The sequence below is a fragment of the Onthophagus taurus genome, chromosome 6 (genome assembly GCF_036711975.1).
Source record: "Onthophagus taurus isolate NC chromosome 6, IU_Otau_3.0, whole genome shotgun sequence".
NCBI classification, from domain to species: domain Eukaryota; kingdom Metazoa; phylum Arthropoda; class Insecta; order Coleoptera; family Scarabaeidae; genus Onthophagus; species Onthophagus taurus.
In genome coordinates this window covers 27,812,703-27,884,791 of record NC_091971.1, presented here as the reverse complement: position 1 = coordinate 27,884,791, position 72,089 = coordinate 27,812,703, and the positions used below count along the sequence as shown (strand labels likewise).

The 72,089-nt window shown below is 35.2% G+C and overlaps 3 protein-coding genes across 3 annotated transcripts; 1 reads left to right on the top strand and 2 right to left on the bottom strand.

Annotated features, from left to right (window-relative positions):
* The first annotated feature begins 24,038 nt into the window (after positions 1-24,038).
* Positions 24,039-25,241, top strand: LOC139430174 (uncharacterized). Its single transcript, XM_071196834.1, has one exon. The coding sequence runs from the start codon at positions 24,039-24,041 to the stop codon at positions 25,239-25,241; it is 1,203 nt and encodes a 400-aa protein (XP_071052935.1).
* A 12,694-nt stretch (positions 25,242-37,935) lies between these two features.
* LOC139430054 (uncharacterized) lies at positions 37,936-39,452 on the bottom strand. The gene is made up of 2 exons (XM_071196650.1): positions 39,053-39,452; positions 37,936-38,970 (listed from the first exon to the last, which is right to left on the bottom strand). Exons 1-2 carry the CDS (start codon positions 39,391-39,393, stop codon positions 38,151-38,153), a joined length of 1,161 nt encoding a protein of 386 aa, XP_071052751.1. The 5' UTR covers positions 39,394-39,452; the 3' UTR covers positions 37,936-38,150.
* A 26,414-nt stretch (positions 39,453-65,866) lies between these two features.
* LOC139430173 (repetitive organellar protein-like) lies at positions 65,867-68,550 on the bottom strand. The gene is made up of 2 exons (XM_071196833.1): positions 68,287-68,550; positions 65,867-68,146 (listed from the first exon to the last, which is right to left on the bottom strand). The coding sequence occupies exons 1-2, from the start codon at positions 68,548-68,550 to the stop codon at positions 65,867-65,869; spliced, it is 2,544 nt and encodes an 847-aa protein (XP_071052934.1).
* Between the last annotated feature and the right edge of the window lie 3,539 nt (positions 68,551-72,089).

The window sequence follows — 72,089 nt, the reverse complement described above, 5'->3', positions numbered from 1 at the left end:
CTACATTCATTATTTTATTTTTCCCAACTTGTAGACTTACAATGTAGCTGACGTTCTACTAACAACTTACTTTTCTCCTGCACTAAAAGTTAGATGACGCTAGTAGTAACATATACCAAAATATTTGGAAAAATATAATGGTTGGGGGTGTCATACCCCACCACACTGATGAAGTTAACCCTTCATCAGTGTGGTGGGGTATGATGGTTAAGGGTTATTTTTTTTCTAGATAATTTTATCAAATAAACTTTTATTCAAAACTTAAAAATTTATAGTAACGAAATGATTTTTTCAAACAAACACTTAACGATTAATTAACCAAAACATTTAAAATTAAATTAAAATAGTCTTGTATGGTATTTGACCATTTTGGTGACGTAGTAATGCGGTTCATCTGCTTGAAAAGGTTCGTAGTCATTAAAAATTGTTGGAGGAAATAATTTAGTTCTTGTATGATAAAAAGTGGTTTCAATAGTATCCTTTTTAGTCAATGAAGCAAATTTAATGTGTAAATTTGTTGGTTGTTGCACATATTTAAGAAAATTCTTATCCAAGTTACATCCAATCGCAAAAACTGGGTTATTTGGGGTAACTTTAATTTCCTCCTTGAATAATTTGTTTGATATTTTCATTTAAACTTGATAAACCACAAAATTTGAAACTCAACACCAACACATCGCAGGCCACATACATCGACATTAACACTTGGTATTTTTTTTAAAGCATCGGTAAATGGCAAAAACGTCTCGTCTAAATTATATTCAATGTTGGACTTCGCGTTTAGTTTCATGACAGAAAATCTTGAAGTTAATCGGTTTGCCGCAGTTAATCTTGAATCTTTACTTACTTTCGATTATTGGGGATCTTTTATGGAATATTCCCATAATTCTTTAATCTCGTATTGTCTTAAGCAATTAGAATGTATTAAAATGCAGGAATAATCCCATTTTAATTTTTCAATCCCACTATCAATTAATAACGTGAATGATTGAATCGGAGTTAAAGTTGGTATTCTTAATTTCGCCTTCGACATTTCACTTAGGATTTTTGATATCATACTCGGTTCTACATTTAAAAAATGAAATGTATAAACCGTATAATTTGCAATGGCAAAATCGTCAAATAAACTTTGAAATGAGAGTTTTAAATCTTCCACGGTTTCACATTGAGTAAAAAGATTGGATAAAATATCCGTTATGTAAGTTTCGTTATCACGTAAATTCCCAAAATTTAAATTATCTTCTAATTTAGTAACCGGACGTGATTTCAAAAAACTTATACCAAAATCATGGAGTATCTTAGCATAGTGTTTCAATGATGCATTTAATATAACATTAAGAATATCAGTGTTAGATTTCGTTATTAGATTAATTAAAAATTTTAGGTGGTTCAATTCTTTAAAGTATTGATTTAGCACTGAACCTTCATGACCAATAACTGTTTTAATTGTCAAATTAATTGAATCAATCCACTCTGGAATATCATAGTGAAAAGATGACCAATGAACGTTACAAGTGATCGATGCAGAACAACGTCGTTTTAATGACGATGAATTTGTGGAGCCATACATATTACGAGTACTTTTAATTAAAACCCATGTTTTTAACTGCAGAAACAACCGATTGACTAAATTCTTTTAAATGCTCATTTTTTAAATAGATCAACCTCTCATTTCCTTCACCCATTACCACAACAATCCAACATAAATACTTGAGATCTAATTAAGTTAGTTTTGGTTTGTTTAGCTCCTTGTATAACAATTTTGTTTTATTTTTCCCGTTACATAATGCATAAATGTTCAAATTTTATTCGCATCGCATTAATTCAGAGTTTACACTACTTAAGATTGTAGCCCTATCCAAACCTCCGAAAATTAGTTCTTCCGATAGCCATGTATCTTCATAATCAATTGAGGATATATTTAATCTAGCATCGCCAGTACTTAAATACACTTCTAGTGGATTTCCTGTTAAATCTAACTATGAACCTCTAAATTTCGTGTTCAAGATCGCGGTTCCATCTGCGGAACTATTTTTGCATAAATTAACAAAACGTTACCTTCTTCTAAAGTTAATTCTTTTAAGTAGCTAGGTGGTGATTTAAGCTTTCTTCATATTTTATAGGAGAATTTGCAAACATTTTTATACGAAACTTAAGCGAAGTTAAGAGCACGAAATATACAAAACAAAATCTAACTGATGTTCTTAATGTTAAGCCGCGTTTCTACTTGTCGGATGTCGGACCCGACAAAATGTCGGATATTCTAGTGGCATCACGTTTTATATGGCCGCGTTCCCACTTGTTGGATGTTGTGAACCGTTTGTGATCCGTCCTAGTTCCCACTTATCGAATGAATGTGAACAGCTCCATAGAAAACGAGATGCCACTAGAACATCCATTTCGTATAAAAATGTTTGCAAATTCTCCTATAAAATATGAAGAAAGCTTAGATCACCACCTAGCTACTTAAAAGAATTAACTTTAGAAGGTAACGTTTTGTTAATTTATGCAAAAATAGTTCCGCAGATAGAACCGTGATCTTCAACACGAAATGAAGAGGTTCATAATTCTTTAGATTTAACAGGAAATCCACTAGAAGTGGATTTAAGTACTGGCGATGGTAGATTAAATATATCCTCAATAGATTATGAAGATACATTGCTATCGGAAGAACTAACTTTCGGAGGTTTAGATAGGGCTACAATCTTAAGTAGTGTAAACTCTGAATTAATGCGATGCAAATAAAATTTGAACATTTATGCATTGTGTAACGGGAAACATAAAACAAAAAATTGTTATACAAGGAACTAAACAAACCAAAACTAACTTAATTAGATCTCAAGTATTTATTTTGGATTGTTGTGGTAATGGGTGAAGGAAATGAGAGGTTGATCTATTTAAAAAATGAGCATTTAAAAGAATTTAGTCAATCGGTTGTTTCTGCAGTTAAAAACATGGGTTTTAATTAAAAGTACTCGTAATTTGAATGGGTCCACAAATTCATTGTTATTAAAATGACGTTGTTTTGGATCGATCACTTGTAACGTTCATTGGTCATCTTTTCACTATGATATTCCAGAGTGGATTGATTCAATTAATTTGATAATTAAAACGGTTACTGGTCATGAAGGTTCAGGGCTAAATCAATATTTTAAAGAATTGAACCATCTAAAATTTTTAATTAATTTAATAACGAAATCTAACACCGATATTCTTAGTGTTATATTAAATGCATCAACGAAACACTATACTGAGATACTTCACAATTTTGGAATAATTTTTTTAAAATCACGTCCGGTTACTAAATTAGAAGATAATTTAAATTTTGGGAGTTTACGTGATAACGAAAGTTACATAACGGATATTTTATGCAATTTTTTTACTCAATGTGAAACCGTGGAAGATTTAAAACTCTCATTTCAAAGTTTATTTGACGATTTTGCCATTGCAAATTATACGGTTTATCCATTTTATTTTTCACATGTAGAACCGAGTATGATATCAAAAATCCTAAATGAAATGTCGAAGGGGAAATTAAGAATACCAACTTTAACTCCGATTCAATCATTCAAGTTATTAATTGATCGTGGCATTGAAAAATTAAAAAGGGATTATTCCTGCATTTTAATACATTCTAATTGCTTAAGACAATACGAGATTAAAGAATTATGGGAATATTCCATAAAAGATCCCCAATAATCGAAAGTAAGTAAAGATTCAAGATTAACTGCGGCAAACTGATTAACTTCGAGATTTTCTGTCATGAAACTAAACGCGAAGTCCAACATTGAATATAATTTAGACGAGACGTTTTTGCCATTTACCGATGCTTTAAAAAAATACCAAGTGTTAATGTCGATGTATGTGGCCTGCGATGTGTTGGCGTTGAGTTTAAAATTTTGTGGTTTATCATGTTTAAATGAAAATATCAAACGTAAACTATTGAAGGAGAAAATTAAAATTACCCCAAATAACCCAGTTTTTGAGATTGGATGTAACTTGGATAAGAATTTTCTTAAATATGTGCAACAATCAACAAATTTACACATTAAATTTGCTTCATCAACTAAAAAGGATACTATTGAAACCACCTTTTATCATACAAGACTAAATTATTTTCTCCAACAATTTTTGATGACTACGAACCATTTCAAGCAGATGAACCGCATTACTACGTCACCAAAATGGTCAAATACGATACAAGACTATTTTCATTTAATTTGAAATGTTTTGATTAATTAACCGTTAGGTTTTTGTTTGAAAAAAATCATTTTGTTACTACTAATTTTTAAGTTTTGAATAAAAGTTTATATGATAAAATTATCTACAAAGAAAAAATAACCTTTAAACTAGAAGATATTTTTAAACACCACAGATAAACCGATTTACTACGTCACCAAAATGATCAAATACGATACAAAACTGTTAGGAACCGTACCGTTACGGTCCTGTCGGCGGTTCAGCGACAAAGCTGACGTAGCATAGAAGAACAACGGTTTACTTATAGAAATAATGTAGATTAGATTGTAACGTGCCGTTAAAGAGTAAACACGTAATTAACAAGACTCTGTCTCTTTCTTCAACCTGTTCAACCCTACTTAAGTGGCGCAGTCAGTAGGATATAACATCCCTCCTACACCAAACGTGTTGAAAATAGGTTCCGGAATAAAGAAGACGGCCGTGCAATCTCACCCTGACTATTGGAGTCGATCCGACTGCGGAAGCAACCCTACTTAAGTGGCGCAGTCACCCTGACTATTGGAGTCACCCCGATTACGGAAGCGCAACCCCGACTATTGAAGTCACCATCGCGTTCCTTAATTGGATAAACCAAATTCGAGAAATCAGAAGCTTCGAAGAATTTTGAACTCCGGATGTGAAAATGCTTGCGTCGGCGTTAATGTAAGTACGGTTTTATATTCGTCCTTTCTATTACGCTGTGCATTCCTACACCTTGTTTTGCGAACTTTTAATAATAAAAGTTAATAAAAGTTTTCTCTTTCCCGTTAAAACTTATTCAAAATTAAGATTCTAAAAATGGCAACCTCGGGCGATGTGACGCCACGTAATGCTAATAACTATATACCCTATGACAAAGCCTTAAGACTTATACAATCGTTTGATGGCACAACCTCGATGCTCCATAATTTCGTTGATTCTGTTGATTTTGTTTTTAACCGTTTTGATCCGGACGACAGAGATATTTTCCAATTTATTGTAAAATCAAAACTAGACGGTATTGCGTTAAATCATATCAGCACATTAGAAATCACAACGTGGCCGGACATAAAAAAGGAATTACTTAGGAAATTTGGCGAAATATTAGACATACACAGCTTAGCATTCGAAATGACGAAATTCCGACAACTTATAAACGAAAAACCTTTAGATTTTGTTAATCGGGTCTAAACTCATTTACTTCGCGTACAAAAATTAATTAAGTATAATGACGATTATCCTCGATGTTGCAAAGATGTCGTAAACGAATATCAGGCTAAATCCGCGCTTATTACCATTTTAAGTGGGTTAAAAGAGCCATTAGGTCAGAAGATTCGTATACAGAATCCACATGATATTACCGAACTACGAAATTATCTTATACTTAACGAAAACCAGCTATTCATAAACCGACAAACGTTTCCGTTTAACTCGCAGCCATCAAAACCTACTACTAATGCTATAGGTGCAGGAGGTGTTACCGTCAAACACGAAACGATAAAATCACCTGTGAAAGTTTTTGTTAAAAAATGCACATTTTGTTCCCGACTTGGTCATATGGAATCCGAATGTTTGTCTAAACAACGACAACAGTCGTTACGGAGTTCGGCGAAGGCTCATGTTATCGCTGAAACATTAGACGACGAACACGATGATACAGACGAATGCGTGTTAACAGACATAGAATATGTCACGGGAGATTTTTTAGAAATAACTCGCGCGCAATCGACACCGCCGGACAGAGTTGCGGATGAGGTGCAAAAATTATCAATGTAAATTTGTCTGAAGATAAATTATTTTATGTTCAGATTAAAAACATAAATTTAAGATTCTTAATAGACACGGGAGCCAGTTTATCTTTAATAAAACCTAATAAAATATTGCATTGTACTAACACGATCGAAAATTTTACTGTGTCGGGAGTAGACGGCACTCCGCTAAAAATTCGAGATAGTATCATTACCGAAATTTTGGAAAAGCCGCAAAAATTATTTGTTTTAAATTTTGATTCAATATACGATGGCATTTTGGGTCTCGATTTCCTTGTAGCCCATAACTGTTCTATTGATTTTGAACGGAAGGTCTTAAAGATCGCTGACCGCGAGATTCCCTTGCGTGCCATTAATGATAACCGTGAAGAAACTCAATCATTAACTAAAGCTTCCGGTTCTTGCCGTACGATAAACGATAGAAATACTTTAGGTCTCAAAATATCACTCCGTTGTCAACAAGTCATTCAGATTCGGTGTGAAAACTTCAAAAATAAAGAAAACTTAATATGTCCCAAAATTGAGATTAATGAACATTTAAGAATACCAAGCGCTATCGTCACGTACGTGACAACTTGTTTTATACCACGATATTAAATTTTTCTAGTAAAACATTTAAAATAAAACATTTGTCAATCAATTTGGAATCGTTTCCAGAGTCTAGCGATGTAGAGGCTAAGGTTAATAAATTCGCGTCAAGTGAATTAAATCGTACTCAAACAATTATGGAAAGCTTAAACTTAAACCACATAAATTCTGAAGAAAGACAACAAATAAAAAGCTTATGTTGCGAATTTAGTGACGTATTTCTGTTGAAAGGAGAATCCTTGAGTTTTACTAACGTGGTTAAGCATAAAATCTTAACCGCGGATGCGGGCCCTATTTATACCAAAAATTACAGACATCCTCATGTTCTAAAAGATGAGGTAAATCGTCAAATAGATAGCCTCCTAAATCAAAACATAATTAGACCCTCAAGCTCACCTTGGTCTAGCCCACTCTGGGTGGTACCTAAAAAATCGGGACCCAACGGTGAAAAACGATGGCGGATAGTAATCGACTATCGTAAGCTAAACGAAGTAACTAAGGCAGATAGGTACCCTATACCCAACATTGAGGAAATATTTGATACTATCGGTAGAAGTAAATATTTCACGACTATAGACTTAGCATCCGGATTTTTGCAAATTGAAATGTCACCTGAAGACGTGGAAAAAACTGCGTTTAGTACAACGAAAGGTCATTTCGAGTATGTTAGAATGCCGTTTGGCCTTAGAAACGCGCCTTCCACTTTCCAACGTGTGATGAACAACGTTTTTCGGGGTCTGATTGGCGAATCATGTCTCATTTACATGGACGACATTTTGGTGTTCAGTGAATCCCTTCAGGATCATTATACAAAACTACGTCGAATTTTAAAGCGTTTAAAGGAGTCTAATCTAAAAATAGAACCATCTAAATGCCACTTCTTGCGGAAGGAAGTTTCCTTCTTAGGACACGTCTTAACAGAAGATGGCGTAAAACCTGATCCAAAGAAAATAGATTGCGTAACAAAATACCCTGAGCCAAAGAATGCGAAGGACGTACGGTCATTCCTTGGATTTTTTGGTTACTACAGGAAGTTTGTCCCGGGATTTGCAGAGATAACAAAGCCCTTAACGCGTTTATTGAAGAAAAACGTTCCGTTTGAGTTCGACGATAACTGTAGAGCGTCATTTCAAAGATGTAAAGCTGTCTTAACGAACCCGCCTATTCTAAGTTATCCTGATTTTGACAAGCCATTTATACTTACGACGGACGCGTCTAATGTTGCTCTAGGTGCGATACTTTCACAAGGCGAAGTAGGATCGGATAGACCGATAGCTTACGCGTCGCGCACCTTGAACGAAACCGAAACAAGATATTCGACAACTCAAAAAGAATTACTCGGCATCCTCTGGGCTGTAAAACAGTTCAGACCGTATTTATATGGCAAACGGTTTACGCTGGTTACAGATCACGCGCCTTTGACATACCTGTTTTCATTAAAGGAGCCCGGAAGTACATTAACTCGTTGGCGACTACAACTGGCCGAATTTGATTTCGAAATTATACATAAACCTGGAAGACTAAATACGAACGCTGATGCCCTATCGCGGGTGAGAATAAATAAGGTGTCATCTTCGCGACCCGATAACTATGGAGAAATCGTTAAGAAATTTCACACTTCCGTTGATAACTACCACAAGGGAATAAATGAAACTTACAATAAAATTAAAAAATTTCTTTCCTGGTCCAACATGCATAAGGATATTACCAATTTTATAAATAAATGTGAAACTTGTCAATTGAATAAAATTGACAGACAGAGTAGGAAGCAACCGCTAAAATTAGTAGAGCCACCCCTAAAGCCATTCGACAAAATTTCTTTAGACATCCTGTTCATTCAGCGGAATTATATTCTAACCATTATAGACAACCTCACAAGGTACGCTCAAGCTTACATTCTGAGTAAAAAGACGCCTACTTGCGTAATTAATAAATTAAGGCTAGGTACATAGTCTCGACAAAGTCGCGGCGACAATGTCGTGTCGCTGTCGCTAGTAATTGAAACTGTCCGCGACACGACATTGTCGAACAAATTCGTCATGTAGTGCAGTTTGTTGGCAATTCAAAGATGGATTTCGTTGATGATGCTTGTGTAGCATTACTAGCTGTCAGACATTTAAGAAAGAAAAGAAGACAGAGGAGATATTCTGTTCATCCAATAAATAGAAATAGATTTACTAACGGACAGTTTCACACGTTACATATAACATTACGCGAGAATGAAGATAAGTTCTTTGCTTATTACCGTATGACACCTAGTACATTTGATACATTATGCAATAATGTTAAAAATACGGTCTCAAAGAAAAATTGGAATATTATGCAAAGAATAACTGTTCAAGAAAGGGTAGCAATAACACTCAGGTAAGTAATAACGAAAGCATTTATTAAATATTATTATAAATGTGTGTACATATCATATATATCGGAATCCATTGTCGACGACGCAGCTGGACTAGGAGATTCAAAATTTTGTGATGAATGGCCTGTAGATTCACAATTAAAGGGTATAATTGAATGTCGGTTAATTTGAGGTGTTGATGGTGCGACATTTATTGCATGAGAAAGTTGACCGACATTTAACCCCGTTGTAGCTTGCTGCATTATTTGCATAAATTGCATTTTCACCCAGTTTTTTGTTTGAAGAGACAACGTCTTCATATCGTTTAAAAACGACAGAAGAAACATTCTATCACTATCGTTTTCAATGTCATTAGATTTAGCCTTTTTGGATTGTAAAATGTTTAGTAGTTCTTCTTCAAAATTGCTTTTGCGCTTCTTTTTATGAGTTCCAGATGTAGATGGAGTTTCACTGAGGTTATTATTATTTCCGTTATCGTCTAGTTGTACCGAAACATTAGTAGCTGTTTCACGATTTTCAGAATTGGGCAAGAGAAACAAAAGCTTGTTAAAATATTCGTACGTTTTTCTGTTTGTTGCCGAGTCTCCGCTTTTCTGAAATTTCTGAAGTCTTAACTCTCGATTAAAGCTGTCTCTTACAGACTTCCATTTTTTCTGCATGGTTTTTCCTAAAATAATATGATTTTAAAAGTTTTATAATAATATGCTCCTACGTTTTAGATTCTTAGCAACGGGCAATTCCTTCAGATCATTGGCATTTGAGTATCGTGTTGGTGTATCAACTGTGTCCAATATTATTCGAGAAACATGTTGTGCTGTATGGAATACTATGGTGAACGAGTTTTTAGCGGAACCCACAGAAGAACAGTGGAAAAAAATTTCAGACGATTTCTTCCGGAATAGCAATTTTCCAAATTGTATTGGAGCCCTCGATGGTAAACATATCAGAATTGTTAAACCACCACATAGTGCTTCTTTATACTACAATTATAAACATTTTTTCTCTATTGTGTTACTTGGTTTGGTAGATAGCAATTACTGCTTTACGGCCATTGATGTAGGTGCATATGGAAAAAGTGGAGATAGTAATGTATTCAAAAATTCTTCGTTGTTTAAGAGAATACAAAGCAACACGTTAAACATTCCGGAAGATAACATTATACTCCAAACAAAAATAAAAACACCAATGGTGATTGTAGCAGATGATGCCTTCGGTTGTAGTAAACATGTTTTAAGAGGTTATAGCAGAAAAAATTTGAGCGTCAGAAAGAGAATATTCAATTACCGACTTTCGAGAGCAAGGCGTTATGTTGAATGTGCCTTTGGAATCCTTGCTAATAAGTGGAGAATTTTCCATACTGCAATAAATTTAGATCCCGACTTTGTTACAGATGTTGTTAAGGCAGCTTGTATACTACATAATTTTGTAATAAGAAAAGATAATCATGGGTCGCACAACAATGACGAGGTACAAGATTTTCAATTCGATAATATTGAGCCTATTGCGACTGGAGGTGGTTCAAATATTGCATTAGCTACGAGGGAAAAATTTGCCGACTATTTTGTGTCCTCTGTAGGTGCACTTTCTTGGCAATATGATTACATTTAAATTATTTCATGAAATAAAGTACATTATTACACTTTAACTTACCTCTTTCGTTTTTTTCTTTATTATTTAACTTAGCCCAATCTAAATACATTATTTCTCCGATTTCTTCCCATAACCTAATTTTTAAGTCACGATTATGGTAGTCGTTATTTGCTAAATTATATAGAGCTGGACGCTCTTCAATAGCATCAATAAATTTTTCGATGTCAAACATTATTGTCAAGTATTGTTAACAAACAAACGTATTCGTTCTACAACGATTAACTTATATTAATATAAGCTGAATGTAACTCGAGTTGAGCGCCCTCTACAACTTAAAACAAAAATATAAACATGCGGAATAGCGAATTTTTCAACTTTTTTTAATATCAGCGACACTGACGCGATAGCATGAACACAAATTTTACGGCACTATTTACGTTACACTAGGCTGCGTATGGGTGCGTCTTTGTCGAGATGCAACTAAGTCGCGCACAGCCGCAACAATGTCTTTGTCGCAGTTACTATGAACACTACATGCATTTTATACTGAATGCGACTTCTTTGCGTCTTTGTCGCCGCGACTTTGTCGACACTATGTACCTAGCTTAAAACTCTTTATGCAACACTACACGATACCCAAATGTATTTATTCCGATAACGGAACGGAGTTTATTAATAAAAAATTTGATGAATTCTGTACATTTTTCCAAATTACCCATGATGTTTCTTCCGTCGAACACTCCCAATCACAGGGTATAATTGAGCGGTTGCATGCTACTATTTCAGATACTGTACGATGTTGTTTAAATGACGAAGAATCAAATTACAACACTCTTGCTGATGCTTTGCTAATAGCGCTGAATTCGTACAACAAATGCAAACACTCGTCTTTAGGGAAAACTCCCTTCTAGGTTACTTTTCCATATTTGGAAGGTATGGAAGTAGATAAATCGAACATTGACGACGAGATTGAGTCTATTCGACGGAAACAGATAGGCTCTAAAGCTAAAACGAAAGACAGATTCGATTCAAAAATAACCGCTAAACCGGTAGAATATCGCGTAGGTCAACTGGTCCTCTTAAAGAGAAAGAACAATACCGAAAAACTTACCGAATATCAAGGTCCCTACGAAGTTATAGAAACTAATGTAGAAAATAACACTGCCACTATTCGTTTAGATAGGAAGTTATCTAAGTTTCATGTCGAACAATTAAAACCGTTTGTTGCAGATTCTCCCTCACCTTCCTAATGATCACTGGGACCGGTAATTATTCCATTACGGACGTAAAAAACGAGGTAGGACTGTACATAGAACAACTAGGACCTTTAAAAATAACAGATTCGTTTTGGAACTTGCTTATTGTCAAAAATATTACTCTCGTACGATATGCATTGCAATGCAACGATAATTTGCTAACGAATCTGACTAAACTAGTCTATGCAAATGAAAAAAATTTCATGAATAAATTAAATTTAGTAAACGAAATTACAGCTCATTTGGTTAATTTACGGTTAATCTCGGGTAAAACTAACAGGTTATTAGATAACTTAATGTACGAAACTCCGCGAACCGAAAGACGTTAACGCGGATTGATTGATGGGTTGGGAACAATTATTAAAACTATTACGGGTAACTTAGATGAGGGCGATGCAAAGAAATACGACGCGCTTATTGACGGTTTAAAACAAAATCAAAAGTCTTTAAGAGAAATTCTAAAGTCGCAAGTTCAAATAGTCGATGAAATGAATTCAAAATTTAATAAAACCGTTTATCAATTGAGGGCAAACGAGGAAAGACTTTTACAAAGATTAAACGAATACATGGAGCACAATATCGACCTGCAAAGGCAACAATTTTATTTTGAAGTCCAAATTTGCTTAGAACGATTATTCGAGTCGTACACAATTATAGAAAACGAGATCCAAACTCTAATTTTAGGGGTAACATTTGCTAGACTTGGAAACTTTTATGCTCCGCTGGTGGATACTGATGTCTAGGTTAATGAAATTCAAAAAATTCCTCGAAATTTAGTCAATAACAATTTACCGGTAGTCCCTGATATAAACAATTTAAGTTTGCTAGTGAGACTTTGCACATTCAAATCATACTTAAAAACTGATAAGTTAGTTGCCATTTTGCAAATTCCATTAGTAAAAGGTGATTTGTATCGTTTGTACCATGCGATCCCTTTTCCATCTGTTCTCAACTCCTCTACTATAATACTCCCTTCCTTGGAATATTTCGCCGTATCTTATGATTACACGCTGTACGTGAGCGCATCCGCGGACTATCTTCAAAGTTGCAAAAAACTAATAAATACCTTTGTTTGTTCGAGCCCAACTATTATGGAGGTAACCCTAGGACCATGCGAAGTACAAGTGATGGCCAGAAGAAGAGCGTCGACTTGTATGCCTCGAAAATACCAACTTCAGGAAGTTATATACAGCCAGTTAAAACCGAATCAATGGATCATCGCGACTCCAAGTGAAACTGTTTTGTCCATATGCTGCGACGCATCTCAGGAGGACTGCTCACGAAGAATTATCAGTCACAACGTAAAGCTCCGTCTTTCCTGGCCCTGTTTTGCGATCATTGAAGGGAAAAAGCTTCAATCCACTCGAAATGAATAACAGACCGCTACTCAATCGATTGAGTTGCCGTTAATTAAATCTGTCAATAACGTTAATTCAGATAAGTCATACGAGCAAAATGTAATAAAGTTGAATGATATCGATTTGCCGGATTTTAATAGAATCCATACTTTAATAGAAGAACAAAAATTAAATCTAGACGCTATTCAAAATCAATCAGTAAGTTTAATTAACTACTCATTATCGATCGCTGTTGTCATTGTAATATTTATCATAATAATATTTCGTAAACAAATCAGAATATTGTTCGAAGCGATGAACTTAAAATGTAAAAAACGACAATCTGTTAATCAACCTGAGGCAGCCCCTCGCTCAAGGGCTGTAAATTTGAGAACCATGTTCACATAGAGTTAAACCGTATAAACGTAGTTTTATATTCCTCTCTTTAATTTTGTTTTTAATTTGATAGTTGTGAGTTTTATTATCTCTTTTTCTTACGGAATACTTTCGGGGGGGAGGTGTTAGGAACCGTACCGTTACGGTCCTGTCGGCGGTTCAGCGACAAAGCTGACGTAGCATGGAAGAACAGCGGTTTACTTGTATAAATAATGTAGATTAGATTGTAACGTGCCGTTAAAGAGTAAACACGTAATTAACAAGACTCTGTCTTTTTCTTCAACCTGTTCAACCCTACTTAAGTAAACTATTACAGCCGTATGCATAGATGGAAACTTAAAACGTTCTTAGTAGCGGTTTAACTAGTGGCCACTAGAGATCTTTAAAATCCCACTAAAATTTGGTATGCATAGTTGTATTTTTACTAGCCACTAGTTAGTACCTAACTTTAGTGGGTAACTGATGGCAACACTGTAAAATCGCGTTGTTTATTGAGGTTATGTTTAGTACACATAAGTAAAAAATATTAATTAAAACATCACAAAGGTCGTTTCCAACATTATTTATTTTTGAAATTTATTGTAAGTATAATTTATTAGCATTCAATGCAAAGAAAGAGTTTATTATATCGACGTTTGTTTATGAAAAGTTATGTTTTATTATAGGAAGAATAACAATGGATGATTTATTAAATGTGAGAGATGAATTAGAACAAATAGAAGAAATACAAGAGGTTCTTCAGATTAATAATGAATTACACCTGCCACATAAAGTTTATTTAGATCGGCAAGATCCATTTGTAATCTACGATGACAATAAATTTAGGAGAAGATATCGAATGACAAAGCATACAGCCCGATATATTATAGATCTAATCCGGCAGAGACTTCAGCCCGTTGCTGGCAATTTAGAACGTCCAATAAGTCCAGATATTCAGGTCCTTGCAACTATTAGATATTTGGCGAAGGGAGCATATGGACAAGATATAGGTATACATTTAACTTAAATTATAAAATAAAATAGATTTATTTTTATTTACATATACAGTTCTATTTTAACAGTTATTTTCTTCAAAAATTTTTTAGGTGATCACCATGGTTTTCATCAGTCTGCATTAAGTAGAATCGTAAAAAGAGTTGTAGAAGCTTTAGCAGAATTGCGTCCACAATTCATTAAATTTCCAACTACACCGGAGGAAATACATAAGACAAAAGAATCCTTTTTTGCTATTGCCAATTGTCCTGCCATAATTGGGGCAATAGATTGCACCCACATAAAAATCAAAAATCCTGGAGGGGAATATCTCTTGTTATACATGAACAGGAAGGGATATTACTCTCTAAATGTTCAAACAGTAAGTGATGCAAATTGTAGGATAATTGATATTGTAGCACGTTGGAGAGGTAGTGTTCATGATTCGCGAATATGGGATAAATGTCAACTAAAAACTAAATTTAATAATGGTGAAATAAATGGTATTTTATTAGGAGACAATGGTATCCTTGTTCCATACATTTATTAACACCACTGTTAAATCCCCACACCGCAGCAGAACGCCGCTATAATGCAGCACATATAAAAACAAGGAATTGTGTTGAAAGATTATTTGGAATTCTAAAGAACAGATTTAGAGTTTTTTTTTAATGGCCTACAATTAAATTTAAATACATCAAAAGCAGCAATAATTGCAATAGCTGTGTTGCACAATATCTGCTTAACCCTACAAAGATACCCATATTTTATAGTACGTTAAAGATAACCATACGTTATTTCGACGTGTACATGTTTAAGCGCACATATTTTGGATTGGCTACATAATATATATGCGTAAGTGGTAATGTATCACTATAAATGTCATTGTGTTATGGATAAATGAAAAACATTAAGGTTTATTCGTATTTTATTAGGGATAAATTGGAAAGAACCAAACGTGATCATTCTCACTTTACAAAACTAAAAAATTTTATTATTTATTATTATTATTTTATTATTTCATTTTATTTATTTGGACCTCAACTGCATTTAGAACAAAAGCTCGATTTATGCTCTGCACAAATAGGATTTTTACATTTGTCACACAACGATTTTGTCATCCTTTTAATTTTTGATGGACAAAAAGCACAATATTTCCTTTTCTTTGGGTTAGATACATCTTCTCCTTGCGTTGAAGATTCGGCTTGTCTGCTTGGTAAAATATCAGAAATATTAATCTTTAGATTCGTCGGCAAAGTAAGCATTTGCTGCCTCGTCAACATCTATGAAGTCATCAAGCTATTGCTGAGTTTTTTCATGAAATCACGCCGACTTAGCGGTTTTTCTTTCTTAGATATGACGTTGTCACAAAAAATAATGTATGCATTTATAAAAGCCATATTCAGCATACCATAAAACATAGCCATGGGCCATCTGTTCGTTTTGCGGCTGCACGACATTGAGGAACACATTTGATCAAACGTATCGATGCCGCCTTTAGTTTCATTATAAAAATTAATCATATTTGGCTTTGATGTCGTAGGATTAACCGTGCCTTGTTCATCACAAGATGACAGAAGAAAGACTATTTTGCTTGGTTTTGGTTTGTATGACACTAAAGTCAAGGGCCCATCATAACAGAACATGGATGTTTCGGCACCCCTAGAACGCATTTTTTTCAGCTCCTCTGGTATTTCCCGTTTGTTCGATCTTATAGTGACTACTAAGGTCAAATTATATGGCTTTCCTAGCAAGGTCTTTGAACTCTGAGTTCTGGTCGCAAAGTCTTGTCATCCATACGCAAGCACCTTAACAGAAAATCAAATCTGTCTCTACTCATGGCAGCAATATATCTGTTTCCTGAATATGAACAATCAAATAGTTCATCCGTGGTCAAGTGATTGTCTTTCATAGCTGCTGTCAGTGTCAATATGCCGATTAGAGCTCGAATTTCGTCGCAAGTTGTAGCTTTGAATGTTGCTTTTACATCGGGCCTTTGAATCTTTAGCTGGATTTCTGCGTTGGTCCATTTTGTTATCTCCTCCACAATGTCGTCGGTTATAAATATACTAAAGCATTCTAAAGGATCATAAAGGCTTCTATTCATTCGAGTGGGACCCCTAGATGTTTGTATAATATTAGAAGCCGATGTCCTGCCACTTGATTTACCTTTAGTAGCAGTCCAGCGATGACCGTTTGAGGTTATGTACGGAACTACATTTCCGTACATAAATATTCCACTATTTACTAAGGCGTATTTTTCCACAATGTCCCAGTTTGTCGTACGACATCTCTTCCTTTTTAAATTCTAATATATTAATAAATAAAAATAGATATATTAGAGGTTATAGTGTAAAAGTAACGTCACAATAAATATCTTTATTTGCCAAATCAAATTAGGTAATTATATAACAGTAGTATAATAATGAGAGTTCTGGAGCGGAAGTTGCTCCCTGTGCTCCCTGCTCCCTGCGCATGCGCAGGAAGTGACGTCACAGCGCGGGAAATTTGGTGGGAAATTTGAAATTCAAAATTCATGTGGCGCCATCTGGTGGTGTGTAGTTAAACTAAAAAAGGTTGGTTTACCTGATGAGAGATAGGTGGCGCAGCTTAAAATTTACCTGATGATTGATAGATGGCGCAGCTTAAAATTTACCTGACGTCATGTTGGTTGCCTACTTCATGTGACGCCACCTAGCGGTGGGTGGTGGAACTAACGCCATGTTGGTTGCCTACTTCATCACCTAGCGGTGGGTGGTGGAACTAACGCCATGTTGGTTGCCTACTTCATGGGACGCCACCTAGCGGTGGATGGTGGAACTTAGCGGTTTAGAGTTCCGTAGGGCGCGGTAAGGGGGTTGGGTGATAGATGGCGCGCGTAAATTTAAAATTGGTGTCACCTAGCGGTGGAACGTTGAGTGATAAATGGCGCGCGTCTGGGCGTTCTAAATCAAAAGGAATTGAACTGATAGCTGCAAGGAGAAATCTACAAACTTTAAAGTCAATAAACCACCGAAACCTTTCCAGTTTAATGCAGTTGAACAGAACAAAAAATAAAAAAACAAAAATAAATATTAATTTATTAATTAAAACATAAATTTAATAATACAATTAGATTAATAAACCTGCGCGATACGTTTTGGTAAAAATACGAATAAACCATCCTACAAATCAACAACTGATGGCCATGTAGATGATGTAATCCGCTTCACAGACGTAAATCACATATAATTTATTCACTTCTAATTCAGATATGTTCTTCTTCGGGGCAAATTGATACTGCTCTATAACTGATTTAAACGTGACATACTAGCTTGAGTTGCTTTATAACGTGAGCGAGCGGTGTGAGCAGTAGTAGAAGGTAACAACTGACTTCTATATGAAAATTTTAACCGTTTATACCATCGGGAACAACCTTGAAAAATGTTAGAATGTGTGTTGCACAACAACAACAATAACTTAAACGTTTATACGTAATTAGACGAATATAAAGTTGTTATACAATGCAAATAATATATTATGCATTTTATTTTCTCGAATCTTCGCCGCACCTTGATTTATTGACAGTGTATGCAAATAGAAATGCAAATGAAAATAGAAATTTAAAATGCAATAAAATAAAGTTGACTATAATACAATGTATGACGTGTTTTAACTGGAATAAATATGAAATCGGTTCGATTTAAGGAAGAGATTGAGATTTATGAAGTAGAGTGTGCTGATGTACATAAAAGAGCAAGAAGTGGACGGGAATGGTTAGAGGCGGTAATTGATAGACAACGATTTCAAAGACGTATTAAAGAAATTGAACGAATTGTTGATAAAATATTGCGTGAAAAATTGTTAAAAATGAATGAATAAATAAAACATAATAAAATATATTGTTTTAATTACTTTAGTTTTAGTATACAGTTGTATAAAACCTATTGATGCACAAAAGAAACGTTTAAACAAAACATATAATTTGAAGGCGGAGGAGATAAGTATACTACTAAAATAAGGGCCAGATAACATATTAAAAAAGTTGTTTTATTTAAAAAAATTAATTACTACTACACAATATCTGATTTCTTAATCCAACTTCTTTCATCTATTCCAAACCACTTGACGTACATTCTGTTTCCTTTCCGTTTTAGAATCTTTTCAATCAACTGTATGTCAGGATAATGAGTCCGTTGTAATTCTTCAGTATAGAAAGCTCCTTTAATGTCATCACCTTTCAAATCTTGTAGTAAATACGTCACTGGATTACTATATTGAATCTTAACAATTTTAAAAACTTCATTGCTCCAGTTAGGAGTATACCCTTTGGTGAACACACCACGATGTTTAGATATTCTTACAAAGTCATTCAAATGAAATTTTGTGTGTAATGTTTGACTTTGATAATGTGTTTTTCTATTATAAACAGTACGCAATAGCTTTTCCTCATCCGCCTCTATTGGTTTCATACCTGTAGTGGAATGCTTGCGGGTATTATATATTAATAAAATTTGCGGTAATAAATTTAACCATTTAAAAGATCCCTGAACACTAAATTCTTTCCACATTAAACCTTTTAAAGTTCTATTTAAACGTTCAACGATAGATGCTTTTAACGAGCTAAACGTAGAGTAATGATTAATTTTTAATTTACTCATAAGTGACATAAAATCTTTATTATAAAACTCTTTTCCTTGATCGGTTTGAAGGTTTTTTGGTACGTTTGCATCCTTTAAAATACTTTTCATTGCTTTAGTAACATCTTTACCTGATTTAGTTTTTACCGGAACAGCCCATGCATATTTGCTAAAGACATCAATTACAACGAGTATATAACGATAACCACTATTTTGTCGTGCATAAGGTATCATCTCTACTAAATCAGCCTGGTATAAATCATTTATCCCTTTAGTAAGTACATGTCTTCTTTTAAAATGTATTCGAGCAGGTTTATGAAGTTCTTCAGCTAATTTTCTTTTAATATCAGAGGACATGTTAGTACGATTTCTACAAACAGTGTATTAATCGTCGCAGTAGGAGATGGAATGAATTTTAATCTGTCACCTTTCTTCAATTTGATACCCTTCCCATTTGAGCTATCATAAATCCTATTGTTTACTATAAGAGTGGTGTCCGATGGCACAATGGTGATAGAGTAAATTTCTCCTGATTCAATAGGAAAAATATAATATCTGTTGAAATTACTCAGCGCATAACTATGTCCAGCTTTCGCACCAGTCAAAGTAATATTCAAATAAGAATAATATTTATGTTCTATTGAGGAGGAGGAAGAAGAAGAAGAAATATGATGTCCGAACTTGTGGATAGTCATAACTAAAATGATATAATGTATTGTAGGTTTATACAATTATATGAGCTTCTCGTAACTCTTCTATAATACTATTAATTTCATTACCATGTGACGTATTACCGGCAAGCTGAGAGGCTATTAAAAGTTTTAATCTATCTACTAATTCATTAGGATCATCCCAATAAATAAAATTTGACCGTTGATTATTGTACTGCTGCTGCATGAGACCTTCACCAGTTCTCATACGAACAGGAACGCTTTTTACTCTAGTCCGTCGTACAACTCCTTCCGTTGTATTTAAAACAGGTGCAATTATTTGACGATACTTGTCCGACTTGTCACCCATAATTTGTTTGCTTTTATCTTGATTTTTGTTTAATGCTGCTGTTGTTTTAAGTATTTCAACGTAATTCTTTTGATCATCACTGGTATATTGTTCTGGTTCCCTCTTGAAGATTAGCTCATACAGACCTTTCGTACCCTTATAAGTTTTATTTGCAATGGTTATATCATTCGTTTTACTACTAAAGAATATTTCACTATTTCCAATGGTATATTTATCAGTTAAAATATCAACATGAACTCCCTTGTTGCTGGAATCGAATTCATTGCTATCATCTCTCACATAGCCCTCAATGTAAGATCTTGTTAGAGGAGCAAATTGTTCCAAGTATAAGAAAAATGATTCTTCAGGAATATTCATAGTTTCTGGTAATGGAGATACATCTGCTGCTGTCGCTGCTGCTGCTGCAGGTGGTGATGTTTGCGTTGGTTGCGGTGGTGGTGATGGAGATGTTGCAAAAACATCTTCATCATCATCGCTTAATATTGATATTGTTGGTGATTGAGGCGCTTGTTGTTGTCGATGAAGTTCTGGTAGACGTGATGCTTGCACTGCTTCTGATACTCTTCTTTTCTTTGTAGGTATTACTGTTTTAAATTCTTCTTCTTTAACTTCCTCCGATTTAAGCTCCTCCTCCTCCTTCTTAACTTTAATAGGATGTTTAATTGTGGTAATTATTTTTTCTAAAGGGGTTGTTACTGCTTTATATTGCTGTTGAAGCAAATGTTCAGATTTATGTTTCCTTGCTTTTAATGTATCCAATTTCTTTTTCACATTTGCTCTTGTTTTAATAAGCTTTCGTGTTAATTGTTTTGAGTCCATGTTTTCTGTACAATGAATGAACGGTTACTGACTAATGCATATTGTGCTTACTGTAGAGTTTTATTGAAACTATTCAGGCCGGTTTTAACCGATCCGTTTTATCCGACCGGTTTTAACCGATCTGTTTCATCCGACCGGTTTTAACCGATCTGTTTCATCCGACCAACCGCATTTATCGGTTGTAACACCGATACTTTTTCGGATTCTTCAAACCGAAACCTAACTTTCGTTTTACTTTCATCGCATTAGTAACAAACCATGCGTTAGCTTTTTCACCAATCGATGAATCTTTCGCCAATACTCTTTTCCATGCTTCTTCAGCTAATACTTTATCTGCTTTATGTCGATTGTGTAAATCTGTGTATTGTGTATAGGCTAAATCGTGACGTTTACATGCTCTATCAAGGTCATTAATACCAGGATCTCCACGTGCTAAGCGTTTCATAAGATTTGTCCCGGGTCCACAGAACTGATAGCCGGGTAAATGCAGCTCTTCACCTGTTCGTATCACTAACATGACTGATATAGAAACATACACAATCACAGTTTTATATAGTAATGAAACCCATTACGATATCTACCATTGTTCATATCGTCCTCCTTACTGATTACAAAAAATCCAAATCTATCTTTCCAACACATTGAACACATTTTCTTAAAGACATTGAATTTCATATCGGTTGTTACATGATCATTATAAATATGTTTTAAATTTAGATCATCTTGTTTGAAAAGTATTAAAAAGTTTGCATTATCACGTATTAAATGCTTTGGAATATGTGTGTAACTCTGACATAAATAAAAACTATCTATTGCCTTATGTCGTCCCATACAAAAATAATCACGAATAATTGATTGTTTATCGCATGCTACATCATCAAATATAAAAACCGAATCTTCATTCGCTTTAGAAGGATGCATTATGTCATCACTACTGCTATACTCATAATATCCTAAACCTTTTATAGGCTGCAGCAATTTTCTCAAATATTCATATTTGTTTTGATACAATGACTTTGAATACACATACACATTTTTAAATGATAGTCCATTAGGATCCTGTAATAAGCTAATTATCAGATTTGTTTTACCAGAGTTAGAAGGTCCGGATATAATGCAACGTAGATTATTTGGAAATAAATAACTATGCTTTCTGTTTTGAGGTGATTGATTATTATTAAATTGCATTGTTACATCATCAACATTTAATGTGTAAGGTTGTTTTATCACTTTCATGTTTATTGTATAACTAACTATTATATAAGTTTGATTTTGAATATATAATGTTCATTTGTCTGTTGACCATTGAAGCGATTATCAATATCATCAATATTTAATGTGTAAGGTTGTTTTATCACTTTCATGTTTATGGTATAACTGACTCCTTTATAAGACTGAATTTAAACATATAATATTCATTTGTCTGTTGACCATTGAAGTGATTGGACCATGAAGAAAGGAGCAAGTGGAAAAGCGATTTCTTTCAATAAAGCCGTTAAAAATGCTAAAATAAAATTAAAAGAGTCAAGCACTAATGATTTGAAATCTGCTGCAAAGTTAGCTTTACGTGCCGTAAAAGGTATTGTCAAAAAGAAACCTCGTTCTAGAGTTATTACAATTCCAAAAAGCGGTGGTATACTTCCGCTCATTCCAATTTTTGCTGGTTTAAGTGCATTAGGAGCTCTAGCAGGTGGCACTGCTTCCGTTATAAGTGCTGTCAATAAAACGAAGCAAGCACAAGCGGCACTCAAGGAAAGTCAAAGACATAATCAAACGATGGAATCAATAGCTTTAGGTAAAGGTCTGTATTTAAAACCATATAAAAAAGGATTAGGTGTTTTTTTAAAGACACGCCAAGAAAAACCATACAACAGCAGAAAGCGCTAACAAACGTTGACTTGATGCGTTATGTGAAAATATTAGGGATACCAGAGTTTAGAGGGATATTCATGCAAGATAAATTACCTGTGCGTATTAATAATAATGAAAGAGGTATTATTAACTTGGATAGTGTGAAAGGACCTGGTACTCATTGGACAGCCTATATTAAAAAGGGAAATATAATTACTTATTTCGATAGTTTTGGTAATTTAAAACCAAGTAAAGAAATTGTCAATTATTTCAAGAGTGCAGGAAATAATGTAATTATTAAATATAATCACCATCAATATCAAACCTATAACACAAGTAATTGTGGTCATTTATGTTTAAATTTCTTATCATCAGACGCATTATAGTTTCAACAATCAAAGGATGTGGACGTTTGATTTAGTAGGAAAAACATCTGTTCTAACAGCAAATTATCACCCTGCAATAGAACTGAATCCTAATTATCAATATGAACTGGCACTTGTAAGCTTTGATGGATACAACTCAATTCCAAATATTGACGAAACAAATAATTGCTTAAAAATTGATAATGAATTGATAGCACTACCAACAGGATCTTATGAATTAACACACATTTCGAATGCCATTAATAAACAACTTAAAGAAAAGAATATTAAAGGTGTGAACTTTAGCCTACAAGCAAATGAGGATACTCTACAAGCAGTGATCACATGTAACAAAACTATTGATTTTAATGTAAACAACTCCATCTCAACAATATTAGGATTTAATAAATCAGATGTACTGGATCCAATAAAATCCCCGCATAGAGCTCGCAATATTGTAGATATATTTAAAGTAAATTCTATACAAGTACTATGTAGCATAACACATGGAGCTTATCACAACGACATACCTGCGCACACTATCTACTCATTTTTCCCTACAGTACCTAAAGGTTATAAAATATCAGAAACTCCCCACAATTTAATATATATGCCTCTGAATACACAAATAATTAATAATATTACCCTTAAAATAGTTGATCAAAACGGATTGTTGGTCAATTTCAGAGGAGAAGTCATCAAGATAAGACTACATTTAAAGCTCTCTAGTAATAATGGTTCTTAAGGTAAAAGGTAATATAAACCCACAAAATCAAACCAATACTTTTAGTTCTCTTCACACTGTGAAACAGTTAACACCTCAAAACAAACAATTTCTTGAATCATTAGGTTTACAATTAATAAAATAATAACAATATGAGTATCTTAAACGTCTCTGATAAAGTACAATTTGATAATTCACTCGTACGGATTCAGTATCATAATCATTTACCATACTCATCAAATTCTTTTAACAATAGCGATGAAATTCGTATTGCAATTCAACAACAGGACGTTTACACGTTACCAAGTCAATCTTTTATTTACGTACAAGGGAAACTATTGAAAGATGACGGAACCGTTGATAAAGATTCAAAATTGTCAGCAAATCCGATCGCTCATATGTTTAGTGAAGTACGATTTGAATGTGGGGGGAACGTAATTGACAGAGTAAGAAATCCAGGAATAGCTAGCACATTAAAAAATCTTTGCTCATTAACAAGATCGGAATACTATCATGCCTCTAACGCAGGTTTCGAATATCCAAATGTTAAAGTAAATGAAAATACAGGAGATTTTAATTTTTGTGTTCCCTTGAAATATTTTCTTGGGTTCGCAGAAGATTATAATAAAATTTTGATAAATCTCCGTCAAGAATTAGTTTTAGTACGCAGTAATTCAGACAAGAATGTTATCGAAAGTCTTTTACCTAATGTGGCGATTACTATTAATAAAATAGTATGGAAAGTTCCTCATGTTTCTGTAGCCGATGTTGAACGTTTAAAACTTTTAGAGTACATTGAACAAGGAATTGAATTGGACATGGGATTTAGATCATTTGATTTACATGAATACCCATCATTACCAAAAAATAGACAACACACATGGACAATTAAAACATCTACTCAATTAGAAAAGCCCAGATACTTTATATTAGGGTTTCAAATCAATAGAAAAGATAATCCGTTACGTTCTGCATCACAATTTGACCACTGTAATTTAACAGATATGAAAGTGTTTTTAAATAGTGAGAAATATCCCTATGAAGCTTTAAATTTAAATTTTAAGACAGGTCAAATTGCAGTTTTATATGAAATGTATTGTAATTTCGCAAAGACCTATTACGATCGAGAACTTGCAGAACCAATGTTTAACAGAGATACATTTTTAGCACATACACCGATTATTGTAATTGATTGTTCACGGCAAAATGATATTTTAAATGTTGGAACCGTTGATATTCGCATTGAATTTGAAACGAGTGAAGAGATACCTAATGCTACTTCCCTCTACTGTTTAATCTTACACGATCGTGTTTTCAAATATGTTCCTTTAACTGGTATGATTAATCAAATATAGATCAGTTTGTAAACAACTCTATCTCATCGACATAACGTTTTAGTAAATTAGATGTACTGGATCCAATAAAATTCCCACACAGCGCTCGAAATATTGTAGATATATTTAAAGTAACTTATATGCAAGTATAATGTAACATAACACATACCTGCATAATTTTACTGAAACATAAATAACTTTGGAATTCGAAATACTCAGAAGTTATTTATAATCATTACGTACATTCTTTAATAATTTTACAAAAACGTTTGAGTGGGGAGGTATCTATAGTTATAAATTACATTTATTACAATATGAAGTTCAGATGTGCGGTTGTAGACGTTCAAGGGTTTTACGTCAACTCTAAATTCGAAGTTAAAGAATTTACTCTTCTGGATATTACCGCCACCGGCTACATTATACATTTACACCTAAAGCCGAGCGTACCATTCCAACGATTAAACGTTGAAGATCAGAGGTCAGTAAGATATTTAGAACGCAACCATCATAGGTTGATATATAACGATGGGTGGATAAATCAATCGGAAGGTCTAAATGTAATTGATGGTTTAATTTCCTCCTACGATCAAATATTTGTTAAGGGAAATCAAAAGAAGCAGTTTTTGGAAACACGTAACCATAATAATAATTCAATAATAACAGATATTGCGTTAGAATTTGCGGAAGAGGATGAAACTAAATTAAATTCAACCTCCAATCAATGTTGGTTTCACGTCGGCTGTTGTCCAGCGGTATGTTCACAGAACAATGTTTTAATTTTAAAAAAATTTTTATGTAAACAAAATAAATTTAATTGTATTTAAGTTGCCTGGATTATTATTAGAAATATTCCTATTGTATTATTAAATTTATGTTTTAATCAATAAATTAATATTTATTTTTGTTAAAAAATATGCATTTTAATACTATCAAAATAATTGTATCTTTATTCTCTTTTACCACCATCACCAGATGGCGTCACATGAATTTTAAATTTACGCGCGCCATCTATCGCCCATCAGGCAACACCTAGCGCGCGTCATTTATCGCTCAACGCTTTGTGTCCGCATGTATCGACGATGACGTCATCGTGATAAGGCCCGTCGATCTAGATAGCCTCATTCAAATTTCCCGCCAAAAAGAGGGTTCTTGGAGAATGCTGCGCTCCGATTGGTTGAATTTAAAATGTGGGCGTGGCCAGAAGGAGGTAGTGGTGGGGATAAAATGTGATTTCGGACCCCCCTATATTAAATCTTATGGGAGTTTGGTCCAGAACGCCTATAGCTATACGCACGCTATCTATCGCTCATCAGATGAATTTAAAATGTGTACGTGGTCAGAAGGAGGTAGTGGTGGGGATAAAAAGTACTTTTGGACCCCCCTACGTTAAATCTTATGGGATTTTGATTTAGAACGCCCATAGCTATATGCGCGTCATTTATCGCTCAATAAAAATTTTAAAGCTACATGTATTTTAATACTACTTTATACAACTGTATACTAAAACTAAAGTAATTAAAACAATATATATTTTATTAAGTTTTATTTATTCATTCATTTTTAACAATTTTTCACGCAATATTTTATCAACAATTCGTTCAATTTCTTTAATACGTCTTTGAAATCGTTGTCTATCAATTACCGCCTCTAACCATTCCCGTCCACTTCTTGCTCTTTTATGTACATCATCACACTCTACTTCATAAATCTCAATCTCTTCCTTAAATCGAACCGATTTCATATTTATTCCAGTTAAAACACGTCATACATTGTATTATAGTCAACTTTATTTTATTGCATTTTAAATTTCTATTTTCATTTGCATTTCTATTTGCATACACTTATACTTATCTCCTCCGCCTTCAAATTATATGTTTTGTTTAAACGTTTCTTTTGTGCATCAATAGGTTTTATACAACTGTATACTAAAACTAAAGTAATTAAAACAATATATTTTATTATGTTTTATTTATTCATTCATTTTTAACAATTTTTCGCGCAATATTTTATCAACAATTCGTTCAATTTCTTTAATACGTCTTTGAAATCGTTGTCTATCAATTACCGCCTCTAACCATTCCCGTCCACTTCTTGCTCTTTTATGTACATCAGCACACTCTACTTCATAAATCTCAATCTCTTCCTTAAATCGAACCGATTTCATATTTATTCCAGTTAAAACACGTCATACATTGTATTATAGTCAACTTTATTTTATTGCATTTTAAATTTCTATTTTCATTTGCATTTCTATTTGCATACACTGTCAATAAATCAAGGTGCGGCGAAGATTCGAGAAAATAAAATGCATAATATATTATTTGCATTGTATAACAACTTTATATTCGTCTAATTACGTATAAACGTTTAAGTTATTGTTGTTGTTGTGCAACACACATTCTAACATTTTTCAAGGTTGTTCCCGATGGTATAAACGGTTAAAATTTTCATATAGAAGTCTCAGTTGTTACCTTCTACTACTGCTCACACCGCTCGCTCACGTTATAAAGCAACTCAAGCTAGTATGTCACGTTTAAATCAGTTATAGAGCAGTATCAATTTGCCCCGAAGAAGAACATATCTGAATTAGAAGTGAATAAATTATATGTGATTTACGTCTGTGAAGCGGATTACATCATCTACATGGCCATCAGTTGTTGATTTGTAGGATGGTTTATTCGTATTTTTACCAAAACGTATCGCGGAGGTTTATTAATCTAATTGTATTATTAAATTTATGTTTTAATTAATAAATTAATATTTATTTTTGTTTTTTTATTTTTTGTTCTGTTCAACTGCATTAAACTGGAAAGGTTTCGGTGGTTTATTGACTTTAAAGTTTGTAGATTTCTCCTTGCAGCTATCAGTTCAATTCCTTTTGATTTAGAACGCCCAGACGCGCGCCATTTATCACTCAACGTTCCACCGCTAGGTGACACCAATTTTAAATTTACGCGCGCCATCTATCACCCAACCCCCTTACCGCGCCCTACGGAACTCTAAACCGCTAAGTTCCACCATCCACCGCTAGGTGGCGTCCCATGAAGTAGGCAACCAACATGGCGTTAGTTCCACCACCCACCGCTAGGTGATGAAGTAGGCAACCAACATGGCGTTAGTTCCACCACCCACCGCTAGGTGGCGTCACATGAAGTAGGCAACCAACATGACGTCAGGTAAATTTTAAGCTGCGCCATCTATCAATCATCAGGTAAATTTTAAGCTGCGCCACCTATCTCTCATCAGGTAAACCAACCTTTTTTAGTTTAACTACACACCACCAGATGGCGCCACATGAATTTTGAATTTCAAATTTCCCACCAAATTTCCCGCGCTGTGACGTCACTTCCTGCGCATGCGCAGGGAGCAGGGAGCACAGGGAGCAACTTCCGCTCCAGAACTCTCATTATTATACTACTTATAACTGAATTTATTAAGATGAAATATATATTTACCAAAAAAGTTACTTACCTCACACATTATGACAAACAAAAATTATATATGTAGGGGAGAGGGAGGCAGATGTGGACAATTTAATAAAATAATAAATTTGCCCGTTAAAAATAAAAAATTTCTAACTTAAACTTTAACGTTCATTAGATTATATATTAACCTTTGATTTTCTATTTAAAAAATATATTTTTTTCAAATTTTCTTAAGTTTTTAACATAAACAAAAAGTTACTGCATGTTGTCCACATGTACCTCTTCAAGGGGCACTTGTGGACAAAGCAATAAAGGACATGGAGTAAAACTGGACAAGCGAAATAAACATTTTTAAAGAAGATTAAACGTATTCTTTTATTCTATTATAAATTTACATGTTTCCTACTGTATGTTATAACCAAAAAAATTAACGTGAAATTTAAAAAAAGCATTTAATCGAGCAGTTCCGCCTTTCTGCGCCGGAGTTGGAAGTTTTAAAACAACATCATCCAAGGCAACCAAACCTTCATCCCTACGATCGGGAAAAATAAATTTTTGGCCGGGCGTTAGTTTTAGAAAATTTACAAGGTACTCCTTATATATATTTTTCTCAACAATTTGGCCTACGAAATGTTTTATTGTCTTTTTACTAGCAAACTTAACAAGAACGAAATCATTGATATCAAGGCTAGATCCGTCCCAATCCATATCAGTTTCTTCCTCTTCCAGCGGACTGTCATCTGATTCTTGACAAATATTTTCTGTCTCGTTTTCCGATGTTTCATCCTTAAAATCTTCACGAATATGCCCTGTTTTAGGCTTCTTTTGTTCCGAACATTTTTTCTGTTGGCGTTCCAAAACTTCTTGTTCTAACCTGTTTTTCTCAGGGGTTTCTGTTAAAATGGCGGAAGTCTTCTTTCTTTTAAAATTTCTTTTTGGGTTTGATATATCTGCTTTAGGATAGGAACGAATCTCTATAGGGGAAGGTTTAGCAGCATTGCTTAAAGTTTTTATCGCAGGAGATAGAATAATAGAAGATACTATATTTATCTGTGGTGATTCTAATGCAACTCCTTTTATTAATCCGGATGTAGAAGGGGCGGACGTTTCGTTACGAGGACTGAGAGTTTCATTAAAGTCACCATCTTGGACAACAGAATTAGTTAGTTGACTATCAGAAGCTTTCTCAAGATTGCTAATGGGAACAATTGCGCAATTAGCCAATGGCTTGTCACTGACTTGGGCGCTGATAAAATCATCCTCTGTAAAAGTATTTTTATTTAGTGGATAACAACCAGATTTTAAAAATCCTGATATTATATTTTGCCTATTAAAACTTTCATTAAAAGGCTTGGCTGTAATATATGCTATATCGTAAACTGTTATGGCTTTTCCGGGATGTTTGGACATCCATTCATTGAAGGAAGCACGGTTTTTCCACAGTGACTGGTTTTTCCTTGGAGGCGTTGGTATGTTCTCGGATGTGTTTCATTACTACTAGAAAGCCCTCATTTGTCATCCAACCCTTTCGTGAAGCGATTCTAATGCTTCCATCAGGTGCTCCAGTTAAAAAAGTCTCCTTAAATCTGACCCTGGGGAATACATATGCAGGTGGTATGGCTTTACCATTTGCGACTATGATACCACAAAATGTAACTTGTTCTCCTCTCTCTGCCCCAACTGCCTGTCCCACCTGCTTGCTACATTTACTTGCCACAACTTTTGGCATTTGCAAAACCGTGTTCACACCACTCTTATCGGCGTTGACAATTCGCTCACTTGAAAGGTTATTAAACTAAGATTAGAACTAAAACTAGAACAAACACTAGAAACTTTCGGGTTTTGCCGTGCGTCTTTTAATAAAAGGTTTGACGTTTCGGATGCCATGTTGCAACCTTCTTCAGAAACTGGTTCGAAGTGACGAGATCAAAAAATCGGTAACTATATATAAGTCGGAAAAACTGATTAATAATCAGTTAACGCTAATTACAAACTAATTAATAAATAATTGCGTCGCGTCCGGTGTGAGGCGAGAAGATGGTGGTGAACACGAAGACCTCTTCCCGCCTCACACCGGGATCCATTTCTCAGATCAGAGAGAGCTTGAAGCACCACTTCTTCTGATATTTGGGCTCTTTGGGAAGTTTTCACCTAGTTTCTAACCATTTTAAGGCAACACCTGAAAAAATGACACTATATTTTCGACTTAAATAGGTGAGAATTCACCTCTTTGATTTGTTTAGCGAGGTTTGGAAACACATTGTATACTTATTATTATTATTATTATACTTATTATTGTATACTTATTATTATTTTTTTTGCTGTCCTAGATATTTTCGGGGCACATGTGGACATGTCCACATCTACCCCAACATCCGTGTCCATATCTGCCCCGTGTGACGTTGTTGAAGAAAATATTTCGCACAAAATTGTAGGTTATATTTTTAACATATATTTTGCTACTCACCTATTCTTGAATCCTGTGATTCTCCCAACACGCTGTGTATTTGAAACTATTTCTATACATACGTCGGTGAAATACGAATTTATAAATCTACCTTTTTTTACATTTTGTCCGTAAATAAACACTCTCGAAAACTGTACTGACTTTTCCCGGCAAAATCACAGGTGAACTAAAGGGAATACAGCTCCATCTAATATTGTGCTTTAGAACCAAAAATATGGTATATTAGACGGGAAATTTGAAGTGTCCACATCTGCCTCCCTCTCCCCTATCGTAAATATTACAAAAAACTATCGTGTTATACACGCGTCAGTTGGCTACTAACATGAAGTTGCCTACTAACGCTTAAAAGCCTGCTAAACATCTCTATGCATAGCGTTTTATTTAGCAGCGTGTTAGAATAATCTTAAAATGATGTTAGTGGCCACTAAGAAACTTATGCATACAGCTGTTGATCTCTACAATGCTTTCACTCCCTACGACACCTATGAAAAGAAGAAATTTGATATGTTTAATACTTCTGTTTTTCATAAGTCCATCAGGAGAAGCACGTAGAAATCCGTATTCTAAATCTATAAACAAGCCTGCATGGGGAACAGACAACCCGAACTCCCTTTTGAAACGTGTGCGTGCTACTGACTCCTTTTCATTTCCATACATCATTGCAGCACTTTTGAACTGACGGCGAAATAGCAGACGATTTAAGAAAGGAAGAGGATTGGTAGTATCTCGTCTCTTAACAATATTACCAAAACCTGTAGTGAAAGTAACACTCTTTCCGATTCAGATGCCATTTCTTCGCTAGATAATGTACCTTGAAGAGTATCTATGCCATAATTAACGTTTTTGGAAATAATTGATTTGTGCTTATGTTGTCGTCGTGAGAGGATGTATGTTGTTTTCGCTCAATTTTATAGAGCTGATTTAAAAAATATTTACCAACCTGCCCTCTCCCGCCGTCATTTAGAGCCCTTGCTTTCCATGACACACCTGATAATGAACCTGGTTTGTGCAGAGTAAAAAAACAGGTGTCCCGTATCTTCTATTAAAACGTACTACTTTCAAGTAAATCGCGATCAATCACTGATTTGATACATTATTGTGGTTCATCAATCGAGGCGATACATGAAAATTTTTGTTGGCTTTCTGTGTTGTACCTACCACGAACCAAAAATTTTAGTGGAAGGTACGGGACAGTTGTATACTCTTCATATACCTTCATTGTAACGCAAGCCTGTAATGTATGCCCTGTGTTGAAACGATCCTCGTTGAGTCAAGTTCAATCGTTTCCCACAATTGAACTTTGCCAACAAGGTCATATACAACTCAGCTTTATTGTTAGTTTCCTTAGCTATTAGTCGGGGCGCTTTAACTAGCAAGTTTTCTAATGCACCTAGACATTAACAGTTGATGTAAAAAGATATAAATCGCATTAATGTTATACGTGCCATTTATGTGATACAATAAACTGGTGTTTTTAAGGTCCAACAGCAATTTTTCATTAACCTTCCCCCATTCAGAGCAGAATTCCTCCGAACAATTTTCATGGTTAAAAATATGAAAAACTGAGTTGCTGATTTCCAATTTCATTTTATGAATGTCTCCTGAGGTTCAGTATATGACTTTTTGAGCACATTTTTACAACTCAGTGATGAGAGATTTAGACAAATGTTTTCGGCCTTGAACATTGATGAAGGTATCGGCCTTAATTTTATATAAGGCTTTTCCATAGTTTTTAATTACGTGATTAGTACACTCTAATTTTTGTACTTGACCTCCATACCGACAATATTGTTGTATTTTGTGATATACACTCGAATCACCATCCGCCACAAATTTGAGGTATTTTACTCCATGCATCTCAATACTTTCATTGAAGGCTTCCACAGCAATATCGGCTTCCATCGCCGATGAGGAACCACTCCAATTTTTAAAACATATATGCTTTGGAGCAACTATGTTCTTGTTTTCGGCACGGCAGCAAACTGCAATACTTATTGCGTACACCAACAAATAAAAGTTTTCCCGTCCGTTTCCCAATAACTATAGCCTAGAAATTATATAAAGTTACTTATTGTCAGTGTTATAACTTCCCTTCCAACAAACCACTCTAGAGGCAGCATTATAGTTATGCCCATAGGAGCGCTTGCTCCAGGCGCCATCGACAAAAGCTTGTATCCATGGTATGCCTTCGACGTCGATATCACCGTATTCCACAGCCATTCTACGTTCTTCATTACCTGCTGTTTCCATGGATAGCCACAGGTGGTCCTTCCAAGTTGTCTGTAACCGCCGCTCTATTTTATTAAATGTGGGAAAGCTCATTGCAGGAACTTCAAAAGACGATAACAACTTGTTGCTTTGTGAAAACGTACTACCATTAACAACTATTCCCCATACGGCCATGGTATTCAATGATAGCGACTGAGGCTTTTGAATACAGCAAGTAACGGTTTTGTCACATCCCTCGCACACTAGTACGACTTCGGACACCAGTCTGCGTCGCTTTTCTTTTGAAATAGAAAGTTTTCCGAATGTACACTTTCTCGCGTGCTCGTACTGTACGTTTAGTAAGCTTTCCGTAAAGAATTGTATATCCACAATCCTGTTCCCACATAATGGATTGGTATTGGTAAGATCTTTTTCAACACATAATTGGTGATTTTGAATACTGAATAGATATAGTAAGGGGTAATATATTACCTATACAATACACGCAGTTGTTTCGAAATTTCACATACAAAAATTTAGTTCAAACCAACAAGTTACTATTATTTAGTTATTTACCTCTGATGTTCTGCGTTTGAGATAAAATTCTCACCAATTGTCTTCTGTCGCTCGTATGTCTTCATACCTACCCTAAATTAATTAAATTAAAAAAACAAAAGTTTTATTGGCGTCCATAAGTTAGATACACACCTTCCAATTTAATTTTGCGATTAAACTCCGAGCTTCTAAACGAGACCGACCTGCGGTTTTCCCAGTATGCTCATCATCCCAACTGGTCATTAATCTTACGTTGACTCGCTTATCAATGTTTTCCATTGTCTTACCAAATACAGCATTATTCAGCAATTTGAAAAGATTTTTTTCGAAACAATTATTGGCGGATCAACCACGCAGACTGTCTGAACGATAAAACTCAATTAACTTTGCGAATGTGGTAAGCCCACCTCTGAACGATCTCGACCTTTGGTAATACCGCTGCTACCAGAAACAGTATCTTAATCTTAGCGCTTCTTAATTCTTAGTCTGAAGGACCCCTAACTGATCTTAGTAAATCAATCAAAACTAAATGACAAGCGCGCGGTTTATTTTCAGGCTATTTTAGAACCGTGGGTTCTTGCACTAAGACTCTGTCAGGAAAAGGGAAATCAAAAGGCAAGTGTTTTAACCGCACTTAAAACTATATTAAGAAAATAACAAAAAAAAAGAATTAATATGAACAAAAATGAATCTTAAAACTATCTACGTTATATTTGACCCGACGTTACTTAAAAAAAGAGATATTTCTGAACCTAACCCCGACAGCTAATTCTCGTTGACAGATAGGTGATAACGGAAAGTGGCAAACAGACTTACTCAGGACTTGTATTTCGATTCGGTGGCACGTCGATGGATCGCAAAATCCTCAGTGGAAACATAATTACCGACACGACACGGATGCCCGAAGTGCAAAGAATGTTCACAATTGAAACTAAGTCACAGTTCTCGATATGCGACGAAACTTAGAGTTGGCGTTAAAGCGAATTCTAAGTTGCTGTTTAACGGAGTACTGACGACGTTTCGATTCAAAAATCTCTTAGGTTATCGTTGTGATTATGATTTGATTCTGATTGTAATTGTAATTGTCATTTTTGAAAATGGTCTTACAAGCTCTTAAGTAACCTCGGGTGTTGGAGGGGTGCAAAAACCTCCTTGAGGCGTTCCTATTGCCTGGATGTCCCCGACCGACATCCAAAATACGTGGCGAATGTTTTACAATAATTTTCTGAACCAATGAGAGAATTTGGGGAAGGGAACAATTTTTGACCACGGGGCCAGAAGATAATATCCGCCACTAGCTAATCCCAAAAATCATCACGTAATTCCCAAACTGTGGGACCCATCAAACTTTACGTTGTCTACCGTCTATTTTATTTTTAACGACTTCTTCGTTATCTATGTTTCCTCATAAAATTTCGTAGACATAATTTTTTCCAAAATTTATCACGACGTCTGGTCTCCATCCCGGATGTCGGTCGTAAACGCGAGACGTGATTTTTGGTGTCTACAAGAATAAAGTTGCACGCCAGGAATATACAGGGTGAGTTATTTTCCATGTTTAGTATGGAGATCTCGAAAACTAGCGGAGATAGAGAGACGATTAATTAGGGAAAGAATTGCAGTTTTATGAACTCAATTAAAGAGCTTTTTGTTTTTTGTATGAAATGTATGGCTAACTAGATATCTCGAAAAAACCGTTTTTTTTTGTTATATCGTTTGATACCTATGGATCCGCTATTATTGATTTTAGGAAAAATATGTAAAAGAAAAATTTGTGGGGTATTACATGTTTAATAAAGCAGTCTAACTGATTTTTTTATTTAATCAATAATTTTTGAGTTATGACAAACTTGTAATTTTTCTAATGGAAACCATAGTTGGTCATGACTTTATAAAAAAGGCCTTTTCTCTACGATTCTAATGATATACCACTTGACATGAATATTTTTATTAATAAATAAATTACAGCCATTTAGTCTTTTAATTTGCAAACTGTTCAGGTAGTATGCTATGGAAACAATTAATAGATACGTTTGTAAACGTAAGTTTCTATGATTTCGTACCGCTAGCTTATTAAGTGGTGGTGCTCCATCGTGTTGAAACCATTTAAGCAAATGACGTGTCTGCAGGAGCAATTCATCCAACATATTATTGAACTCGTTCTGTAGAAAGTGACGATAACGATCTCCGTTTAACGTATCATAAAAAATGTACGGACCAAGAATTCTTGAACAAATGACACCGCACCAAACATTAAATCCAAACTTAACTTGAGGTCTCCTCTCTTGAACATGGTGCGGATTTTCCTGCATCGAGAAATGTTGATTATGTCTATTAAACATGCCGCAGTTTGTAAATCGTGTTTCATCTGTCCACAAAACTTTAATCTAAGTTATGATCAACTTCACACATGTTAATAAACCACGTAGAATATTCAACACGCTTATTGTAGTCATCTGGGGATAGTGTTTGTGAAACCGAATAAAATCTATGCTTTTTTAGTTCTCTTATGACAGTATATTGTGACAAGCCTGCTTCAGATGCAACTTGTGTTGAAACCGCTGTATCTTGATGGATTCGTGCTAATACATTTACTTCTGTGTTCCATTTTTAGTTGGTTTACAGAAAGATCCATACCCGCCCAAATTATCAGTCTCTTCAAGGTAGGTAGAGAAGGCTGGCAATGATCAAAATATTGTTCAAAATACTGTTCTGCAACGTGTATTGCATTTTTATAGCATAAAATGTAACACTCAATGATATCACGCTTTTATTGATTAGAAAAATTCATATTGATTATAATTTACAAAACCTCAATCAACGTTAATCAGAAACTAAACTAAACATACGTTTGCCCAGAGACAAGAAAGGATAGAGATGGCCAACTCTACCTTATTCAATTGTACCCTGCGTACAACGCCATCCGATGTCATCGCAGAGTACTAAAAAAAACCAATTTCGACTAGGACAATAGTGTAAAACTGGGCTAACTTTAACCGCCAAATTTGAAAATAACACCATTAATTAATATTGCTTTGAATAAAGGATATAAATATATTTTAAATGAAAGACGTAATTACAACCTAATAATTTATTGTTAGGTTACACAGATTTAGGTTTTACCTAAACAACATAATTATAATAATAACTAATGTTAATATAAGTACGAAGCTTTGAACGAAGGTTTTCGAAAGGTCGGGGTGAATTGAACTAAAATTAGAACTAAAGTTAGAACTAACACTAGAAACTTTCGGGGTTGTCGTGCGTCTTTTAAGAGAAGGTTCCACGTTTCGGATGCCATGTTGCAACCTTCTTCAGAAACTGGTACGAGGACACTTCGAACCAGTTTTTGAAGGTTGCTGAAGGTTGCAACATGGCATCCGAAACGTCAAACCTTTTCTTAAAAGACACACGGCAAAACCCGTAAGTTCTTAGTGTTAGTTTTAGTTCTAATTTTAGTTCAACTAATATTAACACTTTCGCGGACAGAACTATATATGCAGTCAATTGGTCCGTTTACGGGTGTACTATCGAAATCACAGTTTACGCGAAAGTGTTAATTAAGGTATTCTTTTCTTAATTTTAATTTTTTTTAAATATGATTGATATGCATGTTAAATGGTCTAAATTTACGTATCGCGAATCTTTGCCACTTAAAATATTGTTAATTATTTTAACATAATAAAATAGTAAAATATTGACAAATATTGAAATAAAATCTTTGATATGGTGTTAATGTGCGTCACAAAATATATCTGAGTACGCATTTTTGCCACGTAACAAATACTCAGATATGTTTTGCTTGACACCATGTAAGTGTATTATTGTAGGTAGTAATGTAAATGCCTTTTGGGTGAAATGTGCAAAGATGTGTGTGAATTTTGTGTTTGGTTGTATAGCTCTCCCAAGCAATCATTGTCCCTGGGGAATTTAACATGTCCCTGCAGGTACATTCAGAGGCAAAAGTATATGGGCAGTAAATTAGATTTCTTTTTTTGCGTTTGATACAATGAATATAAATTAAGTTTTCATTTGCATCATATAATTGAAAAAAACATAGGAAAAATAAAGTTTGGTATAATCACCATTTCAATAGTTTCGGTTCAATAAGTAAACATTAAAAATTAATGGCATAAAATTTATTTATTTCTAATCCAAACGTTTCTTTATTTCTAATCCAAGCTTTCGGAATAAGTCGATTATTATTCCGTAAACCTGTATTGTAAAAATATTTATTTTCTTTCTAAGTAAATTTTATTATTATTATTTAAAGCATTAACATTCATCATCCGTTGATGATGAATAGATAGAATCTTCTCTAGAAGAATCTCTATTGACGGTGAATGTCATTTTCTCAAGTACATCATCCAAGAGGCCGTCTTGTTCCCAGAACTCCTCCCTTATCTTTCGTGCATTATCGCAATACTTCTGCCAGTAGTTTGGCGTAATTTCAGCGACAGCTTCTTGTATAAAGGCTTCGATATTAGCATTTTTTTGATCAACATTTCTCATCGCCACTTTATGCTTCATTATACTCCACACATTTTCAATTGGATTTAATTCGCAATGGTATGGTGGCAATCGCACAACAGTATGACCATGCTCTTTCAACAATTCATCAACATAATAGGTTTTTGTATGTTGCTTAGCCTTAACCAATTCAAGCAACTCCGCTTTCCTCATTTCCGACGTTATGGGAATTCGTTGCATTTGTAGCCATTTAATAATTGAGTCCTTACGAGTGGCTTGTGTAGGTGGTTTATTTATTTGAGCACTGTGGTATGAGGCATTATCCATTACAATTAATCCATTTGGAGGTAAGTTGGGGATTAACTTGGTTTCTAACCACTGCATAAAGTTTTTATGATTCATGTCATCATGATAATCACTTGATTTACTCTGAGATTTAAACGTGAGTAATGCATTTGGAACGAAGCCATATTCACCACCTGCATGTACAATAATGTAATGTTGTCCACTTCTGTTCTGTTTGTAAACGCCTAATTCGGTTTCACTTTGCCAGCATTTTGAAACCCCATATGACGGATGAATGTACGTTTCATCTATGTACGTGACCGTTTTTGGATTTATGGCTCTGAAAATCGAAAAAGGTATTAAAAACGTTAAGAGAAAAACGAACCAAATTTACAAAGCAGTTTAAAAAAGCCATCATTTACCTATCATTATCCCTCATAATTCGAAGATATTGGGATCTCCATGTTACTGTACCACTTCGCTCCATTAAAAGTTTTCTTTTATCGGAACATGTTTTGAAAGTAAATCCAATTTCATGTAAATGTTTCCGCAATGTCTCTCGCTGTCCTGCATAATTAATTTTCTCTTGCATCTTTACTAATAATGTATTAACAGTTGGTACTTGATGATCAATTACATAACTTTTATGTACCGTCCTTCGTAAAATATCCTTATCCATATCATCCAAGTGAATTTTGTTGACGGCAGGTGTGGTATGTTTCTTTTTGGGGCTAACCAACGGTGCAGCGCCCACAACTTTCATTTCCCTGCGAATGTTTTTTATAAGGCCAATTGATACTCCAGTAGCAGCAGCTGCGAGTTCCGTAGCTTTATTTAATGGATATGACCATGATCCACTGCTCTTCTGTGTGTCAAAGAACTTAATAACATTTTTAATCACATTTCTTGCTTGTGACTGGATAAGTTTCCTCAATCTTCAATGTTGTTAATTGAATTAACCTTACATTCACTATTGACTTACGTAAATTACGTTAATTGCGAAGAAGTTGATGCAGTAGGAGGGATATCCATAGCGTAGTTCTAAAAAGAACTGATTTTTCTCAAAAAAATCGTGAAATATAAAGAAAATGGAAAAGGCGGATGTCAAGCAAAAAACGAGGTTATGTAGCTAGCCGTCAGATGAAACAAACAACTTTTAATTCAGAGTGTACTTTTTTGAATTCTGAACGTTGATTGGCCGAAATATTTTCGTCCGAGTTTAGTTCGCATATTTTCCGGGAACAATGATTGCTTGGGAGAGCTGTATCAACTTTACGTGACATTATGCCAAAATCGTAACAATTATGGATATCGCACGCGCACGTCACAAACAAATGCACAATACCTTTACAATCACTACTTCACAGTACAACTAAAATCCTTCTCCGACCGTATCGCTTCGATTACTCGACTCAACTGACTCACGTTGCGGCGACGCACTCCTTTTATATCGATAAGGAACGTTCTAGTCTAGACTCGAAGCGCGTGGAAGATTCTATTGTTCTCAACAAAATTAATAGGGTCTCTCTCGCTTACCTAGCCACGCGCTGCCTTTGAAATTACTTATAAATGTAGTGTGCACATTTTAAAACTTCCGTAGAGGAATCGAGTGAAGTCTAAAAGCTCTAAAAAACAGGATTCTTCTTTCTATGACACATTGCGATCGCGGGCCTTATTGATACGACCCGGAGGCCGGATGCAGCCCGCGGGCCATATCTTTGACATGACTGGTCTAAAACATTTAAATATATACACGTAGTGTAGTCGGGTGAGTGGTGGCATAAAGCTCAAATTTGCCTCGACTAAAAGATGAAAAATATATATGAAATAAATTAATAAATAAGTATATAAATAATGTATAGATAAAATGATGTCCACAACTAAGTACTAATATTAAAATCTAAACACAAAGTTTAAAATTAAAATAATAAATAAGTGTAAAGAATTTTTTAAATTCTTTACTCGTAAAATTGCAAAAATAAATGCTTAAAAGTGTTGTATATAGGACAAAACAAACAAATAAATAAATAATTGATTACGCCACGACATGCCCAAACAAAGATGTTAGCTAGCGGGATCGTTCAAAAAGATGTTAATACGGACATTGGCATTCAGACTGAGAATCCTATCGTCGTTTCCTCCAAACTGCTCCGTTAAAATGCCACCAAGTTTTCAGCCCTCCCAAAATGGTCGAGCTTACGAAATGGTCGGCATCGCGGACTATCAGACCAAGTTTGGACACTATAGGTGGAGCGACCATAATGGGGCTGGCGTCTGGCTTCCAGTGAATTTGATGGTATACCGCACGTGGTCAACAAGTTGCCCCGTAATTGAACTGCCTCCTTCGCCGACCAGTGCATATGGGGAGTATACACCCAGTGTCCACTCGCAGCTGTGCTCGATCCTTGGAGCAGCGCATTGTCGGAGTAGGACGAATCCAACTCCTGACCCCAATGGCTGTCCACATCGGTCTTTGTCGGGTGATACCTGACAGCAGATGCAGCATTTTGTGTCTAAAAGACACTACCGGGCCTTGTTTAAGTATAATAGAGACTATCGCATTGGTGGTCGACGCGAGCTTGTCCAGCTCTGCCAACGGCCTTTATTGTTTTACCCTCCACGCGAGGGTTTTGTAATGAGTGCGTGATTCTCGGAAGGTAGTAGAACCTCAAAATATTGAGTTTTTGGTGCGGTTTTAAAGGCGCTGATTCCACTCTACTCAGGCTTTCAATAATCTTGTTGATCTTAATAACATTACTGCTGTCATAGGAATAGTGGACGCCGAGGTACTTAAAGCAATCACTACGAGAAATTTGTTTTACCCCTACGCCCGTCACGTAATATAGAGATCTGGCTACCGGGTACAGTTTCTGTTTGTGTGGGACCACGTTCATCGAGAGGGACGTGCATTTGTTCGAGTTTATTTGCAGCCCTCGTTTATCGAAGAACGACATGCACTTGCGCAGTAATTCGTGCATAGCCGACGTCGTCGGAGCAAGGAGCACGAGATCATCAGCGTATGCCATGCAGCACCTTCTGATCGCCGATACTCAACCCCGCGTCCGCCGGCAATTGGTCCATCAATTTATCCAATACAAAGCTAAATAAAAGACGGAAAATCTTCGGCCCTGCTTTACTCCCCTCTTGATAAAAATGCTTTCCGTCCTGTCTTTCCCTACCTCGATAACCGTACTAGCGGCCTTAAAATTTCCCTGAACGTAGCGCACGAAACGCGGATCTATTCCGAAGCGCCGAAGCTCTCGGACCACGTTTGGTTTATGGTATCAACTGCTTTTCGCAAGTCCAGGGTGATAACATGGTAGGATGCGGATTTTTGTCGACAGGAGCGGATTATCGTGTTTAGGATGAAATTGTTGGCTAACAGACATCAACTGACTGGAACCCTTTCTGGTTGGGGTTTATCTCTATCTCTCTTACAGAACTTTGCGACATACCCCAGGTCTCCGCACTTCATGCATTTGGACACAACTATGAAGTCTTTTGCTGTCACGGAGTCATAGTCCACGTACGTTTTGTATTGGGACAATATTAATTGTCTAATTTTGCCAGATATTTCCGCTACGAGGTGGACTGTATCCTTTCCTGTTGGGCCGGTTTTGAATTTAAAGTAGAAATCACTTTTCAATTCTTCCTCGCTGATTTTATCATAGAGGTTCTGTTCGTAAATCATTTGCTTTACCATGTCTCTGCTGATTGCCTATTTGGTATCGTAAAAGATAATCAATGGTTTTCTTGGTTTTTTGCACGGTAGTAGTATAGAAACGCCGATTCTAGATAGGAAGTTGCTCCTCCTCTCCTCCGTGACGTCATCAACCCAATGTAAAAGGATAGGGAAGGGTACCAACCTAAGGCGGATGAGAAAAAAAAAGGTTGGTATTGGAAAAGTAACCAGATCTGGTGACTTTTAAAAAAAGTAACGCGCCACCTAGTGGCTGGTAGTGGAACTAAACCACTACCAACCAGGTAGACTGCTACTTTTTTAAAAAGTCACCAGATCTAGCTACCAACCTATTTTTCCCCCAAGCCTTTGGTTGACACCCCTCCCCCCTATCCTTTTACATTGGGCGGATGACGTCACGGAGGAGCGGAGGAGCAACAACTTCCTGTCTAGAATCGGCGTTTCTGAAAGATGGCGCGTTGAACGCATAAAGGCGCGCCTCACAACTCTTGAATGCGCGTGTGCAGGAACTTGGGAATATTCCGGAAAATAATAATAACACAATTTAATTTCCCCCCCCAATCAACCCAATAAAAGTATTAATAAACATTACATAATAAATAGTTACAAAAAAATAATAAAAACCTTAATGTTATGATACTTTTTTTACAAATTCAATTATATGAGCGGACTTGGGTTTACCACCATCCTTTATTATTATACACGATACATTGATCTTGTAACTCCAAAAAATTTCTTGATCGGTAGGTAAAAAAGAAACGTTGAGAAGCAAGCCCGCTTCTAACTCCACCACAACGGAAGGTGACGACCATGCGCAGCTCGTAAGACGTTTTCCATGAACAATAAATAGGGTAAAAGGGGTAAATCCAACTCAACTTCGAATAAATTTATATCTTTGGTTTAAACTCACAAAGACTGAAAAAAAAACACAGAGACGACTACGAGACATTGCGCGCGGTTTACGTTTGACGGATAAATCCAACTAAACTTCGAATAAATTTTTTCATTTGTTTAAACTCACGGTCATATATTTATTATTTCCCTTAGCGTGACGATGACCGCAAAACGAGATGCCCCCGCGAATTCCCTTTTTAATGAAGTGTACGTGATCTATATCTGTTAAAAGTTCGAGTTTGATCTGCGTAAACTTAAGCATAGCATCCCAAGATAAACCTGGCGCTGTATAATAATGGGCAGGGTCTAACCCATAAGTACTAAAACAAACCTCTCGAAACTTTTCAAAGATGTCTGCAAGTAAAAGTACAACGGTCTTTAGATATAGATCAGAATACTCGCGTAAATTTTGACACCCGAATGTACGCCTAACGGTTTGCGCATGATTGTATTCATCTTCACTTATACCATCGAAGCTAAGCTTATTCATAAAAGCATCTTTAGAGGGTAATGATGTTTCACCCAATCTATCAATAGAATCAATATACTGATAAGGAAAAATACCCTTTCTTGTTAACAATTTTAACTGTTCGTGACGTATGAAAAATTTTTTAACGTTATACGTTATACGGATAAAGTCATCCTCCACAAGATTGCTGGCGAGCGAATCGAGAGAGGATGCCATGAACCTAAATTAATCTACAAAGCACATTTTCATGTAGACGTTTTCAAAATCATCTTTGTGCTGTTTTTTAACGCGATCACCTAAAACGTTTTTACTAAAGCTAATGTATTTTTCCTTGTTGTTGGGTAAAACATCGATACCACCCTCCGAATCGATATCAGCTAATTCCTTTACGAATAAGTGTGAATCATAACCGCAAAAATTGTGAAGAAATATCGGAATGAAATTAGGGAATTTGAAATTAAGGTTACACGTTGAATGTGCGGCACCTCTAAATCTGCCGGTAATATGACAATGGTCGTGAACCTTATTCTGATTAAAACCATCAAACGGTGACTTACAAATATGGCATAACGAAGCCGAATTAAATTTCAATTCCTCCTCAGCGGTTAGAGGTAGCATTGGTTTAATACATTTTAAATATTCGTTGTAAATAAATTTAACGTCCTCGATTAATTTTGAAACAAAAACTTTACCACAATCGAGGCCCGTATACGTTTCGAATTTATAATATTTAACATCGGATGTTGAAACGATATAATAAGCAAAGCTATACGGCATGTGTATATCTACCGCTTCGGTAAAAGATGTTGAAGTACTAGGTTCGCAAAACTCTACCGGCTTTAAAATCGATTCAAAATCCGCATATATAACAAAGGGGACGTTTTGAGTATTTTTATAATTATTAAATTGTAAAGTATTTTCAGGCGTATACGAATCTAGAAAGTTTGGCCTTGAGCGCACATTTTTCGATGGTAAAATGGTTTTAATATGATTACAATCATGCAGTTGATGATCGTTTAACAACTTTTGTGTGGAAAAGCGTGTTAAACAACCATCGCAAAGGTGTACAGAATGACCGTGGTTGTATACTTGTTTAGAAATCAAACGTGATAGATTTACAATTAAAACGTAATGTCCGTGTCCATTTTCATATAAATAAAGTAAATTTATATGGGTATCCCGTCGATTTTTTGTAAAATAAATTGGTCCTTCCACCGCGTATTCGTTGGATGATTTAACTAGTTCATAAATTTATACTTAAATTATTTAATTGTTCAATTTTAGGAATGTCTTTTAAATGCAAGGGAAAGTTTATATCTTTTAAATTTAATACGGTTGAAAAGTGCGGGTACGATGATGTTAAGTTTCTATTAAACAAGCGTTGTCATCGTAGTTTTTGATGTTGATGCACGCTTTCTTGGTAGCGATTGATTCAGGAAGCGGGATGTATGACGAGCCGGGTATAGGTTGGAGTTTGTTGATGTTTAGAAGAAGGTATGAAATAGAGAAGAAGGCCCAACCGGACCCCCTCTCCTGAAACTCTTCAGCTTGATGGTTAATACTTGCCACCATCTCATCATAAGTTTCATTAAAATCGGCGAATTGTGTAATTACTTCGAATTTGGTATTAAAATTCTTTTCGGACGCGGTAACGGTCTCATCTCCATTTTCATTAATTGTTGTTTTAATAAAAATGGATAAAAGCTCGAGTTGCACCTTCACCGAGCCAGTTCAGGTTCATGTAAGATGTGATAATATTTCCGACAGTATTTCGGGAACGCGCAAGATATGTGGCGATATCATCATCATCATCACGATCTCCGGATATTTTATAAGACGCAACTCGATCTTTGTAACAAGTTGCAATCTTCTCAACACCTTTCTCAACCTCTATCGTATGATTCATCCTGAGATGTGACTCCAAAGCCATATGATTTGTGAAAGAAATTCCACACAAATCGCATAGCTTTGATCTATTATCACCCGATAGCGGTTGAGGAAGATGTTTAGAAGGTTGCAAAATTGACCTTACCGCCGACGCAGATGATGTAGATGGTGGTACATCGATGGTGGGTTTCGCTTTCGAACAATTTGCCATTGCTGGAGGTGGAGCTTGACGCTGAGGACCAACTTCTAAACCATTATCACCCGATAGCGGCTGAGGAAGACGTTTAGAAGGTTGCAAAATTGACCTCACCGCCGATGATGTAGATGGTGGTACATCGATGGGTTTCGCGTTCGAATAATTTGCCATTGCTGGAGGTGGCGCTTGACGCTGAGGACCAACTTCTAAACCATGCACTAATCTTTTATGTCTTTGAAAATTGTCGAATCTCGAAAAAGATTTATCGCATAAAGAACACTCGTTCTTAACGTTATTAGTATGCGAAAGTCGCGTGTGCCGATCGAGGTTCCTTTTGGCAGTGAACGACTTTTGACACTTATCGCACGCGAACATCTTTAAAGAGATTTGAAATTGAGAGTGTCAAATATAAACTTTAACGAGAGCAACCGCTTATTAAAACTGTTGATGTTGCGAGTACCACAGATGACTGTGAAGTAAAAAGTTTCTAGAAATAATAGGTATTAATGGGGCCCTATCGGTTTCCGATTTTTAAAAAAGCCCTTTCAATCAAAATGGCGGCCGTTCGCAAAAAACTCATTTTCTCATGCTTTTTTTGGGCTTCAACTTAAATAAAAATATATTTACAATAATTTTTTTGAAAAAAACGCTCAGTCAGGGCCCCCCAAATTTAATTAGCTTTAATTTGAGAGGTGAAACTTTGCAATCGGTGCATTCCTCGAAGCTCTAGAGCGTACCGCGCGTCGAAAAACATTGTTTCGAGAAAAACGCATTTAAAGTTTTATATAGTAAAAAATTGTAAAAATGTAGTAAAAAGTTAGTTTTTGACAACTTACTCTAATCAGCTATTCCAGCACCATACAGAATTCCTTCTTCTTCTTCGAAGAGCGCGTTACTTTCAATCTCCAAGGTCATTTTTTCAGTTCTTGCTCGTTTTGCGTGTTCCGACAATTTTTGCTCCCCTGCCGTGATGCGTTTGTCGTCCGTTTTCTCGGCGAAGCTCCTGCTGTAGTTACCAATAACGATTCCCAGTGTATTCATCGTTCTCAAAATTGATGAGCAGCCTTCATTGAAGATACCAGCAGCTATATATGCTGATATTTGAATCGTTTGTACACCGCAATGAGTGTGTTTAGGAGAAAGTTTCCAAATGATGGCGTTAAAACTTTCATTATCATTTTGTGTGTTTCCGCCGGTGCACCTTTGTAATAAGTCGTCACTCGAAAGAGCCTCATACACCGGTCGAATGGCTTTTTGGACAGATTCTTGAAGGGCAGGTTCATGGTGGAAATCGTTGAGTCCCGTAGCTTCGGCGACACGCCACTTACACCAGCTGTTTCCTCCTCGCGGGCAGTTCTCGTGCTTCGGTTCGTCGTCTGTGGAGCATTTATGATGGAAAGTTGCCCATACAGCCTTTTTCATTTCCTCGGCTGAATCGGGGTGTCTTCGGATGGCAAGACCGTAATACAAAGTTAAATTTTTGATTAGTTTATCTGTTAACTTCCCAGAACCTTTGCCTCCGATTCCTTTACTTCTTTTTTTAACTTCGCGCAGCCGAGAACCCATGCGCTTTTGAACATGCCCTATACACTCTTTTTTTTTCACTGTAAGGTCATCGTACGGATCGCATTGTAGGAGAGCTTTGAATGTTTTGGTGTCTCCATCACCAATGTATGTCTCGTATTTCACGCCGAGTTCATTTGAACGACAAAACATTTCTTTCATCGAATCTACCTCCATCTTGCCAGCACTTCCAGTGTGATTTATGCAGCAATTTTCTTCATGACTTTCGAGCCACGTATCGTACTCCACAGTTCCTTTTTTTGAGGCCCAGTTGCTGCAACTTTGGCAAAATGAAGATTTTACCACAAAATCTATAATTTTATGAGTGTATTTGCCGATCAAAGTTGTAACCCCGAATAGTGAAGAAAACCCACGTTTCTTCCATGAACCGTCTCCAGAAACACTCAGATGTGTTTTTACATTTCGTGCCTTGACGTTCAACTCCTTTTCTTCATCAACTGCTTTTCGTTGAACCATTTCAAACGTGCTCTTTGATGCCCCCAGTAGATTCTCTATGAAAGTGTAATATGCACTTTTGCCAAAACCGGTAGATAATTCCATAAGCGAACAAAACGTGTTTATCGAATGCATCCCAAGTCCCAAAAGGCGCATAACAAACATCAGTCGGCGATTTATTTCGTACGAAGTATTCACTGACGGACTCGAGGGAACGCGGCGTTTATTTTTGCATGAGCACGTCAAAAGTAAATTGAAGCCGAGTCCACGTTTGCACGTTTGGGTAAATATTACATCCCCGTCACATTCTTTACATTTTAAGCATTGCGATAAAAAGTTAAACACTGTTAAAAAGTCGATAATAACGTTAGTATGGCCAACATCGATTTCGATATCATCGTAACTCGCGTTCTTCAATTTCTTAGCGGATGTGCTGACAAATTCTTTGTCATTTTCCATTTCCTCTGGATCATAACTGACTTTCTTTTTCCGCGGCCGAGCAGGATGCGCTCTTCCCGGTAAACATTTTCGCGTGTTCGGCATTTTCCGGCACGTCGTCGCACGAGTAATACTACGTTTTAAAAGAAACGGTTGCACACAACTAGTAAACTCGCCTATCAGGAATGTTGTTATGAAATCAACTTGTGTCACATTGACGTTTGAACTTTTGTTATTCAAAAAATACGCACTACTTAGATTGACACTTTGTACCGAACGCAAGCAGCGAATTTATTTCGCACTAGCAAAATGAGACCCCGTCTATCTCGAGAACTACATCATATGTCAAAATATCCTTACTCCCACGTATTCTCAACAACATAAAGATGACAACTAAGCAAAAAAAAATTTTCGATTTTTTCTTCGATTTGGACGGGAACCTCCCCTTAAACCTAAACGATATTGTCTTTCGGTATCCAACTGTTATGGGATGAATCGAATCCTAACCACTTAACGAACACTTGACTCTTTCTTCTCTTTAACACTTTTTCAACAAGATACACATCAGGTTGTTTGGATCTTTTCGTTTTTTAGTTCGAATTCATAAAAAGCTCCTTTAATAGTTTGTCCATTTATATCTTCTAATAAATAAGAAATTGGATTAGTAATTTGTGTTTTAACTATTTTAAATAACTCAGTGGTCCAGTTGGGTAAATATCCCTTATCGAAGACATGCTTATGCTTGCTAATGCGAACTACATCTCCAACATTAAAGTTTCCCTTACCGGCAATTTTAACACTATGCCGTCCGGCGACACCACAGTGGTGTCGCGCGAGAAATATCACTCAACGGCCGGCGGCACCACATTGGTGTCGCCCGCTTACGTATGGATCTACTATCCGTGCAAAAAGTCAAGGCCCCTCACTTTAGAGATCGATATCTTCGCAACCGATCGATGAAAAAAATTGCGACAAAGTTTGTTGTAATCACTGAACATTTCTACGTAACATATGTTAATTTGAAAATGTTCGGATCCGCGGTTTTCTTTTTATCGCGAGTTAAATGAAAAAAGTACCCGATTTTTGAGTGTGCCGGCAACTTTGTCAACTTTGCGATTTTTTTTCTCGAAAACTATTTGACGAAAAAATTTCAATTTTGAACTGGTGGTAAACCGATGTGTTCTTAATGTGGGGCATATTTTATTTTTTCAATATTCCATATAGTTTCGCGGAAAATCGCGGTTTAGTAGGATGCGGTTATTTCGGAAACGACCTGGCGGATTTCAACGCCGTTTTTACCAAAATATGTCAAATCATGTCGGTTGTCGAATTCCGTTATCAGTTTTTCAAAATCAGGGCCCCCTATTTTGTTAAGGATGATTTAATGGAATTACAAATTAAAGAGAAACAGAAGTAAGCCATGCGGGGAGGGGTGAGGTTCCGGCCAATCGGAACAGAGTTGAAGAGATGTTGCTGGCGTGCGCTTCGGACGGGTCGTGGCGAATAATATTTAAAATTTTAGATAAAATTATTTTATTTCAAATTCAATAAGTATGTTTCATTTTTGTATACAAGACATGAATAATGCATATAAATTTAAACAAAATAGCTTGGCACTATTTTCTTCAAAATTTTTTATTTTGTTTTTACATAATATATCACTTATACATGGACAATTACTACAATTGTGTAGAACTTGCGGAGAATTTACTTATAAAGAAAATTCGAGTCTGTGGAACGATGCGACAACATAGAGGATTTCCAGAAAAATTAAACTTCGTAAACGAAGAAGATGCCGTGTTTGTTCCAAAAACAAAAAAAGAAGGACAACGAATTTAATGTGCAAGTCTTGTGGAGTTGCGTTACATCTCGGGGATCGTTTTGCTTCATATCATCAAAAAGAGAAATACTAAGTAGGTACTAAAGAAAATATAAATCAAGAAACATATATGCCAAAATACGTATTTATTTGTTGTGTGGTTTACGTATTAGTTTATTGTTTATTGTTATTCTTACTATTGTTTTGTTGTATTTATTTTGTGGTATCAATAAATGTACATTATTATTATTATTATATAAAACATACAAATTTTACATTTATTTACATTTATTCGAAATTTCGTGAAAATAGCTAGACAGGATTGAAAATCAGGAGAACTAGCAATAAGATTAATATAACATAATAAAAATAAAATAATAATAATAATTATTAATATTCTTGATATATGTTGAAAAACAAAATAAAAAATTTTGAAGAAAATAGTGCCACGCTATTTTGTTTAAATTTATATGCATTATTCATGTCTTATATACAAAAATGAAACATACTTATTGAATTTGAAATAAAATAATTTTATCTAAAATTTTAAATATGATTCTCCACGGCCCGTCCGAAGCGCACGCCAGCAATATCTCTTCAACTCTGTTCCGATTGGCCGGAACCCCCATGGCATATTTCTGTTTCTCTTTAATTTGTAATTCCATTAAATCGCCCTTAAAAAATTAGGGAGCCCTAATTTTGAAAAACTGATAACGGAATTCGACAACCGACATGATTTAACATATTTTGGTAAAAACCGCGTTGAAATCCGCCAGGTCGTTTCCGAAATAACCGCATCCTACTAAACCGCGATTTTCCGCGAAACTATATGGAATATCGAAAAAATAAGATATGCACCACATTAAGAACACATCGGTTTACCACCAGTTCAAATTTCAAATTTTTTCGTCAAATAGTTTTCGAGAAAAAAAATCGCAAAGTTGACAAAGTTGCCAGCACACTCAAAAATCGGGTACTTTTTTCATTTAACTCGCGATAAAAAGAAAACCGCGGATCCGAAAATTTTCAAATTAATATAGGTTACGTAGGAATGTTCAGTGATTACAACAAACTTTGTCGCAATTTTTTTCATCGATCGGTTGCGAAGATATCGATCTCTAAAGTGAGGGGACTTGACTTTTTGCACGGATAAGTAATCTGAATATTCTGCCGGCGCCGAGCGAATAAATTTTTGCGAAACGTGCGGACGGCAAAGTGTTAATACGATTGTACACCGTATTGAGAAGTTTATTTTCTACAGATTTCGAATTTATTTGAGATGGTTTCATTTTCGTGGTTGAATGCTTTGAATTGTTATATTGAGTTGTAATAGCATCCAATAAGTGTAACCATTTATGATTTCCGTAAAGACTAAACATTTTATACAACTTTTGTTTTATGGTTCTAATTACCCGTTCAGCTATTGCAGCCTTCATTACGCTATACGTTGAATAATGATTAATTTTAAATTCCATCATCAAACTTTTGAAGTGTGTATTGTAAAATTCCTTTCCCTGATCTGTTTGTAAATTTTTAGGTACACGACCTTCAGAGAGAATTGAACGTAACGCTGTATTACATCCGTTGAAGACTTATTTTTTAACGGACGCATCCAGAGATACTTTGAAAAACAATCGATAACCACTAAGATGTATTTATGTCCAACATTGATTTTACCAAATTCAATCATTTCAATAAGATCAGCTTGCCATAAATCATCGATCCCCTTCAGTATAGTTCTTCGTCTAGGAAATTAACGTCTAGCGGGACGGTGAAGTTCTTCAACTATAGTTTGTTTCGCTTTCGATACCTGCATTCTTACGCTCATGGATTAGGTCCAACTTTTTTTTTTCCAATATATCTAGTCGTGAATTTATAGTTCTTTCCATATCAAGTAGACGATCTGCAACACCCTGTATCCCATTTCGAAGATTTGTTGTGAGTATATCAAATGCATTTAAATTAGTGTTGAATGATTTTGTTAGAGTTGTAATTTGCTGACCATTTAATAGGATTTCCGCGTTAATTTTTTTAATGTCGCGTAAGAGTGTAGAGTTTTTAATATCAATTTTTGTTGACACCTGATGTATACGTTTACTATGATCTCCAATAATTCTTTGAACGTCCGCTATTATGACCTTAATTTCGTTTAAGATTGTAGCTTTCAATGTTTCACATATTTCGTCTACATAAATTTTTATCGCACAATCTTTTTCATCCGTCGGTTGTTGAACGTTAGATAGTTTACGCCCCTGGATATCATAATCTCCATCTACGGTTAAAGGGAATCCAATATGGCGTTGAGATGTAGTTAAATTCTCATCATTCAATACTTTATTCCGCGCAGAACGTAATGTACGACCAAACTTATCAATGCTCACGCCACTCACGCTTGATCCGCCGTTCATTGGTACGCATAAATTATTATTATTATTATTATGATATAACGCCGCTCTCCTTCAGTTCTTCTATAATGGATGTGATTTCATTGATGTGGGAATTGTTTCCTGCCGCATGTGAAGCGTACAACAATTTCAATCGATCTACCAATTCGTTAACATCATCCCAATATTTATACTCAACGATTTTCGAGTTCACTTCAAGATGTCGTCCGGGTATTAATCCACCCCCCGAGTTATTAAATGTAAATAAAGGTTTAATAATTTTAGTATACTTGTACGATTTATTTCCAACTATAGGACCTGTAAAATTTCGCTTATGCGCACCCGTATACGCTAGAACAGATTTGTAACCTTGTAGATCCTCTTCGGTATAGTTCGTAGGTCGTTTTAACTGTATAAGTTCATATAACCCCGTAGAGGCTTGTATGCGCTTTTCGCCTCCGAGAACAATATGAGAAGGTTTAAACTGGACAGTCTTCGATCCAATCATCCAATCGTTTTCATCAGGATCATAACGTATACCCATCCTCTCATCAATTTCTCCTCTTTTACCAAACGTATAATATAAATCACGAATTTGATTCGGTAGATTTTCTATAGGTAAATCCTCCGCCTTCAATTTTTGTTTTGCATCCGGCGGCGTTTTAAATTCATCATCACTTTCAGGAAAAGTTAATTTTTTCCTAAATGCCGGAGTTTTAAAATCGGTTTCATCAAATTTCGTTTTAACGTCAACACCGACATCATCAGTAGGTTGATAGTGGTGATGGTAATGTACAGAAGAAGAAGGTTTCACTTCACTTAATTTATTAGTCATATCTTTTAATGAATCGCTTAAAGGCTGATGTAGTTTAGCGATAAGACGGTCATCGTTTTCTCGACCGAGTTTAAGCGCTAAATATTTTTTCTTAATAGTATTTGTTATGTTAGTAAATAGCTTTATCTCTCTCACGTATGGAACGCTTAGACATTTCATCGTTATGTGACATGCTTACTCTCACAAATACGAGATAACAATGCAATAATTTAGTCCGGGTAAATAAATTTATCCATTCCTATACGATACCTTCCATCCTGTACTTCAAAATCTTTCATAATAATCATAGGGTTATATTTATCATCGTTCCAACACCGTTTACAAGCGTCCTTAAAAACATCAAACTTCATGTCGGTGTTAACGTGTTCATCATACACATGTTTTAAATTAACCTCATCTTGTTTGAATAGAATTAAGATGTTTGCATTGTCTCGTATTAGGTGTTTAGGTATCCGCGTATAGGTTTGCGTAAGGTAGAACGAATCAATATTATTATGTCGTCCCATACAGAAAAATGATCGAATCTTATCCTGTTTATCACATGCTACATCATCAAATATGAAAATTGAGTTTTGTTTAGCTTCAGACGGATTTATAACGGCATCATTATCGATGAATCTATAAAGTCCTATTTCGGGTAACTGTTTCATAATCATTTCTAAAAATTCATATTTCGGTTGATGTAAAGATTTTGAGTATATATAAATATTTTCAAAATTTAAACCATTTTTATCGAAAATAAGATTTAACATCAAATTGGTTTTCCCACATCCGCTCGGACCGCATACTATTGCCCGTATACTGTTCGATATGAGATCGCCATGCCTACGACTGGTTATCGGTTTCATCATCGTTAACCGATCGATATCGGTTATTGACATTGTGAGAGATGGATGTTGCATTACACGCATTATAAATCTAAAATGAGTTTTAATCTTCATGTGCGGGTATATAAGGGATGTGAAAACGTAAACCGCATCAGTTGAGTATGCTGTTTACTCGAGATAGTACGTCTGCGACAGCGGGAGGAAGCGGAATACTTAATACACTTATCAATAAACTACCCGTTAAGTTACACGTTCCAGGCTATCAATTTTGTGGACCAGGAACAAAATTGAAGAAACGTTTGGCTAGAGGTGATAAAGGAATAAATCCATTAGATCGGGCTTGTAGAGAACACGATATAGCGTACTCGGAAAATAATTCTTTAGAACAACGTCACATGGCCGATAGACGTTTGGAGGAAAACGCTTGGGAGAGAGTGAAAGCGAAAGATTCGACATTGGGGGAAAAAGCATCAGCTTGGTTAGTTACAAACGCTATGAAAGTTAAACGAAAATTGGGGATGGGTCATAAGGGTCAAAAAATAATTAAAAGATTAAAAGATAAAAAAAATAAAACCGATAGCATTTAAAAGCGTGTTGGTAAAGCAAATCGCTAAAGATTTACCCAAAACAACAGATAATTTACGGGAAGCGGCTAGATTAGCTTTGAAAAGTGCTCGTATAGCTGTTAAATCCGTGGGTGGAAAGAAAAAAGTTAAAATTTCGCGTACAATCCCGTTACCTATTATAAGTGATGGTATACTACCGATATTACCAGCCATATTTGCCGGACTATCAGCTCTCGGGGCGTTATCAGAAAGCGCGGTGAAGAGTGGTCAAGAGGCTAAAGAGAAGTTGAAACAAGCTGAACGACACAATAAGGCCATGGAAGCAATCGCGATTGGTGAAACCGGAAGTGGACTTTATATTAAAAAGCATAAAAAAGGATTGGGATTATATTTAAGTAAAAAGCAACAAAAAAACTTTTAACTAGGCTACCTAATAGACCTCTAACAAAACTCGATATAATAAAATACGCTAAAACGCTAAAAATTCCAAATTTTCGCGGAGTGTATATGCGAAATGGATTGCCTAAAGAAGGTCCTAAATGTTATGAGTCAGCTGTTGTAAATTTAGATGATCACCGAGGTAGCGGAACCCATTGGGTAGCCTATAAAAAATTTGGCAATAGGGTGTTATATTTCGACAGTTATGGAGATCTAAAACCACCTAAAGAACTTTTAAAATACTTAAAAAAATGTTTAATTGAGTATAACCACGATAATTTTCAAAAGGATAACCCGTATAACTGCGGTCAATTATGTATAAATTTCCTACTTAACATAAGAAATAACTCATTTGAGTGAAAATGTCACAGACGTTCACACTGGTCAGTACAAAAAGCGAAATCTCCGAAGACTATTATCCACCTATAGAATTAGACCCTAACTCAAGTTACTCGCTGGGTCTTATTGGATTCTATACGTATAACAGTATACCAAACATTGAACAAGGAGTAAACGATAAATTTTACTTTACCGAAAAATTCCCCATTAATTAATTAAAGCCAACAATCGATTGTAGCGGCGCGGCGTATCCATTACCACAGGAAATCAAAATTCCTACTGGTGCATATGAAATAACGGACATTGAGAAATTTTTACAAAAAGAGATTTTACGTCGTATCGGATTGAATACGGTTGATGATCCTGAAAATTTTTTTTCACTCAAGGCTAACAATAACACCTTGCAGTGTTAAATAAAAAGCGATTATTTTGAGATAGATTTCTCTCAACCAACTACGATAGCTTCTATATTGGGGTTTTCCAATCGTAAACTAGATGTATCGATAAAGCATAAATCAGATCTTCCGGTAAATATAATACGTGTGACATCCGTTCGAGTGGAATGTAATATAATTTCCGGTTCGTACTACAATAACAAATTATCTCACACGCTATATGAATTCGCTCCAACTGTCGATCCTGGTTTCAGTATAAATATAGAGCCAAGGAACCCCATTTACTTATCAGTGGACACCGATCGTCCGATATCGAACATTACACTAAGATTACTCGATCAGCGTGGTAAATTGGTAAACTTTCGTGGAGAAGAAATTGTTATTAGGTTGGAATTAAAACGAACTTCATAATGGGGCTGTTGTTCCAATTAAAAGCCACCGATCCTCAACAGCGATCATCTACCAACAGAAAACATTATAACTCAGGTGGTAAGAGAACATCTAGATCAGTTAAAAGAAAGACTTCATTGCGAGCGGCCAACAGACGTTTTCTCGAGCAGTTGGGTTATCATGTCCACACAAAAGTTAAATATATACCGCGAACCCATCGTGGATAATTCGATCGCTAGAGAAGAATTGCTTAGTTATCATCCCTCCACAAATTCTTTTCAAAATAACGATATATTCACCATTGAACTGAACCAAGAAGATGTTTTATTTTCGTTCTTCGAAAGTTATATACGTATTGAGGGAGGTTACAAAGAAAAATTGAACGATCCAACTGATACCATCCAGCTAACGCACAACTTACCAACATATCTATTTGAGTATATCGCATTTGAGCATAACGGTACTGAAATCGAACGGGTACGTGAACCCGGTTTAACATCATTGATTCGAACCCTACTTCAACAAAACGAAGAGGAATGCAAATCTTTATAAATAGCTGGTTTAAAATGGCCACCCGAAGGAAATTTGCCTACAGTTAGTGCGAACAAGGATTTCACGTTTCAAATCCCATTAAGTCATATTTTCGGATTATTTAGAGACTATAATCACGTTATGAGAGGTCGCTTCAAATTTAGATTTGTTAGAAGTCGTACTGATTCCAATTGTTACAAATCTACATCAAAAGCTGATTCTAGCACCGCAGAGTTTACTGTAAAAACGGTTACATTGTTGGCGAAACATGTGTACCCAAGCCCATCTATAAAGATGAAGCTGTTAGATGGCTTAAATAAAAACGCAAACATTCCCGTACCGTTTCGGAAGTGGTCTTTTTATGAGCTACCTTCAATGAGAAAGGGAAATAAAGAGATTTGGTCGGTCACGTCAACAACTAACAGAGGTAGACCTCAATACGTTATAGTTGCATTCCAAACCAATCGAAAGGATCAGCCGAATTCAGATTGTACACTTTTCGATCACTTGAACATTATAGATCTTAAAGTATATCCAAACTCATACTGCTATCCATTCGAGTCGATGAATTTGGAGTTTGCGAAAGAAAATTATGTTGAACTATATAAAATGTATACCGAATTTCAACCGTATATTTGGGAAACATCTCGAAAACAACCGATTATGGATTTCGCAAGCTTTAAAAAGAGACCCTTATTCGTGGTGGATACCACTAAGAATAACGATGAAGAAGCTGCCCCATCCGCATCATGTGAGGTGCGTATCGAAATTCAAAGCGGTAAAGATTTTCCGCCTGATACAAAAGCATACTGTATACTACTTCAAGAATCCATGTATACGTACAAACCTTTGAGTGGGGAGGTATCTGTAATTATAAATTAAATTACACATGAGGTCATATGTTAGTTTACAATATGAAGTTCAAAATCGCGGTTGTAGACGTTCAGGGGTTTTACATCAATTCGAAGTTAAAGAATTTACTCGTTTGGATATCACCACTGACTACATAATACTTACACTTAAAAGCTAGTATACCATTCCAACAATTAAACGTTCGAGATCAAAGATCAGTGAGATATTTGGAACGCAACCATCACTGGTTGCTATATAGCGATGGGTGGATAAATCAATCAGAAGGTCTAAATGTAATTGATACCTTAATTTCCTCCTACGATCAAATATTTGTTAAGGGAAATCAAAAGAAGCAGTTTTTGAAAACACGTAACAGCAATTCAATACTAACGGATATTGCGTTAGAATTTGTGGAAGAGGATGAGACTAATTTAAATTCATCCACCAATCAATGTTGGTTCCACACAGGCTCTCCAGCAATATGTTCACAAAACAATGTATTAATTTTACAAAAATTTTTATATAATCACAATAATGTTAACTTGTATTTAAGTTGTAAATATAATAATTTTTAAATAAAAAATTGATTGTAGTTTTATTATTATAATAGTTGTAAAATTTAGTTTGAGAGGGATACACTCTTTTCTACGTGAAGATTGGGAACAATTGATAAATGTATTTAAAATCATTCGTTTTAAAATGAACTTTTCTGACCAAATTATACCGTTAGCGGATGGAATTCTTAGAGTTACTGCAGACGTTGAGAATTGTGTGTGCATCACATATGAAGATACAGACTCTGAAAATAATTTTTTTATTCCGATTATATTGACCTTGATGGAAGTTCAAGATATTTTATCTAAGGAATTTTTAATTTCATACAAATTAAAAGTGTTAAACAATTTGCGTTTTAATGATTACATTGATTTTATTATGAACACAAAATTTTCGAAGGATAAGTTAAAATTAATTCGAGAATTTTGCTTGCAAAATTTATCTGAAATAAATTATTACTTAATGGAATATATTGATATGATTTCATGAGTTTAAACTTACTACTATTAAGAATGTTGACGAATACTTGCGTTAAAAAATTATATTTATTTTGTAACGGACCGGATAAGCGGCGCATGCGCGATGACGCAAGTATCGATCGGCCACGTGCTACAACCAGTAACCCCCGAGCCTCAAAGAGAAACACGTCACATATAACGTAAAACCCCGCTCATTCATTTATTTTTTACAATATTGTTTGTAACTTTCTTTATGTATTGTATACTTTTATCTTCGAATAAATCTATAATAATACAAGCTACAATTTTAATTTAAACAAGTTGAAACAAGTGTTGGCGAGGTTCAATGAACTTTACTTAACTTCGGTGATTTAATAATAAAAACCGCTTAATTTGCATTTGAGATAACAATAACACCTGACGTGCGAATTGCATCACCTTTCCAGAAACTTGTATTACGCAAAAACTGTTTAATTTGCATTTTAGATAACAATAACACCTGACGTGCGAATTGCATCATCCTTCTAGAAACTTCTATTACACATTTCCCCACCCCCATTATTTTCATACATATAATTACATGTTCTAAATAAGTTATTTAGTTTGACAGCTATTTCCAAGCTAACAGGTTACGTTTTATTATTATTAATCTACGAAACGAACCATGTCTCGTCTAAGAATGAATCAAACAATCCAATGATTTTCACAGTGATTCATCAGAACATTCAGAGTATTCGGAATAAAATTGATGAACTGCTTGTTTTCGTAGAATCCTTAGATATCACTGTAAATGTAATAACTTTGACTGAACATTGGTTGAAAGCTGATGAAGTAATACTAGTGGATGGTTATAAAGTGGCTTCAATATTTTCAAGGGTAAATAATCAACATGGAGGCAGCTGTATACTAGTACGTAACGATCTCAAGTATACGGAGCTGATGAATATAAAAGACAAAAGTAAAGAATTTGTTATTGAATGTAGTGCTATAAAATTAAATGTACAAAAAGTAACGATTATCTGTATATACCGATCACCAAAATCGGATATAGAAGACTTTTTTAACATTTTAGAGGACATACTATTAGAATGTTCACCGCAAACATTGAAAACTAAATTATTATTAACTGGTGATTTAAATATAAATCTAGAAAATAGAAATACTAATACTCTCAGATTGTTAGATATGCTTAACCGACACAATCTTAGACCAACTATCAACAAACCAACACGGATAACTGAATATCCAGCTCACTTATTGACAATATTTATGTGAACACAGAAAGTTGTAAGAGTGAAGTAATCATTTCAACTCTTTCCGATCATACAGCGCAGAAGATATCTTTTCCAATAAGAACTATAGATGGCAACACACAAGTAAAAATGCTAAAAAAACGTATATTTAGCAATACAATTCTCTCAGAAATACATGCTGAAATACATATAATTGATTGGAATTTTTTAAGCAGCTATAAAGAGACTGACGAGTTATATGACAAGTTCATAAATGTAATACATAATTACATAATTAAAAAATCAGAGAAAAAGCTAATTAAAATGAATGTTAAATCGGCTACTAATAAATGGTTAACAAAAGAAATACAAAACAAAACGCGTGTGAAGCGTCAACTATATGAAGGAATGTTAATGGGTAAAATTGATAAAGAATATTACAATATTTACTCCCGACATGTTCGAAACGAAATAGCGATATCAAAAAGAACTGTTTTCACCAATTTTATAGAAACAGCTAAAAATAAAGTAAGGGCTACATGGAATACCATCAATACGCTCAGACAAAATAAGCAATCTGAAGATCTCGATTTATGTGATTTTCAACACAATTACAAAAGTAATGATGAACTGCTGAATGCAATAAATATTTACTTTGTCAATATAGCGGTTGGTAAAATGATTAATCTACAAGTACACAACACTATAAAAACAAATATCGACTTAAAGAGATCATTTGCGTTTTATCTGACTGATACGTGTGAAGTAAAATCAGTCATAATGTCTTTAAATAATACGTCTGCAGTTGGTTACGACGAAGTTCCGATCTCTGTTCTAAAAGCTTGCGTCGATTATCTTGCTGAACCTTTAAGTAGTAATATAAACCTGTCATTTGGTTCTGCAACTTATCCACACCACCTGAAAAGAACCTTAGTAAGGCCATTGTATAAAAAAGGTGACAAATCAGAATTTTCGAATTATAGGCCAATCGCTTTAATACCTAATGTTGCGAAGGTTTTTGAAAAGATAGTACTGATGAGACTTAAAAGCTACATTTACAAAAATCAAATACAGAATGAGTCACAAAATGGCTACATTGAGGGTAGATCTACAACCAGAGCAATTTTTCAGTTGATGGAAAAAATTCTAACTGGAATAAACAATAACGAACTTACCGGTTGCATAATGATGGATCTAACCAAAGCATTTGATAGTGTTCATCACGACACCCTTTTAATGAAGATGGAAGCAATGGGAATTCGAGGTATTGCGCTAGAGTGGTTCAGATCTTACCTCTCAGACAGGGAACAGTGTGTTATTGCTTATGATCAAAAGGGAAATGAACTAGCATCAAAATGGGTACGGGTTCTACAAGGAGTGCCGCCAGGATCGATATTGGGACCGTTTCTATTTCTCTTATACATCAATGATCTTCCTGGAGTAATTGATGATTTACTAATATTATTCGCGGATGACTCTACTACAGTATCAACTGCGAAAACGGAACAACAATTGTCAGCACAAATACAAAATAACCTCAGTTTACTGTATAACTGGTTTTCTAACAACAACCTTCAACTTAATATTGAAAAAACAAACATTATGATGATTGGGAGTGCTGCAGCGACCAACTGTGACATCCATTTGCAATTCAATGGCAAACAACTTACCCGTGCAGAAGAGGTGATGTTCTTGGGTGTTAAAATTGATGTGAATCTTTCATGGAAACAGCATATTAACGATTTAGCTATCAAGATAAATCGGGCGTGCTATGCGTTGAGAACTATTTCGCGGGTAGTTTCAGTGCAAGCGGCTATAAGTGCGTATTACGCATGTGTTGAGTCGCGACTGCGGTATGGGGTCATTTTCTGGGGTCATTCGGTTGATTTAAGTCGTATCTTCATAGCGCAGAAGAAATGTTTGAGAGCAGTTTTCGGACTTCAAATGAGGGAATCGTGTAAACCCTTTTTTAAATATTATAAAATTCTGACAATGCCGTCGTTAGTGATTCTTGAATCCGCAATGTTTATAAAAAATAACTATACTTTCTTTAAAAAATATGAACAACACTGTTATGTTACACGTGGAGTAGAAAATGTCTATTTACTTCCACCAAAAACGCGGTATACTAAGATACAAAAAAGTACTGTTCATTTTTGTGTTAAGGTCTTCAACCATCTACCTAATAGTTTGAAAATAAAGCCATCCACGAGATTCAAAAGCTATCTCAAACAACATCTTTTAGAACGAAACTTGTATTCGATAAATGATTTTTTTTCTGGAACCATTACAGTAGATTAAATCAGACTGTTTGAATATTATTTGACGTTTTCTGTGCATTTTTGTAAAGATGGAAATAAAGCTTATTATTATTATTATTAAGTCAATTGGGTCAGTGTAATTTCCCACCGAAAAAGTTTTTTAGTTTTTTGTCAACAGGACGTAATAGTTATTTACGATACAAATGCGGAAAGGCTCGCTTTTCACATGAGCACGCTAGTTTGCAGAACGAACGACCGAAGGGAGTGAGTTCTGCATTTGCGTGCGAATGCTGAAAAAATCCTTTGCGCATGTGTATTGTACAATATTTTTTGTAACGAATAAAACGTCCCTGTGTGACGATATGAGTTGCATGTGGGGTTTTTGACAGGAAAAAATCAACCGAAATTCAAAACGTCAATATTGATTTTATTGATTGCAAATTCATTTTTATAGATTTTTTTAAATATTTTAAAACTGTTATCTACACACGAATGTATAAAACGTTCTTATTAACCTTTTCTTATAAACATGCACATTTGGTCATTAAATATTCCTGTTAGTTGCGGTAACAAAAAGCATTAGTGCGGGAAAACACGTTTCCCGCACGTCCTCTCTGTGCGGGAAATAGGTATCTAGATGTTATGAGTACAAAAAAGTCTTTTACGTCCAGGACGCAAAAGACTTTTACGTCCAGCTACGACAATCAAAGAATTTGATACTATTAATTGTTAATTTATTGTTATGAACAAATTATAAACACAAAATAATCAATATTGTTTTATCATTTCATTTCACGTTTAAATGCAAATTTATAATAGTACATTTGTTCAATAAGTGAGGTTAAATCGATGTGACGTTAAGTTTTTGACATAACATTAAATGAATTCTAAATGTCATTATACAGAATTTGATCTTTTTATTAATTTATAACTTTAGAATACGCAGTTTTTGAAAAAATGTTGTTTGATACACGACAGCGAAATGACACTTCTGCATTCTCGAACGATTTTTTTTGCTCGCTAAAGCTCGCAAAAAAAACTTTCGTTCTCGAATGCAAAAGTGTCATTTCGCTATCTTGTATCAAAAATAACTATTATAATTTGTAGTATTTTTTTTACTTCCTTAATATTAATTATACAATAGCATTTCATTTAGGTCAATTATTCCATTGCTCAGCATTATTGCAGCCGGCGAGGTGCATTGCACTTTACTTAGCGATGCGCCGCGTCGTTTGTCGTCATTTGACACTTCCGCCCGGCGAGGAAACCATTGTATCCCGTAACTCATAATCAGTTTTACTTTAGAAACCGAACGTGTGAAACGTAAACCGCGCGCAATGTCTCGTAGTCGTCTCTGTGTTTTTCTTTTTTTCGGTCTCTGTGAGTTTAAACAAATGAAAAAATTTATTCGAAGTTTAGTTGGATTTATCCGTCAAACGTAAACCGCGCGCAATGTCTCGTAGTCGTCTGTGTTTTTTTTTTTTTTCAGTCTGTGAGTTTAAACCAAAGATATAAATTTATTCGAAGTTGAGTTGGATTTACCCCTTTTACCCTATTTATTGTTCATGGAAAACGTCTTACGAGCTGCGCATGGTCGTCACCTTCCGTTGTGGTGGAGTTAGAAGCGGGCTTGCTTCTCAACGTTTCTTTTTTACCTACCGATCAAGAAATTTTTTGGAGTTACAAGATCAATAATGTATCGTGTATAATAATAAAGGATGGTGGTAAACCGAAGCCCGCTCATATAATTGAATTTGTAAAAAAAGTACCATAACATTAAGGTTTTTATTATTTTTTTGTAACTATTTATTATGTAATGTTTATTATTATATTAAGACTCTTTTTCTCGTCGATGTTAATTATCAGAAAATTATACGACTTCTTCAATATGATAATGTTTATTAACAATTTTATTAATTACAATCTTATATTGACTTTTTCATATTATTTATATTTTTCGTTAATCATCTGTTTTCTTATAAAAATACAGTAGTCGTAGCCCACCTTTTATAATTAGTTTCTTTTTTTAATATTTTGATTCACAACAACTTGCCCCCGGTGAAATCAGCCTTTTGATGGTAGAAATCTACTTTTCTGACATCCAATAGGCTGATTCTCATCACAAGTAAGCATTTGCCCAACTAAAGGTTTTATGGTCTCTTAATTAAAACATTGGGCAAATAATAACATGATAAATTCGTCTAATATTTAAGTCACAAAACAATAACTCTTACATCTCAACATTATAACGAGATAACGAATCGACGTTGCCACACATTTTTCCAGGCTTATAAACTACCGTAAAATCTAACGTTTGTAAAGTAAGCGCCCATCTTAATAGTCTAGCGTTTTTATTACTCATTTGTTTTAACCAAGTCAGAGGACAATGATCTGTTTCAATAATAAAATGAGTTAAATATAGGTACGGTTTTAATTTATTCACTGCCCAAACTAATGCAGCACATTCTAACTCACTTGCACTGTAAGGTTGTTCTCTCTCAGTTAGCTTTTTGCTTAAGTACAGTATAGGGTATTCTTTATTGTCGTCGTCACGTTGGGATAAAGTAACTCCCATTCCTCGTTTTGAACAATCAGTTTGTACTATAAATTTTCTTTTATAATCGGGAGCTTTTAACACTTTAGTACTAGTTAATTCTTGTTTTAAATTATTAAATGCGTTTTCCTTCTGTTCATCCCATTCAACCTTGGCTCCTTTTCGTAAAGCGTCTGTTAAAGGACTAACAATTTCTGCATAATTTGGTATGTAATGGTTATAATATCCAGTTATCCCTAAAAAGATTCTAATATCTTTTTTTGTTACCGGTCGTCGAAATTCTTTTATTGCAGCTACTTTTGCTTCAGATGGAGTTCTATAACCTTGTCCTATTTTATGTCCTAGATAAACAACTTGAGCTTTTCCCCACTCACATTTCTTTGCCTTTATTGTAAGACCTGCCTTATGCATAGCTGTAAACACAAGTCGCAAATGTTTCAAATGATCTTTCCATGTCATTGAATGTATTGCTATATCATCTAAATAAGGTTCGGCAAATTCGTTATAACCTTCCAAAATTTTATCCATTAATCTTTGAAAAGAAAATGGAGCGGATTGAAGTCCGAATGGCAAAGTTACTGGTTCAAATACTCCTCGATGAGTTATAAAAGCTGCATATTTACTTGCACGCTCAGTCATTCCAATTTGCCAGTAAGCTCGTACAACATCTATAAGACTTAAATATTTTGCGTTACTACACCGTTCCACACAAGCTTCTATGTTAGGTATTGGGTGTTGTTGACGTATAGAAATAGCATTTAAAGCCCGATAATCTATTACTGGTCTTGGTTCTTTACCTTCTATTTCTATTATAATCATCGGCGACGAATATGGACTGTCACTTGGTTTAATTACGCCTAAGTTAAGCATTTTATCTATTTCTTCATCTATGATTTCTCGTACTCTCGGAGATTGTGAATACGGTTTGGTTCTGATAATCCTTTCTTCTGTCAAAGCAATATCATGTTGAACCAAATTGGTTCTACCAGGGCGATTTGAAAATAACCCAGGAAATTCTCCAATTAAATTCTCCAAATCCATTCTTTGCTCTTCTGTAAATTCTCCAATTCCCTTTGATTGTTGTAAAACTTCTGTAGCCAGTAAAGTTGCTTCCTCTTTCTTTTCCAATTCATATATATTCATTTCTGTTTCTTCTTCCCCCGAAGATGTTACGTACATCGCAACTATTTCAGGTTTTTAATAATAAGGTTTCAATAAATTTACATGTATAAGGGTTTGCTTTCTTCTTCCAGTTAGTTCTTCTAATATGTAATTGGTATCTGATATTTTCCTTACTACTTTCTTTGGACCTTCCCATTGCATTTGTAATTTATTCGTTCTAGCTGGCTGATATATCATCACTTTATCCCCTTCTTTGTAAATAATTTCCTTTGCTTTTTTATCATAATATTTCTTTGATTTATTCCGTGCTTCTTTCATACTAATTTCTACAATTTCTTGCATGTTTTTCAATCGTTCAAGTAATTTCAATACGTAACTAACTACTGGTTCATTAGTATCTCTGCCGTTCCATAAGGCTTTTAACATACTTAATGGAGATCTAATTTGCCTTCCATAACATAACTCCGCAGGACTGAAACCATGTGCCGCATGTGGCGCACTTCTTACGGCAAATAATGCTTGATCAATGTACTCGTCCCACTCTTTTCCATGTTCGTAACTCAAAGCTCTGAGTATTCTTTTAAATACTCCATGAAATCTCTCTACTGCATTTGACTGAGGATGGTATACAGAGCTGTGGATTATTTTAATACCACTTTGTTCCAAAAATTCCGTAGTTAGGTTGCTAACAAACACTCTCCCCAAATCTGTCTGTATCTCTGAAGGGAAACCAACTCTAGAAAATATGCTCAATAATCCTTTTACCACTGATTCTGAGTCAGCTACTTGTAGTGGTATTGCATCCGGAAATTTAGTTGCACAGCACATCAAGGTAAGTATGTACCTATTTCCCTTTTCCGTTTTAGTCAAAGGTCCGACAATATCTACATTTACTTTCTTGTACGGTTCTGTTATAATTGGAACTCGGCACATAGGCGCTTTTACTTTGTCTGTGCTTTTCCCTACACGCATACATACGTTACAATATTTTATTTTATTCTTGACATCTTTATTTAGTTGTCTCCACCAATAATTTTGTTTTATTCTTGCAACCGTCTTTTTACATCCTAACTGGCCCATCCACATATTATCATGCGCAATATCCATTATCTTCCCTCGTAGACTTGTTGGTACCACTACTTGTTCATAGTGTCTTCCTAATTTGTCTACAAATCTTCGGTGCAATATTCCATTTAAGATCTTAAATTTAACACCATTTTTGTCTTCTTTAATTTCTGCTTTATCATAGTATTCTTTCAACGTAGGGTCTCCTCCCTGCAACAACCTCAATTTACTAGGATTTAACTTTGTTATATCATCATAATCAGTTTTTCCTTTAGGAATTATCAACATTTCTTCTAAAACACTTTCTTCCTTCTTTTGTTTATCCTTTTCATTTACTTTATTTTCCTGTTCTCTTAATTCTTTATGCTTTTCATTTTTCTGATTTTGTTCTACTGGAATACTTTGTTGTTCTAATTTTAATTTTTTTGATTTTGATCGGGTTAATGCAAATACATTTTGTACATTATCCACATTACTGAACATTTCCCACGTTCTATTTGACAATAGATACGAGTATCCGTTTGGCAAATTACTTGTAACTGCAGCTTCTGTTTCAAGTTCTCCTATTTCTGGTAAATTTAATTTTACTACAGCCACTGGTAAAGCCACACTTTCTTCATTCAGTACTCCTCTAACATGTACATATTTCCCAGAATAATGTTCTGTTTTGACAATGTTTTTATGTACTACATCATAACTCGCAGCACTGTCACTCAAAATGTTTACTTCCTTACCATTTATTTCCCCTTTTAAAGTATATGGAGCAAATAATTCTTCAACTTCTTTCTTAATATTTAAGTTAGCTACTACTTGCTTATTTTCTTTGCTTTCTTTGAAATTAGGACATTCTTTTGATCCTTTAAAATGACCTATTCCTCCGCAAGCATAACATTTAAATGGTCTTCGTTTATCAAAACTTCTCTTATCTCCTTTCCTTTCGCTTTCTGTTTCCATATTGGAAGGATTATTCTGATTCGTTTCCCTTTGTGTTGATGTTTTATGTTCCTGCTTAAATTTATTATATCCATTTCTATCATTAATAGGACCCCTCTTCGAAATGTAAACATCTGCTTGTTCCGCTGCTTCTTCAATTGATTTCGTTTTATTGTGATCTTCAACCCAAAATCTCATTTCAGATGGTATTGAACTGTAAAACTTTTCTAAACATATTAATTGTATTAATTTATTTATATCACTGCATATCCCTTCGCATTTAATCCATTCTTTAAAATTATTCTTCAATTGATAAGCAAATTCAGCATAACTCTGATCAAATTTCTTTTTACTTATCTAAATTTGGCCCTAAAGACCTCAGAAGTTAACTGATATTTTTTTAATAAACTGGCTCTAACTTTATCATAATCCTTCGCATCTTCTTCGCTTAATCTAGCCACAACTTCATTTGCGGCCGTTGACAATTGAATTCAAACCCGTTCAAAGTTGATCAGGAATAAACTCATATCACCGTTATCTTTAAATAGTTGTAAATACTTATTCATATTAAAACTATTGATATTAGAATTACTAAAATTAGAATTCTCAGAAATACCTTGCACCCTAAACTGTGCAAGTTTTACTTCAGTATCTAACTTAGCAATCTCTAATCTTTCAATTCTCTCTTTTTCTTCTTTTTCTTTTTTTTCTATTTCAATCTTTTCTAATCTACCCTTTTGAGGATTTTCAGTCCAAGTCATTATTTCTATTTTAACCTCATCTACAGTGTAGTTAGAATTTATTATTTCTTTAATTATTTCTAATTTTCTTTTCATTTCAGGTAATTCAAATAACTGTGAAATATATTTTAACTCATGCACCGTGAAAATACTAAATTCAGCCTCAGAACTCATTTTATTTTTGATACAGACTTATAACGTAACCTTTTATTTCAATTAATAGTAAAATTAATACAATTTCTTTACAGTTAGATTAAACTGATCCAACTTACAAAATAATAGCAATTGGTTGTTTATTTGTTATAAAAACTCTTTCAATGAGACCACAAAATCTCAAGTGAAAACAAATGCTACTTACTATTTGTAATTCCTGTTGAATTTCTATCTTTTCTAATTTGAACTACGTTTCTGCTTTCGGTTGCTGTTGCTCCGTGAGCACCGCTTCTCCGTCCAGTCGCTGTTCTGCAAATTTCGCTTTCCTTTCCGGTCGTTGTTGCCCTTTGAGCTTCGCTTCTCCTTCCGGTTGCTGTCGTCACGTGAGCTTCGCTTCTCCTTTAGGTCGCTGTTATCCCGTGATCTTTGCTTCTCCTTCCGGTTGCTGCCGCTTCTTGAGCTTCGCTTTCTTCAAATCAACATCGAAACAAGGATACAATTTCTCTTGTTGTGGAATTCGTGCTGATCGGACTATCCCACCGATATGCCACCAGTTATTAAGACTCTTTTTCTCGTCGATGTTAATTATCAGAAAATTATACGACTTCTTCAATATGATAATGTTTATTAACAATTTTATTAATTACAATCTTATATTGACTTTTTCATATTATTTATATTTTTCGTTAATCATCTGTTTTCTTATAAAAATACAGTAGTCGTAGCCCACCTTTTATAATTAGTTTCTTTTTTTAATATTTTGATTCACAACAATTATAAAAATGTTTATTAATACTTTTATTGGGTTTATTGGGAGGGGAAATTAAATTGTGTTAAATTGTGTTATTATTATTTTCCGGAATATTCCCAAGTTCCTGCGCATGCGCATTCAAGAGTTGTGAGGCGCGCCATCTTTCAGAAACGCCGATTCTATAGTCGAGCCGTCGAATTTGTGCAGTGGTAAATCACCGTGACAGGTACTTACAAAAAAAGGGGTAGTCGGTTCCTTCGTTATGTAACCGCCTACTCCCGCCAGGGTCTATAAGGCGCAGCTACACTATACGAGAATAAACCTTCCTTTACAGTCAGATAAGAAGTTATGAATACCGTTCACAGTGCGTCGGCGGCTTTTATTATTTTTTTGTCCCCAGTAACGCGCTCAGTGCGCTACCCCCAGGAGGGGTGTGGTCACTTACTTTGACGAATCCGGACAGGGCGACCTTCGATGTGAGAAATTTACCTACCTGTCACGGTGATTTATCACTGCACAAATTCGACGGCTCGACTATAGACAGAAAGTTGTTGCTCCTCCGCTCCTCCGTGACGTCATCCGCCCGATGTAAAAGGATAGGGGGGAGGGGTGTCAACCAAAGGCTTGGGGGAAAAATAGGTTGGTAGCTAGATCTGGTGACTTTTTAAAAAAGTAGCAGTCTACCTGGTTGGTAGTGGTTTAGTTCCACTACCAGCCACTAGGTGGCGCGTTACTTTTTTTAAAAGTCACCAGATCTGGTTACTATTCCAACACCAACCTATTTTTTTTTCTCCTCCGCCTTAGGTTGGTACCCTTCCCTATCCTTTTACATTCGGTTGATGACGTCACGGACGAGCGGAGGAGCAACTTCCTATCTAGAATCGGCGTTTCTATACTACTCACGGTTCCTCCGCCTTAAGTACTTTATTTTGTTGTTCATGGCTCTTTATTTTGTTTGTCCTCTTAGTTTTCTGTTCCAACTATAACTGTTTTGTTAGTTGTCCGTATGGACTTGATCCTGATTTTATCTTTTACAGGATTGTGGCTTTTACAAATTCCTCTCTTATTTGCTTTGCTGGCATATCTGTTTTTCCAGTTAAAAACAGTGTTGCCGTTTTCTTTGGGTTTGCAATTGATTTGCTTATCTTCCCGCTTGTTCTTGACGGTTGTTAGACAGAGGCCGTAGAGGCATAACTTATCTGTGGGAATTGTTGTGTGTTATCATTCTGTTTGACTTGTTCCCTTAATTGAGATATTTCTTTTTGAGCTGCCTTTAACTGGACTATCTGGGTGTCTTTTCTTCTTTTGGGTCTCACTTTGCTGGATATCTATAGTGCCCTTGTTCCGCCTTTCGGCGTTTTCTATATCCATTCCTGTCTCTCTTCGCTGTGGAAGTGGTGTCGCCTGTGACGATCTTTGGAGGGGCATCTTGTGTTTCCACAGAGGATGCCTTCGCTGCCAACGATTTCCACTAGGCTGGCGACCTACCTTTCACCATTGGTTCTCTTAAGGTTTGGTTGACCACTAGGGGATGCCATTAGCCGTGAACAGGATAGCACCAACGTCGGCTACCAAGCCTATTCTTCGTTGACGACATGCACCTCGGGGAGGCATAAGGGTGACGCGAAACCCTTACGCGGTGGGGTCGCGCATTGTTTGTGGCTCAATCGTGGGGTGAACCCTCCTCTAAGAGGTCTGAGATGTTAAACTCGAGCTTATTAGCAATTTATTGTGAATTGAAAATGTTTCGTCAGTCAGAGTTTCGTTAGCCTGAGATTGTGGTGACCAAAAATAATTAACGAAGTTTGTATTATAATTACAAAGTATTTCACGGCCAAAGCAGCTAAGTGCCTACAACTTTATGCACACATCACAATTTTCATTTTACTATATTGTACAACTGTAAATGATTGAAGGGTATCAGTCGATTCCAGAGAAAAGCAATAAAATCATGTGAAATTTCAAGTTTTATGTGAGATGAACTGTATTAATCATTATTTGCGTTTACACTTTGCTTTGGCAATTTCAACAGCTTGACGAAAATATTTAGATTGTCTTCCTGATAATCGGCTTTCTTTCCCCTTCATGGTTCTATTAATATGTTTCGTGAGAAGGTAATTAAATTTAATATTCTTAGTATTGTACTTTTGAAACTGGTTTTATTATTTAGTCATATGATAAATGACGCAATCCAAAATATCGCTGTTAGCGAAATCACTAACGGGAATATCAGAAATATCCCAAGAAGATGTTTCTACGAACCCGTCTAATTTATTTTTTAGATCTTTAATGTTTCTTCTTTCGGATATAGTGGTAGTTTTAGAAAATATTTCTGTGTATTCTGTAAATTCAAACAAATTCCAAATTTATGAGTTAACTAATTTATACACTAACAACAATCTGTAAAGTTGTAAAAATGTTACTAAGGTAGGGTGGTCATTACATCCTCCAGCTTGGCGTATGCTTCCAAAAAATCGCTATAAACGTATTATGTGAAAATTCAAGTTGTATTGGATTAACACCTACCTCTATTGGATCTTGATTAATTTTTGCAGTCAATACATATTTAAAATCACATTTTTCTAACAAGTATCTTGTTAGGTCTAGTGTACTACCATTGAGGCAGTAAGTGTATATTTTTACACTTGAAGAGGCT

Coding starts and splice junctions, on each gene's coding strand:
- LOC139430054 (XM_071196650.1), bottom strand. CDS start 39,393: ATGAAAGTTGTGGGCGCTGCACCGTTGGTTAGCCCCAAAAAGAAACAT. Junction 38,971..39,052: donor ATTATGAGGGATAATGATAG/GTAAATGATGGC, acceptor TTCGATTTTCAG/AGCCATAAATCCAAAAACGG.
- LOC139430174 (XM_071196834.1), top strand. CDS start 24,039: ATGAGTATCTTAAACGTCTCTGATAAAGTACAATTTGATAATTCACTC.
- LOC139430173 (XM_071196833.1), bottom strand. CDS start 68,550: ATGACTTGGACTGAAAATCCTCAAAAGGGTAGATTAGAAAAGATTGAA. Junction 68,147..68,286: donor TCCTGATCAACTTTGAACGG/GTTTGAATTCAA, acceptor GGCCAAATTTAG/ATAAGTAAAAAGAAATTTGA.